This window comes from Sceloporus occidentalis, unplaced genomic scaffold (genome assembly GCF_023333645.1).
Source record: "Sceloporus occidentalis isolate IW3139 unplaced genomic scaffold, rSceOcc1.0.p SCAF_123, whole genome shotgun sequence".
Taxonomy (NCBI): Eukaryota; Metazoa; Chordata; class Lepidosauria; order Squamata; family Phrynosomatidae; genus Sceloporus; species Sceloporus occidentalis.
In genome coordinates this window covers 807869-869713 of record NW_028317103.1, presented here as the reverse complement: position 1 = coordinate 869713, position 61845 = coordinate 807869, and the positions used below count along the sequence as shown (strand labels likewise).

Genomic DNA, 61845 nt, shown 5'->3' with positions numbered 1-61845 from the left:
CCTGGCGCCCCCACCACAGGACTGCACGGTAAGTGACCTACAAAGGGGGGTAGGGAGAGGGTAGATAGTAAGAAGGGAGGGGTAGGGAGAGGGTAGATTAGACCCCAAGGTATTAGAACAGCTTGGTAGTGTTCTAGCAAAACCATTATCGGATTTATTTAACAAATCATTGGTGACGGGAGTCATCCCAGAGGATTGGAAATTAGCGAATGTTGTGCCCAGTCACAAAAATTGTAGTAGGGAGGAGTCGGGCAACTACAGGCCAGTAAGTCTTACATCTGTAGTAGGGAAATTAATGGAAACTATGTTAAGGGATAGGATTGTTGAACATCTGAAGTCACATGGGTTTCAAGATCAAAAACAACATGGGTTTACCTCAGGAAGATCATGCCAAATGATTGGGTGACTAAAGTAATTGATTAGGTGGTGCAGTAGATTTTTGCACCGGGGCCCTGAGGCTTCTAGTTATGCCCCTGGATACGCAATATCTACTGCACCACCATAATCAATTACTTTAGTCACCCAATCGTTTGGCATGATCTTCCTGAGGTAAACCCATGCTGTTTTTGATCTTGAAACCCATGTGACACCACTCGATCCAACACTTGCCATTGTACTTTGTAATATGAGGCTTGTATGCAGCTTCTCTGCGATGGAAACCCATTCCATGAAGCTCCAGCCGCGTAGTTTTAGTGCTGATATTAATGTCAGTGGAAGTTTGGAACTTTCAGCTGTTGAATTAGCAGAGCAGTGATGGTTTTTACACACCGTGCGCCTCAGCACTTAGTGGTCCCGCTCTGTGGCTTTACTTAGTCTTCTGCTTTGTGGCTGAGTTGCTTATGTTCCTGAACTCTTCCACTTTTCAACAACACCACTTGTTGACAGTGGAATATCTAGTGGGGATAAAATCTCACGAAAGGTTGCGTCCTATCACAGTACCATGCTTGAATTAGTTGAACTCTTCAAAATGACCCATTTTTTTATCAAATGGCTAGGTACTTGATTTTATATACCTGTGGAAATGGGTCTGATTAAACAATTGAATTCAATAATTAAGTGCTGTGTCCCAATAATTATTTATGTGTATTAATTGACCTGTCAGGTAAGGATGAACCACATCTGGGTGTACTAAAGAGGGTAGCAGAAGGTTCAATCAACAAACCAACTTTTTGGTAAAGATTTTGGCATCTGTGTTTAGCATGGATGAAGGTCTATGCCTACCAGGGTTTGTCCAATAATTTGGGTTTTAATGCAATATTTGTTGAGAACGTATCAGGATGAAAAGAAACTCCGTCTAGAGTATTATTAAATAATCAGTTGAAAGGAGGTGTTAGTACATTAGAGAATTATTTATAATAGAAGCTGGTGAAACTGTTGTTGGTCCCAGAATTTTGCTGGCCTAAAAAACTAGAGAGGCTTAACGAGTTTTCCTGGTACCAAAGAAGGTAAGTAAAGAACTGTTGAGATGGAGTAAGTTGGTACAGCTTTGAGTAAAATGAAGTGTGGTTTTCTTTTCTCAGATGGAGTATTTGCTAATATCCCATAGTGCATATAAGGAGGATATCTTTAGCTACCATCTCAGTTCCCACTTTATGAGCCAACACTGAGTCAGCTATGTAAGATTTTTTGAGCTTTGGTATGCCTTCTGGTGGTGGGTTTCAATAGTCTCAATTGGTGGGGGCCAAGGGCTGTGCTGGTTGATATGGAGTGTTTCCGAATGTAGTCAGTCTACAGTTTTCTGGCAAGTGTTACTAAAGGTTTTTTCCTTTTTCTTTTTTACACAATAAGACGCCAGGGCATGACAGGAGTGTGATTGCTGTTAGCAATTATATATATATTTGCTAATATTGTTGATTTTTTTTGTCCAAATTTGGTGTGTTAACCACACTTTTATTAAAAAGATCGGCTTCAGGGGTCTGGCCCCTTCCCAGGATGTCAACATCCGCCAGACCCTCCTGAGAACTCTGGCTCTACTTGCAGGTTGAATACAGGTACTGTAGTCAATGGAGCCCAGCTTTCTAATCACAATGTGATTAGTAAACAAAATGTAAAAAAAAAAGGTAACATTTAAAAATTTGCCACTGATGTCACCATCAGGGGAACTTTCCAGTTCCAAATATATATATATATAATATATAATTTTTTTTTTTTTAAAAAGGCCAAAAAAAATAAATAAAATAGGGGGGCAATTATAAAATGCTACATATACAATATATATATATATATATATGCGTTAGACATGCATTTTTAACTATATCATATGTACTTGTCTCTTTGAAGTAAAGACCGTGATTGAAATATGATTTTTTTAAAAAAACAGCTGAACTGGCAGTTTTCATTCTTTAATATTAGCCCCTGCTGCCAATATATATATTATTAGACCCTGCTGACAATGTATACAACTGAACAGGAGAGCTCCCTAGCATTGCAATCACTCCCACACCAAAAAAAATATTTGCTACCCTGACTACAGATTAGTGGAAGACAGAGTCAGTGCAGTCTTCTCTCTTTCTGACCCCACCGTGACATTAGTGACATATACAAGGACCTGTTAATTTATACCTGAAGTAAAATGTGTGTGAAAAAATAAACAGAAAATAATGACTACCACAAAGTGTAACAAAGACTGGTGGTAGAATTAGTGCATGGAAAGAGTTACTAGATTTGGAAAAAAATGGTTTTGAAATAGCAAAACACTACTTGTACTTATTGCCCCATAACAAGCAGAAAAAACATAAAAAGATGTGCCGCACCGGTGCGGGGAACTCTGATCTCTGACAGTCGGGGAAGGTCTGCGCGATGGATGCAGACAACCCCCGCTCCTAGTCACTCCTCCTTCCGGCTGCAGCGTAAGTGCGTGGGATCTACACGCTGCCCCGGCTACATGACAGGGAAGTCAGAAGCACCGGTAAGTTTGGGGGGGCGGGGGGAGTGTTAAATGGGGGGCATAAGGCATTTCTGGATGCCACTCTGCCTCCAGAAATGCCTTTTTAACCCTCTAAACGCCACTCTGCCTCCTGAATGCCTTAAACCTCCCTATATGCCACTCTTCCCCATAATATGCCTTTTAACCCTCTAAATGCCAGAGTGGTATATAGGGGTATAAGGCATTTCTGGAGGTAGAGTGGCACATAGGGGGTCAAAAGGCATATCATGGGGCACAGTGGCATATAGGGTTAAAAGGCCTATCATGGGGCACAGTGGCATATAGGGGGTATAAGGCATTTCTGGGGCAGATCTGCATAATTGGGGGACAGGTTGGAAAATAGAAGGAAATAAAACCAAAATATTTTTCTCAATCATAGCTTTTATTAAAAAAAAAAATAGTTTAGATGAATTAACTTTTTTCCTATAGGGTCGTCTTATATTCAGGCTTTTTCTTTTTTTCCTAAATTAATATTCAGATTTGGGGGGTCGTCTTATAATCAGGGTCGTCTTATAATCGAGCAAATACGGTACATATATATATATATATATAATGTGTGTGTGTGTGTGTGTGTGTGTGTAAAGGCAATGTATGTGTATATATGTGTGTGTGTGTATATATATATATATATATATATATATATATATATTGTAACAAGGTGCGGGGTGTTGTCGTTGAAGGGGTATACATTCCCCCTCGATTTTGCAGGGTTTTATACGACATATAGGGCAGGCTGGTGCTCCACCCCGCAGTTTACATGCACCTGGACTGACACGGGTTCCAGGCCGGGAGTTTAAGCTGACTCCAATGCACTGGTCAGCTGCAGGTAATTAGCTGCACTGACTGCAATATACCCTGACCTGTTGGACAGAGGGGGAGAGAGAGTTTGTTTGGAAGCAGCAGAGCTTGCTATGCACAAAAGAGACCATCAAAGAGGTTGGTGGGATTATGTTTTGTTTTAGTTTAGACCCTTAGTAGTGAGGGAGTTATATGTTAGTAAGCGCTCAGACGAGCTAGGCTTTTGTTTGTAGCGAATTTGTGTTCTATGTAATCCTGTAAATATCTGCATACGTGGCCTACAAATAAATCGATGGTGATTACCTAACTGAGATGTGACGTTAATACCCTAGAGGACCGTGCTGTTTGGTACCCTGTGTGGGTGCAGGATCACAATATATATATATATATTTTTTTTTTTTTAGTGTGTGTGTAAAGGCAGCGTACGTGTATATGTAAGGGCAGTGTATGTGTGTGTTTTTGGGCAGTCATGTTTAACGGCTGTGTATGTGTGTTTATGGGCAGGTGTGTGTAAGGGTCCTGGAAAGGAAGCAAACATTAGCATTTTTTCAATTAAGAAAAACAAATATTTTCTTCCAATGATGCTCAGCCAGCATTATGGTGGCACCAGCCAGCATCATGGAAGTAGTATGTCTGGCTGAGCCTTATGGGAATTCAATTCAATGCATTAATATGCATTACTGTGCTGACAAAAATGAAATGTGTTTTAAGTGGCGATGTAAGCGCGGCATTGTAAAGTGCAATCACTTATATTGGTGAGAGCGATTAAAAAAAATAAATAAAGTGTCCCCCTTTTTTCAAATGTTGGGAGGTATGTGAATGTGTTTAGAGCTAGTATTACACAAGGGTACCATCACCCACTAAATGTGAACAAGGTTCACCATAGTACATTACGCTGCATTCCATGTGTTGTATTACACACATAACAAATTGTGGTTCTGGTGCGTATAGCTGTATTGGAACACAAATATTAGAATTATGAATAATGGTAGTTCATTAAACCATCAACGCTTTATGTTTAATAAAGCTTGGCTTTGTCCAGTTTTATATTATTTACATATTTGGAGGGTCAGAGGCAGAGGACAGTGAGGTGAGAAATATGTTTGTATGAATATGAAGGAGCTAAGGGAAGGGCATGAACGTGGTGGGGAAACAATGCTGGGTGGGTATGGAGATAATGAGAGGGGCCACAGGAGTCCCATGACGCCAGCAGCCACCACCAGGCTCCAAGCCTCCATTTTCGATATTGGTCTGGGGGATTTAACTGAAGGATGTCAGAGCCTGTGATGCTTTGTGCATCTGGCGGTGCTTATAATAAATTTATTGGTCTTTTGGTTCTGACCCTGGCTTGTTGATGTTTCTGTCTGTCTGTTGAGTTTGACCTAGCTAGCTATTTGGTTATTTTGTCCTCGCCTATTCTTTACCTCGGCTCCTTTTACTGACTACGCCAACTAAACGTTTATGTGTTCCAGATTCATTCAGCCTCTGTGTTCCTGCCGGTCTTATTCTCCTGGTGGTCACTATAAAGTTCCTGCACTGTTGGTCTTCCTGTCGTGACAACAAGCTGTTTGGGTACACTGGCAAACTGAAAAAACCCTGTGAAATAAGCACAGGGTTACATGTGGTTGTTGGGGAGATTATTGGCTGAAAGGGTTAAGTGCCAGGGGTCAGATAAAGGACACCTTGTCTAAGTATTGGTTGCGCTCGCGCCGCTTAATTTTACCGCCTTTTTGGTTGGTATGCGCCTGTGACCAGCTCGCGCCGCTTAGTGCGCCTGCGCCTTTGCACTTACCTTGCGCTCGAGAACAGCTCGCGCTGGGTTTGGGCGGGATTTTAAACTATAAAAGGAAGGCTCCTGAGGTGTTTATTTCACTTACCCTGGCTGCGTTAACCGACTGCACTGACCTCAGAGTCTGGTGAGCGGCGGTTTTTCAGCAAGAGCCACGGGGAGCAGCATGGAAGAGCTGCTGAATTGTCTTCGCGAGCGAGCCGGGAGAAGAGGATTTGATGAATGGCTTAAAAATTGCCTGTCGACCGCTCCGGTTCCCGAAGAGATGGCGGCTTCCATCGAAGTTGGTGACACTGCTGAAGTGGCGGAAGACGAGTCAACGGCTGTGGAAGATGGCGTTCCGGCTTTTAATTCGTTCCCGTTCTCGCGAGAAGTGGCTTCGTCGTCACGGCTTCAAGAGGGTGTCACGGCTACGTCTGTGGCATGCCCGGAACGCGGAAGAAGATCTGGGAGATCGTCATCGGCTCAACGTTCTCAAGCATCTAGGGCTGTTAGAGGAAAACAGCCCTGTAAAAAGCGAAAATACCGGCAAACGGAGGAAGAAGAAGACTACGCTGCTCATCCGGAGTCGGGATCTCTGGCTGCATCTGCTCCTGTATTGCAAGAGGATTCTGAACAGCCAGGACCTTCTTGAGGACACAGCAGTGCGGGTACTACTATGGGTGAGTGCCCCAAGAATAATTTGGACAAACTCAGTGCTGTTGTTGGTTCTTTAGTGGATTTGCTGAAGGAATGGCAGGGCCCTAATCCAGCTCAGGCTTGGGGGGGGGCTAGCATTGTCAGTCAGAGAAATTTTGTTAATGAGGTGAATATGAAGGAGGCATTGTCATGTGACATTTCCCCGCTGGGTTTCCATTTATCTAAGGTTTTAAAGGAAAAAATTTGGAATAACGAATACGTGGACATTCTGTCACTACTCCCAGCTTCCAAGGAGTTTTTAGTTAAACAAGAAAAAGATGAGGATAGGAGGAGACCAGTCCCTAGGTCTTTACTGTGAGAAGCATAGTGATAGCAGCTCAGGTTTATTTCAGCACTTAGAATCTGTCCTGGAAGCTTATAAAAATTTTGGGGGTGTGTCGTGGTTTAATTACGACGAGATATTTCGTCAAAAACTTGCAGTACATAAAAATTTAAAGTTTGGTATGAAGGACGTGGGTGCATGGGTCAGCGTTATGTTGCCACAACGTTATAATTCTTCAAATAGATTTCAACCTTCCAATGCTCACCAGGTACGGCAAAAGGGAGTTTGCTGGGCTTTTAATGAAGCTCAGTGCAAGTTTCTCAGTTCCTGTAAATTCAAACATGAATGTACTTTTTGTGGAGGCAATCACCCAGGTTCCAGATGTTTTCGCAGAAGTGGGTCAACCGCAATCAGTAGGGAACTCATTCAAAAAAGCAGTGACACCAGTGAAAGTGTCAAGACTGCTCCTTTGTTTAAAAATTTACCCAGACAGGCAGAAGGCTGATTTATTAGCTTCTGGTTTTGTACATGGGTTTAGGGTTCCGATGTATAACGTCAATGGCTGTATATGGGTTGATAATTTGAAATCTGTTATGGATAATGTTCAAGTGGTCCGTGACAAGATTGGGAAAGAGCTGCATTTGGGGCGGATTGAAGGTCCTTTCAATTTTCCGCCGTTTGAGAGGTTTAGGCTATCACCGTTGGGTTTAGTGCCAAAAAAGGAGCAGGGTACTTTTAGATTGATTCACCATTTGTCGTACCCGAAAGGTGGGTCGCTGAATGACCAAATTAGCACGGATGATTTTCCGGTAAAATATGCTTCATTTGAGGATGCCTTGTTTTGGGTTAGGTTGTTTGGTAGGGATACTTTGTTAGCTAAGGTAGATATAGAATCTGCTTTCAGATTGTTGCCCATACATCCTGATTGTTTTCATTCTTTAGGCTTTCAATTTGAGAATCAATTTTATTTCAACAAATGCTTACCAATGGGTTGTACGATTTCATGTTTTTATTTTGAGGCATTTTCCGTTTTTTTTTAGAATGGTTAGTTAAGGATGTTGTTGGTTGTTTTTCGGTAGTGCATTATTTAGATGATTTTTTGTTTATAGGTAGGAAAGGTTCAGAGGATTGTAAATTATTATTGGACTCCTTTATTGAGTTGGCTGAGTTTTTAGGTATTCCATTAGAGAAAGATAAAACAGTTTTTCTATCTACGTCCCTTCAATTCTTAGGTATTGTTATTGATACGGTTCAAATGGAGTTTCGGCTACCTTTAGAGAAAATTCATAAATTGCGAGTTATCATTGCTGAAGTTTTAGTGGCCAAGAAAGTGACAGTTAAGAAATTTCAGTCCTTACTAGGTCAGCTTAACTTTGCCGGTAGAGTCATGCCAATGGGCAGAGTTTTTTCTAGGCACATGGCTAAGAGTATAGCGGGAAAGAAGTTAGGTTATCACAGGGTGAGGGTTAATAAACAGGTGAAGGAAGATTTGAAAGTGTGGAGTTTGTTCCTTGCGAATTTTAATGGCTGTACGGTTTGGCAAAGTGAGTTTATCAATGCGAATGATTTCGAGTTCTATACTGACGCTGCTGGTTCTGTGGGCTTTGGCATTTATTGGCAGGGTAAATGGGCGGCTGAAAAATGGCCTGCAGCCTGGTTTACAGCTGGATGGACGAAGAATTTGGTGTTATTGGAACTTTTCCCTGTTGTGATGGCTGTTTACTTATGGGGGAAGGCTTGGGCTAACAAGAGAATTTTATTAAATTGTGATAACATCGGTGTTGTCTGGGTTATAAATACACTTAGGGCCAAATCAATTCCGGTTATTAATTTGTTAAGGCATTTGGTTTTTTTGTGTTTACAGTATAATATCTGGTTAAAAGCTTCACACATTGAGGGTAAAAGGAATGGTATTGCTGATGCTTTGTCTCGATTTGATTTTAAGATTTTCAGACATCTGGCGCCATTGGCAGACAAGGAGGGCTTGGCAGTTCCGGGGGCTGTTTGGCAGTTAACATCGCCAAGTTAAGTCATTATTTGTATAATTCTATCTCCAAGGCTACTTGGCTTAACTATTCTAAGGCTTGGAGGGAATGGGTGATTTTTATGCATGACAAAGGGTTAAATGAGTTTGATAATACTGGTGACATGGCTTTAGAATTTGTTTTCATGTTAATCCATAAGAGTTTTTCCCGCAGTAGAATTGATTGCTATCTGTTGGGAGTGTCATTCTTCATGAAATTGGCAGGTAAACAGCCTGTGAGTAAAGATTTCTTAATTAAGCAACTTTTGAAGGGTTTTGGGAAGCAGCATAAAATTTTGGATGATAGAAAGCCAATTTCATTTAATTTATTGCAAGATTTGGTTGGTAGTATACATAAAGTTTGCTGGGATGAGTATGAAGCTAGGTTGTTTGCAACGGCTTTTATTATAGCATTTTTTGGCGCCTTTCGTGTAAGTGAATTGGTGGCACCTAACAAGAAAGGAGGTTCGGGGATCAGGTGTGAGGATGTTTTGTGTAATGATCAACTGTTGATTTATTTGAGATCCTCCAAAACAGATACATCTGGCAAAGGTTGTTGGGTGAAACTGAACAAAGTTTCTAATTGCAAGATTTGCCCCGTGAAAACAGCTACAATTTTCAATAAATACAGACCAGATTACAGTGGTCATTGGTTAATCCATAAATCTGGTTTACCTTTAACGCAGTTTCAATTTCGAAGGATTTTGCAACATTGTTTAACAAGTCTAGGATTGGGCAATGAGAAAATATCTTCGCATTCTTTTAGAATAGGTGCTGCAACGGAAGCAGCGCTACTGGGTCTTGATGATTCTATTATTAAAAGATTGGGTCGATGGGACTCGAATCGGTTTAAATTGTACATAAGACCTCATTTGTTGTAATTATTTAATGCTGTGTTAATGTCAATTTTTCATTTCAGGCAATCGTCCTATAGTGGTTTGGATAGTAGGACATTTTTATTTTCTGGGCACATCGCAGAGCGGCAGAGAGATGTTACGGAGAGAATCTCGGTTTCAGCCCAGAGAAAGTCGTTATTTATTGGATGGGTATTAGGGGTTTAAGCATTTTTCAATTAATAGCTAACGTGTAGGGCTGAAACAACGAATCGATAAAATCGATAATAATCGATAACGGAAATCGTTGTCGACGATTTCCGTTATCGATTAATCGAGTGATCGATTCGTTGTTGGCTCCTTTTACTTACCTCCGCGAGCGTTCCCTGCTTCCGCTACACGCTCTGCACTGCGTGACGGATGTGACGCGTTCCGGAGGTAAGTATTCTTCATGTCTGTGCGAATCGCTCTGTGCGAGTGGCTCCGTTCGCACAGAGCGGTTCCGTTCGCACAGAGCGGTTCGCTCTGTGCGAGTGGCTCCGTTCGCACAGAGCGGTTCGCTCTGTGCGAGGGGCTCCGTTCGCACAGAGCGGTTCGCTCTGTGCGAGGGGCTCCGTTCGCACAGAGCGGTTCGCTCTGTGCGAGGGGCTCCGTTTCAGGGGATGCAGGGCAGAGTGGGGGTGGGGGGGCAGGCCAGGGTAGGAGACTGAGTGCAGGGCAGAGTGGGGGTGTGGATGCAGGGCAGGGTGTGAGTGTGGGTGCAGGGCAGAGTGGGGGCAGGGTGTGAGTGTGGGGGCAGGGTGTGAGTGTGGGGGCAGGGCAGAATGTGGGGGCAGGGCTGGGTGCAGGGCAGAGTTGGAGACTGGGTGCAGGGGCACAGTGCAAAGTGCTGGGTGCAAAGTGCCAGGGCTGGGTGCAAAGTGCCAGGGCTGGGTGCAAAGTGCCAGGGCTGGGTGCAAAGTGCTGAGTGCAAAGTGCTGGGTGCAAAGTGCCAGGGCTGGGGCAAAGTGCTGAGTGCTGGGTGCAAAGTGCCAGGGCTGGGTGCAAAGTGCCGGGTGCAAAGTGCTGGGAGCAAAGTGTCAGGGGTGGGGCAAAGTGCTGAGTGCTGGGTGCAAAGTGCCAGGGCTGGGTGCAAAGTGCTGGGTGCAAAGTGCTGGGTGCAAAGTGCCAGGGGTGGGGCAAAGTGCTGGGTGCAAAGTGCCAGGGCTGGGTGCAAAGTGCTGGGTGCTGGGTGCAAAGTGCTGGGTGCAAAGTACCAGGGCTGGGGCAAAGTTTCTTGAACAGTAATAGTCCACCTCTTTTCAGAATGTTTGGGGTTATTTTGTTTCATAAATATTGTGTTTGGGTTTTTGTACTTTGAAAATATTGTTTTTTTATTACATCATAACAAAATAAGAATGTTAATGTAAATTTTAAGTTGTTTTTTAACATCCAGTTCATTAAATTATTTTAAATAAACAAAAAATTTGCATATTGTTTTTTTTTATCCGATTAATCGAAAAAATAATCGGCCAACTAATCGATTATTAAAATAATCGTTAGTTGCAGCCCTACTAACGTGTTAGATTTCATTCGTTTTTTCCCTTATCCGGATATTATGATTTTACACTGTGGGGGTAATGATATTGGTAAAATTCAATCTGTTCAATTGTTGCTGGCTTTTAAAGATGTTTTGGAGCAGCTTAAAACTGTATTTGTAGGTACAATGTTTATATGGTCTGAAATTGTTCCTCGTTTGATTTGGTTACAGCGACAAGGTTTCAAAGCCTTGGAGAGGGTGAGGCGCAAATTGAACAGATCCATCGAGAAATTCATGCTCTTAGAGGGTGGTTTGAGTCAGGGCCGGACTGGGACTGAAAAGCAGCCCTGGAAAAATTTGGAGACCAGCCCCATATAGTTTATCTCACGGTGAAGCTCTTATACCCACACGCACCCCTTATACACACCCGAGTCACACTATGTGCAATTCTTTTTATCTCATTATTTGTATTAAAATGCCAGAAAGCAAAAGTGTTAAAAGGCCCTAATAAATTAAATACATTACACATAATAGGATCAAAACATTTACTACTGCGAACATTGTTAGATGAAAGAGTTCCATTTTATTTAGTGGAACAAAACACTGATCGCATTATTCTTAACGATATTCTGGTAAGAAACTTTTATTTCTTTATTAATTCATGTAGACTATTTTTTCCATATTTAATAAAAGCTATGATTGAGACATATTTGGTTTTTATTTCCTTTCATTTGACAACCTACCCCCGAGTTATGCACCTCTGCCCCCAGGCTTGCCACTCTGCCCCCCTGATATGCCTTCTAACCCCCTATATGCCACTCTGCCTCCAGAAATGCCTTATACCCCCTATATGCCACTCTGTCCCATGATATGCCTTCTAACCCCCTATATGCCACTCTGCCATATAGGGGGTTAAAAGGCATATCATGGGACACTCTGCCTCCAGAAAAGCCTTATGCCCCACTATATGCCACTCTGCCTCCCTGATATGCTTTATACCCTCTCTTTATACCCTCACTCTGCATCCAGAAATGCCTTATACCCCTATATGCCACTCTGTCCCATGATATGCCTTCTAACCCCCTATATGCCACTCTGCCATATAGGGGGTTAAAAGGCATATCATGGGACAGAGTGGCATATAGGGGGGTATAAGGCATTTCTGGAGGCAGAGTGGCATAAAGGGGGTTAAAAGGCATATCATGGGGCACTCTGCCTACAGAAAAGCCTTATGCCCCCTATATGCCACTCTGCCTCCCCAATATGCTTTATACCCTCCTATATGCCCCTCTGCCCCATGACATCCCTTTTAACTCCCTTTATGCCACTCTGCCTCCAGATATGCCGTTGACCCCCTATATGTCACTCTGCATCCAAAAATGCCTTATACCCCTATATGCCACTCTGGCATATAGGGGGTTAAAAGGCATATCATGGGACAGAGTGGCATATAGGGGGGTATAAGGCATTTCTGGAGGCAGAGTTGCATAAAGGGGGTTAAAAGGCATATCATGGGGCACTCTGCCTCCAGAAAAGCCTTATACCCCCCTATATGCCACTCTGCCTCCCTGATATGCCTCAACCCTCCTATATGCCACTCTGTCCCATGATATGCCTTCTAACCCCCTATATGCCACTCTGCCATATAGGAGGTTAAAAGGCATATCATGGGACATTTTTGTTTACTTTATATGGCAAGCCGATCCAGCTTGCCATATTAAATAAAAAATAATATATGCCACTCTGTCCCATGATATGCCTTCTAACCCCCTATATGCCACTCTGCCATATAGGGGGTTAAAAGGCATATCATGGGACAGAGTGGCATATAGGGGGTATAAGGCCTTTCTGGAGGCAGAGTGGCATGAAGGGGGTTAAAAGGCATATCATGGGGCACTCTGCCTTATGCCCCCTATATGCCACTCTGCCTCCCCGATATGCTTTATACCCTCCTATATGCTCCTCTGCCCCATGATATACCTTTTAACCCCCTTTATCCCACTCTGCCTCCAGATATGCCTTTTGACCCCCTATATGTCACTCTGCATCCAGAAATGCCTTATACCCCTATATGCAACTCTGTATATTTAACAAATACAAAAAACATTATACAGTACAAAAAATACATTATTTTACTCACCTTCTACATGTCTTGACTTCCTGGTAGCTGCACACTGTTCTCCTCTATGCTGACAGGATGCCACTGACCTGACATCCGGTGCTGCAGCAGTCTGAGTGCGAGGGGGCGGAGCTTCCACCTCACGCTGCTCCCATCACTATGCAGCCATCAGACTGCTGGGAATGTAATCTAAACGGCCGGTGCGTGCTGATGCCGCCGGCCGGAGCTACTTTAACACTTTTTTTTTATTTATATGGTAAGCTGGATCGGCTTGCCATATAAAGTAAAAAAAAAGTATTAAAGCAGAGCCGGCCGGCGGCATCAGCACGCACCGGCCGTTTAGATTACATTCCCAGCAATCTGATGGCCGCATAGTGATGGGAGCAGCGTGAGGGGTGAAAGGTCAGTGCGAGGGGGCGGAGCTTTCACCCCTCACACTGCTCCCATCACTAGACGGCCATCGCACACGGCTGCTGGGTGCTGATGCCGGCCGGCCGCATCAGCACCCAGCGGCCGCTTTGGTTAGATTTCGGGAAGCCTGGGGGGCAATTGCCCCCCTGCCCAGCCCGCCCCTGGCACCGAGGGAGGCGTTCATTGCCATTTGCAGCCGCTCAGCGGCTGTCTTCATGGTAAGTGCCGGCTGCCCAGCCCACGGACCTTCCGGCCCACCGGGAAATTTCCCGGTATCCCGGTGGGCCAGTCCGGCCCTGGTTTGAGTTTTCGACATGTGGATATGGAAGGTGGCTGTGAAGGGCTTTACCGGAAAGATGGTATTCATTTATCTGAGATTGGGTGTGACATTTTTAACGCTGATTTGCAGAGTATGGTGGATAATGCCGTGGTTTTTGTGAAAGGGGCCACTAATGGATTTTAAGTATCCATTTGTGGCGGTTGGGGGTTTTTGTAAGTGTAAGGCTAACGGGCTTTGGGGCAGTTGGCCTTGTTTAAAGTATTTGTTTGCTCTGTGGTTTAGGCCAAGAGCTTTTCAGTTTGGTTTGATACGTATGGTTACAAAGTGTTTAAAATGGTATTTTGGTTATAAGCTAAATAAAAGACCACGGCCTTTTCATCCAAAATGTTTCAGATGTCATTTATTTATTTAATTTATTTGGTTACAACATTACACCATACAACCGCATGAAAAAACCCTGTGAAATTAGCACAGGGTTACATGTGGTTGTTGGGGAGATTATTGGCTGAAAGGGTTAATTGCCAGGGGTCAGATAAAGGACACCTTGTATAAGTATTGGTTGCGCTCGCGCCGCTTAATTTTACCTCCTTTTTGGTTGGTATGCGCTCGTGACCAGCTCGCGCCGCTTAGTGCGCCTGTGCCTTTGCACTTACCTTGCACTCGAAGACAGCTCGCGCTGGGTTTGGGCGGGATTTTAAACTATAAAAGGAAGGCTCCTGAGGTGTTTATTTCACTTACCCTGGCTGCGTTAACCGACTGCACTGACCTCAGAGTCTGGTGAGCGGCGGTTTTTCAGCAAGAGCCTCGGGGAGCAGCATGGAAGAGCTGCTGAATTTTCGCCCGCCCTCCCTCCACAATTTTATTGATGTGTATAGGTATAATAAAAAAAAAATGAAAAATGAAAAAATGAAGTATTTTTAAAAAAAAAAAAAAAAGAGAGAGAATATTTTGAATAGAGTGATTTTGTTTTTATTTTGTCGTGGCTTTTATTGGGGTTAAGTTGCTCTCTGCAAAGGGAGTGAACAAATGGGGATTTTTGTAAGTGTAAGGCTAACAGGCTTTGGGGCAGTTGGCCTTGTTTAAAGTATTTGTTTGCTCTGTGGTTTAGGCCAAGAGCTTTTCGGTTTGGTTTGATACGTATGGTTACAAAGTGTTTAAAATGGTATTTTGGTTATAAGCTAAATAAAAGACCACGGCCTTTTCATTCAAAATGTTTCAGTTGTCATTTATTTATTTAATTTATTTGGTTACAACATTACACCATACAACCACATGTTTGTGGTAACGATGGTACAGCCAAGCTGTTTGGGGGCAAAAATGGCACTGATAAGCTTTTTAATGGCAAATGTGGCACTGTGAGAGATGTTTCTTGTGAAGAGGAGGGGCCCTGGGTCAATTTTCACACCCATGGTCCTGTGTTTTCTAGTAACGCCTCTGTGGAGGGGATGATAGTGATGCAATGCTTGTAGGTGATAGAAATTTTGATAGGTGGGTGATAATGATTGTGGTGGGGGATGTAAATGAATTATGATGTGGTGGGTATGATATACATATACATGTGCTCACCTTACACATACATAAACACAGCCACTCTAACACCACACACTTACCCATAGTAATACATATATACATTTACACACCTACTTTAACATCTTACACATTCTTGCACAGTAGCGCAAACATACTCTTACAACATACACTTTCACATACATGCATACATACACCCAACACTTATACATACATGCACTCACCCACTCTAATGCCTTACACATAAATATTTATACAAACATGGTCACTTCTACACCTACAGTGACACATATCTACAGTCAAGTGAAAAAAGGAAGTACACCCTCTTTGAATTCTGTGGTTTTACATATCAGGACATACCGTATATCGTAGTGGTTGCAACCGTCCGGGGTTAAAATGTGTGGATTTATGTGCTTTCCCCATGTATGTGGTGTTTATTTGTGTATACTGTGTTCTCCTTCATGTCCTACCCTATCCATATGCCACATGTCCTGCCCCCAGACTTTTAACCCTGTATAACCTGGACACCATCGGCCCGACCACGGCACTATCATATGGAGATACCCCGTGGATTCCAGGCCGACTCGTCTACCTCGTGGCTCGTCCCGGCGGAACTTTGAACTGCTGCCTGCTACCAATCACGTTGCTTTTTGGACAGGATATCCTCAGGACCCCAAGCTATCCAGCGGTACCCCAGGATCGCTGCCGCTCCTTCTGGATCACCCCAAAAAGGACGGTTTAAGGGTTAGGGACATTGCGGCGCTTGGTGGCCTAAGTGTGGTGCCGGACTGTCTGGACTGGGCGGGGCTGTGTTTATGGCCTTTTTCCTGCGTTGAACTGTATATAACCCCGTGTGTTTCCCAAATAAAGAGTTTTACCTCACTACGAGTCCTGTCTTGTTATTGAGGTAAGCCTCGGCGCTGCCCTTATCAGGGCGGTAGAGCGCTGTATTGCTATACTTCTGAATACTACAGCGTCACCGAGGTTCCTGAAAAGCTATGTCCTCTGCTATGATCACTTATTGTCCTTTTCAGGGACAAGGCAGTGGTAAGGCAGCCCCTTCTCTCTGTATGCTGGTTCTGTCTGGCGCTGAAGGGGTTAATCGTGGTTTCCCGGTGGCGATGTGGCGGAGGAAGCAACGTTCGGCGGGCGTACCCAGCCAGGGTACAGGTCTGTTCTGTCACACCGTATTTGCTCGATTTATAAGACAAGGTTTTTTTCAGAACAATCAGACCTCAAATAGAGATCGGATTACAAGACTAAGATCCAGATCCCCCACATAACTGCAGGGGACATGGATCCTTCTCTTCAGCAGCTGGTGGGTGTCTGCAATCTCCTCTGCTGCAGGGGCATCAATGACGTCATATGACTTTCTGCTACTCATTTCATTGAAGTGCCGGCAGCAGCAGTGGAGGTTGTCTGCGCACATCGTGCAGAACCTCCACTGGCTGCCCCCACTACACACCAAGTAATCTGAAGCACGAGGGAGTGCATATAAGAGAAGGGGTATTTTTCTCTGAAAAAAAACCCTTGTCTTGTATTAGAGCAAATACGGTATTATGTCATAGTAAAATAAGAAGGCGATTAAAGAAATGCTGCTGTGATAGAGATAAAAGTGTTGTGTGCACAGAGTACAATGACACATGTTAATTGTATTCTGCTGTTTGCTTTTAACGCTCCTTTGTTCATTAACCCCTTTGTGACAAAGGCTGATTTTTTTTTTTTTTTTTTTGTACCCTTCGTGACAATGGCTGTTTTATTATTTCTGTGTTGCTGCTGAACCCACACAAGTTATATATATATTGGACAAGAAGAGCTTTCTTTAGATGTCATTATTTTGATTGTATCATATGATTTACTATTAAAAATTTATATAATATGGTGAAAAAATGACTTTTTCTGACTTTTACTTGAAAAATCTTTTACTCATCTATAAAAGCTAATAAAAAAAACATGCTAAACAGATTCTAATATTTGTCCTGAGTTTAGAAATACCCAGTGTTTTTTTTTTTTTTTTTTTTTTCGGCACGTTATGGGACAATAATAAGTAGTGTTTTACTATTTCGGGTATCTTTGAAGCTGGCCAATGCAATTTACCCCATCAAACCATATATTTTTGAAGACTAGACACCCCAGAGTATTTTAAATGCTAGTATTTTAACTCTTTCCTTTCTTTGTCAAACTTTGTGGTAGCCATTTTTTTGTTTTGTATGGCGGACGTTGACGCCCCGGGGAGGGGCCAGATATGGCCCCTAATGGTGATCTCGGTGTTGCTGAAGTTAAATTATTTTAAATAAGCAAAAAAATTGCATATTGTTTTTTATTGGATTAATCGGAAAAATAATTGGCCAACTAATTGATTGTAAAAATAATCATTAGTTGCAGCCCTAGCTTAAATGCTTTGTTTTTTGCCAAACTTGGAGCTGTGCATTATGGCTAAACATCTCCACTTTAGTCTCGTCTGTTAAAAGGATGTTGTTCCAGAAGGATTTGTTTACATGCTGTTTACCGTGCTGCAATTTTCTTTATGTAGAAAAGAGTCTTTCTCCTGGCAACCCATCCAAACAAACCATACTTGTTAAGTCTTTTTCTAATTGTACTGTCATGAACGTTACCATTGAAGATGCTAACTGAGGCCTGTAGAGTCTGAGATTTTTTTGCTTGCAATTTCTCTTAGCATGGCATGGCAAGACCTTGGGGTGAATTTGCTGGGACATCCACTCCTAGGAATATTGAATGTTTTCCACTTTTGAATAATCTTTCTTACTGCAAAATGATGTTTGGAAATGGCCTTATAACCCTCCCCAGATTGATGGTCAGCAGCAATCATGATGTTTTGGTTCAAGTTTATTATGTAATTTGGCATTTGATCCCATTTTAAGGGTGCTGGAAATCCCAGCATTCGCAGATAAAATGCTAACCTTTGTGTCAAACTCAAACACTTCAATCCCAACCATACTGTAGTTATATATACAACATCAATCTAGAAAATTCTGAAGCATTGCACCAATGATCACACTCCGACCATAAAAACCTTTATTTATAATCTAAAATGGGCAATAAAACAGAATATCTTGAGCACTGGTGTAACAACAGGGGTGAGACCCCTTCTTCCTGTCTCCTCGTGCCGGTTCATAATAGTTTAGAAAAGGCCCTTCCAACCTGGACTGCACCGATCCAGGTTGGAAGGGCCCTTTCTAAACTATTTGGAACCAGCATAGGGAGACAGGAAAGTATTGTGTCACGTGATGTTGTGTGACCCACGGTGAAACCGAGGCTGTATATATGCATTTATATGTATGGATGTGTACGTGTGTGTGTGTGTGTGTGTGTTTGAGCATGGATGTGTAATTGTGTAAGTGGGGCGAGATGGAGTGTATGTTAGTGAGTGTGAGTTAGTGTGTGTTTACATATGTTGTATGGCGTCAAAGAAGGCACAGACCAGTTGTGTGGGGGCAATGATGGCACAGACCAGCTGTTGAAGTTAGGGGGCCTGTGGTTTATAGTTACGCCCCTTATCTTGGCAATTAAGGGTCATAATCCTCACAGCACTGTGCACAAGTCTACCACCCATGTCTTGTGCTGCTGCAAAATGCAATCACAGCACCAACAAAATATAAATGTAAAAGTCCACTTTCAGGTATAACTTATTAATGCACAGGGTGTGAATGCATGCACCCTGTACACGTGGATGTGCGTGCTCTGGTACAAGATGATTAGATTATGACTTGCTTTAGTGCAGTAGCCTTTGTAAAGTGTTAAATATCTGTAAAAGCACTATTTTAGAGAAAAGTATGGTTGCAATGCAACATATGAAACATTACAAAATATAGCATGAAATGGTCAGTGAGCAGTAAGACTTTAACTAGCCTACAACAGTATTAAAACCATTTGAACAATGTTTTTTTATACAGTTTCCAACATACTTTTTAATTTGATTGCATACATTAATATATTTACATTACATACAATTCACAAGAAATATGTATGTTCTTACTTGAAAATAAATAAATCTTTGGCAGTTATTCTAATAAAATAAGCAACAAAATATTTTAGGATCTCTCATCTCAACTAACTTTGTTTTAATCCTCAGTTAAAATGCAAATTAAAATGATTTGCAAAAGTTGGTCGCAATAATGATAAATCTATAGCAATGAAAATTAATAATCTGCAAATTAAACGGTGCAGATTAGTACAATGAGGATTAATATGCTTAGTATCTTTATAATCATGATGATAAACACCTGAAAAATAGCTGAAATCTTATTTTGCAAAATTTTAAAATACACATATTGTTTGCTCACATTTCGATCTGCAAAAAATATATAAAAATAGAACAAGCTCTCATTGCAAGTTGTTGCAAATAAAAAAAGTTTCTTAATTTTTTATTATATCCTTTGCAGATTTCTGATATCACATCAGTGGTTCCAATATCTTGCGAGACGTAAGACCAAGCAATATAGCAGCAGCACACGGGTTCTCCGCTCCTTCCCCATATTTTCATCCTGTAATGGGCCTGAATATAATGTTGTGCTAGAGGTTTGAAATGTCTTTATTTCACATTGGAGGTGTAATTTGAGTCCATGTGGAAGACAGTCTGGAATTTGATGCTATATCATATTGATTCTCTGCATTATCTGCTTGTGGTCCATGATTGTACAGTGGGGATCCTGTGGAGGGTGTTGGGATGGCATGTGGAAGTGATGTGTACTGAGCTGTAGAGCTTCTCAAATATGGAGATCCTACTCCATTAGAAATTCCTCCAGACTGAGAAACTGGTGTAATACTGCTGTTGCTTACTGACCACAACGTTGGATACTGGCTGAAATAAAAATTATTGGGATCAATGTTTGAATCAAATATAATTATCATTAATGAGTCTAAATGCCTAAATGGTCAATGGATAATAATAGAACAATTCATATAAATATATTGATAAGAAGCATCAGTAGGTAAACAAATAGAATTAAATACAGTTTAATTCAATTTAAAAATAACATTTAACAGATTAGATGTTTTTGAAGTGTGTGTATATATATATATATATATATATATATATATATATATATATTTTGCAGGGATGCATTAGTGAGGTGGATTGGTTGCCAGAAAATTGCAGACAGGAGAGCTGAAACCACTTGGATAGATCAGAGGTCTCCTTTGTCCTGTTTACTGCAGTAGAAACACCAAGACCATGCATATGTGCAACTGATCGTTTCACTGTATAATATAAAAGTTCTTAAATAAAGAATTGATGCATAATAAACAAAAAGTCTGGCTTAGAAAATAAGAGGTGCATTCAAAAGAAAAGAGGTTTGCACTGCAATGAAAACCACCTGTATGGGAAGCCCCCAGAATTCTAGCACTATGCAATAGTCATGCTAGGACCACTCAGGGCTGTGAAAAGCTATTGCACGAGTCAGACTACCCTGGTCCATATCCATGTAAATGGAGATATTAGGCTCAAAACCACACCAGCCTCTTTAGATATAGTTTGCAGAGTGCAAATGCCACATTTACTTATGCAAATATTTTGAAACAAGTAAAGTACATTTTCCCTAAGCCTGATATATACAATATCCTAATTCTTACATGTATTTGTCCAGTATTCAGTGCTGTAACTTAAATGTAATGTACCTTCACAATCCAACCCATTCAGTAACTATATAAATTATAGAGAAATTTCAGCTTTCCAATTACAAATATAAAATATAGATATTTTTTTCTCCATTGACAGCTGCTGAGTAATGCTGAGTAAACCTCTCATTGGTACTGCCTCTGTTAACATTATGCTTGCATGGATATTACTTACTTGGTATTTATGTATACTATTGATATACTCTTTATATAGTTATACGAATATACTTCCTCTGTATTATTATTATTTTTATAACATACATTTTAGACATGTGCTAATCCGATTAATTTTCTTTTTAGAGTGTGTCTAAATCAAGGCTCCATGGCAGCACATTCTGAGGTGTACATTAAAGATAATTCTAGGGATGTCTACAAATTTAATAAAAAGATAAGTGAATAGTATCTCATTTTTGTTTTACTGTGGAGGAATATACATTGTAATGAAAATTAAGATTACTTTACCTGGAGTTGCTTTGACTCATATTATGAGTCATTTGAAGCATCCCTGTATGAGTAGGTATTTGAAGATTAGACCAGTTGTCATGAGACTGGAGTATGGGAAGGCAGGCAGATGAGTTGTCTGCTATTGTTGCTACAAAATTGAGTTGTGAATTAGTTATAGTTTGTTAAGCACATAAGATAGAATCAAATTTAACATTTGCTTATGTAACATGTAAAACTATATAATGCAAAGAAAAAAATACACATTTTTATGGGTATCAGCAATGTTTTTCTATGGCATCAAACATGTCTGTATATATATATTGTACGGAACATAAAACTATGAGTTTAGCACAGTTTACAATGACATAATTCCTGTTGAATTAGTGGAGATAATGTAACATTTTGAAACATATGTTTACAAAATAGTTTAGTCTAAATAACATGCAGGTTGAATGTTATAGGTTGACTGTTGCAACTGTTTGTGCATCTATTATTTTTAAATGTCTTGCACTTACTAGGTGAGTTGTTCCTGTGTGAGTATGGATTGGGGTATGGGGCAGAACGGTGGTTCCGAAGAGGAGAATATCGATCACAGTTGTGAGTAGAAGAAAGGGATACAAACTGAGAATTAGGATTAGATGGTGAACATAAAGTTCCAGTACTCGGAATCATCCAGCTGCCTACTGGGAAGATAAATGTGTTTTAAAAACCATTCTTACTAAACACAAACAAGACATATTTCAAAATATGTACTAACATAATTATCTATAACAATGATATTGATTGGATATGTAGCTTACGTTGTGGGTAGCCTGGTTGGTGAACTTCCATTCCATCATCTATCAGTTCTTTGTGATCGTTTCTATAAAATAACAAGAACATGTAAAACACTTAATCATAAATAACGATAACATGGACATTTAACTATAATATATTCAATTCAGGAAATATGTTTTACACACGTATCTAAAGAGATATTTTATATTTAAGTGATAGAGACATGGTGGCATGTTATAGTTTTAATTGACTGAATTCAGTATTGTATCCCATGAGTTAGTATTAGCGAATGTAATCTCTATAACTATCTATAAACTTCAAGATCACAACATCTGTGAGTAAAATAAACCAATTTTGTATCTGTTTTCTTTAGAAATCCTTACGGAAGTTGTTACCTTTCTTTTGCATCAAGGAAAGCTTTTGCAAATGGATTGTGCTTAATTTTAAGTGCAGTTATCTGAAAAAGAAAAATCACATGAAGAAATACAACTAAAACAATCTATATGCAATATATATACAGATTTAAAAAAAACAACGGGTATATATAATTTTGTTCGTTTATAGAAGACAGCTACTCAATATAAAGCTTGTTGAAACTAAACTATATATATATATATATATATATATATATATATATATATATAGTTTAGTTTCAACAAGCTTTATATTGAGTAGCTGTCTTCTATAAATGAACAAAATTAGTGAAAGGATCTGGTGCACAATCTGCGAGATTGAGCAATAAAATGCAAGTTACGTTATAAATTAAGCACTTATTTGCATGCATGCTCTGATATGTTTAAAGTTCCACTGCCACCATATTTTTACATTAAATACATAATGAAATATGTTCAGCATGGACTATAATGCAGTTTACGGCATGAAAATAGGACTTCAATGTGAGTGCTACTGAGCATGTGCAGGAATTGTGCATCCTTCTTACTTCCTTGTAGAGCCAGCCATGGAAGGAATAAATGAGGCAAAGTTTTGAAACGGCAATAACTAAAGAATGCGAGTGCCAAATTACTTACTTCATGAGAAATCTCTATATGTGTCACAAATACCTATACTTTGTACTTTTGTGAAAATAAAGATTTTCATTGGTTGAGGGAAATTAATTTGTCTATCCATGAAGTTTTGGATGGGAAGTGAAAAAGATTGCTTACTTGGAAAGAAAATTCCACAGTTCACTGCCTAAATTGTTATATTTAATTTAATACATTATAATATAATGTAATAAATTACAATTACTATATAATATATATATAAGAGTCCTTACCTCTTCATTCTGGTAAGCAGTGACAGCTATGAATTGTGTCTCTGGAAAGCAATGGCTGGTAATCATTCTTTGGGGGCCACCAACCCTTACAATATGAATTCTAGGTTCATATTTGTGCAACGAATTTAGCATAACCTGAAACAAAAGAAAATGTATGTGTTAATCAAATTAATGGAAAAAACGTTTTAATCCAATACATATTTGTTTAACAGGCTCTAAAATTCTTCAGTAGCTTTTTTCTAATTTATGGGAAAGCAATATGTCTTTAGTAATGATCTTGCAGTGGGTATTGAAATTCATGTGTTCGTGTTTGCACACGACACAAAATTGGACTATGCAATGAACAAGAGGTCATCCATTCAGATTTGCAGAAAATCACTTGGTGTCCAATCTTCTCCGGGAGCCAGACTCCCCTAAAAGACAGGCTATTCCTACCCTCCCTTAATCAAGCCAGGAGACTCATGTGAATATACCAACGTCCAACTCTATTTTTGCTTCAGATGGTAAAATTCTCCTCTAGCTACCCATCATAGGCTAGGTCTATTTAAGTGAGGAGTGAAAATATCAAATAAATAAATGATTGTCAAAGGAGAAAAAAGGCACAAAAAGTGAAAGGTGCTTAGTGTGCTTAAAATTATGTGCCCAGATTCAGACCTAGCCTGGGGGCTCCAAGCAGCCTCAGGGCTTTAAACTCAGCACTAAAGCCCTAGGACTTGCTTTTCCTACCTCCATAGGTACTCACTTGATCTTAGCCAAAAGGAAGAGAAAAAAATGAGAACCCTTCACTGTGTGAAATACAACAGTTTTATGCAAATGAAGAAGCTCATGTTGTCATGAAACAAAATGTGACATACCTTGTAATTTTGTGTAAGTTTCTCAGTCTTAAACATGCCAAATATATTTTTTGCTTGCTGTGCTCTTTGCAGATGTTTTGTCACATTGCATCTACCATAAGCATATAGAATTCAGTTTGATGACAACTGTGGCTTTCGGCGGACACCAACAGGCAAATTCTGATTGTATTGCTTTATGTAAATTAGAATAAATCCAAATCTGCCAGTTGCTGTTCAAAAAAGATACAGTTGCCATCAGGGATTCTGGGATTATAAAACTGAATGTTGTCTTAAACATGCCAAATATATTTTTTGCTTGCTGTGCTCTTTGCAGATGTTTTGTCACATTGCATCTACCATAAGCATATAGAATTCAGTTTGATGACAACTGTGGCTTTCGGCGGACACCAACAGGCAAATTCTGATTGTATTGCTTTATGTAAATTAGAATAAATCCAAATCTGCCAGTTGCTGTTCAAAAAAGATACAGTTGCCATCAGGGATTCTGGGATTATAAAACTGAATGTTGTCTTTTTAATACAATTCACTGCATCCTGATGGTGCCTCTGGTTCTTTAACTGGAATATTCTGATGACAATTTTTTTTCCAAAGCCGAATAGTAGAAATATTTTATTGATATTGGGTCTTTTGCTGTGCCTAAAATCCGAAATTGTGCCCACACAGAACACTTGTGAAACAGCCGATTTATAGACATTAACCTATAATGATATTAATATTGGCTAGTTATTTTACGCATGCTGGCAACATTTCTAGAAACTGTATTTATAAGATACATTACATTTTTGCCTCTCACTGGTCAGATACCCATGACGCAAACCATAAATATTTTACTTTTACACGTTAGTGCAATATCTCATTATTCAGTAATGAAGATATATAGAGGGTAAGAAGAAAAAATGTATCATACACAAATCATTGTGCATTTATGTTTTATGTCTCACCTGGCCCCCTCCGTTCATTTTGTTGGTTAGCTTGACTTTGCTAAAGGACACTGGATCCTTCATCCAGTGAGCTCCAAAGTTGGGAGAGTCTGGGTGGATGTAAACACAGCTGGGAGCCTGAGGCTCAGGTTTGCCACCTGGTACCCACTCTCCATTCACATATTTCCAACGGTGATTGTCAATTGCCACGAAGTCCAGTAGAAATGTGTACATGGCATTCGGATCCAGACCAGATACACTCACCTTCAACACCGGAAACATTCGCCTTTTAAAAAGGGAGAAACATATCCTTTAGACAACATTTTGTTTCCATTACTTTGCAGGCTTATGAGTTTTTTTTTTTGTTTTTTTTTGCCTAGACATATGCACGTATACGTGCAAAATATTATAATATTAGTTTTTTCATACAATTAATTACAATACATAAATGACATACACTATATATATTTGTAATAGTTATGTATAGATTGAGTATTTACAACAGGTCTATAAATCATAAGAATATAAGTATATAGCTGCCAATAGTACCGGTATATACAGTATAGACGGCACATTTGTAAACCAACTGTGGGTGTGACGCCCAATCTGTATCTTGGTATAAAGAGACACACAGCGTGATTTAAATTGGTGGTGTTAAAAAGGAAATGAACTATAGATCCCTTTATTTCCTTTGAGCTAAATTGCTTCCTTTGTCTTTTAAGTAAAACACCTCATCTGATGTAAAGTATCTTGAACAGTTTCCAGTAAAGTTTTATTTGAATAGTTAACAAAACTCCAAAGTAAAAACCACTACTACATTTATACGCCATACACTCTACTGAAAACAGCAGTAGTATAATTATGTTTATATTAACCTGCCAGTTTTTTCTATTTTACTATTGTTAGCCTTTTTTGGGTCAATTTAAAGCCCAGATGTATTTATACAAATAACACTGCTATTATTTTTGTAATCAATATAATAAATGCTGACACATAAGTTAATATGGTTGTATCTGGCATTTGGAATTCCTTATGAGTCATATCATTTTAAACTCTTTGCTAAATAGATCACAGCAAATTAAAGAAGACTGAAGTAAAAACTGCAGCAGGTATAATTATGTCATTTAAGTAGTATAAACCTAAGTATAAACATCTGGCTACATAACAAAATGTGATAGCATTGTTTAGCATTTAAAAGCAGATGTATATCACAACACTACATTAATGTTTACTGCAACAAATATTGTCACTTGTGCGTGTAAACAGTGAAGCATGTATTCATTCAACGTTAAACGAGTTCATGTTCACTCTCTTAGCCGAATGTATTGTAAGTGTAATTTGTACAGTTAACTATATTAACTATTCTTAGAAAACTTGCCGCCAATGAACTTTGGGGACTAGAATACAATATGAAGGGAGTCTCTGATTGCTAGCATAGTAATGACACTGTTAAATTGGCAGACTAGATTGGCCATCAAAGTTTTTGTTTCTATAAAGCGACGACAATAAAACAGGTTTAGAACACGCTAAAAAGTGTTGCTTAACCTAGCAGAATACACTTCGTTACATTCACTCTGGTAACACAAAACTAGTGAAGGGTTAATATAAAAGTAAATTGTTCTTAATTAGATAATATCTTTGCAAGCAGCAATGCCATAAGGCATTGTATATAAAAACAATTGCCCTGGATATATTTGGGACAAGAGAAAATATCAATATCAATTTGTAGACACAATTGGTTAAAACAAATATTTATCTATCCCATGCGTGTTTAGACTAGCTCATTATATATCTACCATTTCTGCGAGAAGGCTGTTCCACTTTTCCTACCTCTAAGTGACGCAAAATATACACAGCATATTGAGTTTTACCTGCCATTCTTGGTGACAATCATTTCATTAATTAGCTCTTTGAACCTCATCCACAAGTCTTGGTCTTCCAGTGTAAGCTTGAGTTCTCTTTCTGTTGGATCGCCTTTTTCAATTCCAGCTTGCAGTTCATTTTCTACGGCGCTGAGAAGATGATCTACTCGATACTGTGTATTTTTGCCACAGTTTTCTGTTGCATTTAAACTCATTCCTCCGGCAGAAAGTAGACGCTTCTATACAATCCGAAATTCGTATTAATTTTACCATAAACTGTCAAATAGTATATGGCCTGTAAAGGTTTTGTTGGGACTACAGTGACTACACAAATTTTCACTAATCAAAATTACTGTTTAACGTTCCATTAAATAGGCAAGGTTCTGGTATGATGACATCACTGATGGTGATAACTCAGTAACAATTGGCCAATATTCTCTTTGAAGTTACCCAGTTTAGTTTCTGATTGGAACGTTCTGAAGCTGTGCAAATTTACAAATGTTTACACCTATATCAAAGACCAAGGCGGTTGTGAGGAAATGGTGCTTTTGGTCCCCTAACTTGCCTTCAATTGAGTGATACCTTGACAAAGTTTTAATATTTGATCCTACTCATTCTCAGGAATTCAACACTTCCAAAAACGTACTACTAATATAACGTCATATTTTCAGGGATAAAAATGTGCATGCAGTATCCTTGCTATTTTATCTATCCATAAAATACTATTTCCATGCTAACATACTATGGTTAATATATGTCTATTATACACAACAATTATAATAAACTGACCATCACAGAGTGAGTAACATACTACTAATCTCATATGATGTAAATCATTCTTATTTGCAAATTATGCAAAATGTGTATAAATAAATGTACATTAGATACGCGTACCCACCACCATGAACAAATACAATTGCACATGCATATTAATATATACACTATATACATATATACACCGCTTACAACATATATTATACATTCGATGTAAACAAAGGTATCACGACATATTTATTTTTGTTTGCGTTCCCAATGCTTTTATTATGGTTTATTTGTACAATTTCAATGTGTTAACACTGCAGTAGAGGGAGCAACAAACAGAAAGGGTGACAATTTAAACACAAGGAAATAGAAAAGTGGAAGCAGGCTAAGCTTGGTGAGCTTTCAATCTAGCCATGTTTCTTTTTTAAGTAACACATCGCTAATTTGTGAATAAGATTTATAAGACAACATTTCTGTTTTCGTAATAAACATATTTTATAAGTTCATCCCCTAGTAAAATACTTCTATTTCTCGCTGTAGGTGTGTGAAAATCGGTTTCTTGGTAGAGTATGTGTTGCATTTGAGGGGGGGTAGGAGGGTTTATTGCTTTTCTGTTAGAATCTGTGGATGGAAGGTGAAAGGTGACAATAGGCAGGAAATCGTTTAGAAGGATGTCTTCAGACCAAAGTCTTTACAAAGAGTAAGTTATGTGGTGTAAAACGCAACATTTAACTTTCCAGGTGATACCAGTACTATCCCTAATTTACGTGTTTGTTTGATATTTAAAGTTTCATAGCAATCGAACCTAATATTCTAAGGCGGTATTGGTGTGTTGTTAAAAATGAAACCTTACCATGATCAGCATGTCTACAAAGCCCATAATGGTTCTGTTTTTTTAATATCTAATTTCAAGTATAGAAAACACCAAATGCACCGACATTCCAGATCATTTATGTAGTGGATATCTATGCGTTATTGTAATTATCATTATAGCACCTTAATTATTGCATACCATAAACGTTAGCTAGAACACCTGGTCTGGTTTTGATACCAGTCTAGTGTAATATTAAGAAAATCTGAAAACGTATTTTGTATCTGTTTTGAGCAAAGTATTAACACGTTCTTCTTATAGTAATATTATACATAGTATACTTTTTTGATGGGATTGTAGTCTTTGTATGGACATTATTTTATGAACAATGGAAATAAGGGCCTTATCACAGACAGTATGTTCTTGTACGGAATAACACAAATTAAATACCACTCAAAGCGTGTCCTAGAACACCGTTCAGCGGTATTGGAAAATATGGATCAGCATTTGTAGGGTGAAAGTATTTCAGTGACAAGCAATATCGCATTGAAAAAAATAAATCTATATTTTTATTTTTAAAATCCATTCGGTTCTATCATCCAATAGGTAGGGGCAAATACAGTTAAGCTATTAAAATTGTAGAGATATGCATTCAACTATCATGAAGAAAAAAACACACTGGTACTCAAATGGTTAATATCCTATGATCGATATACTTAACACTTTTCTGTCAGCATTTTTGTTTTAACAATTCAGGACATGCAAAATAGGCAATGTCTACCTCGCTGGAGCCCAAAATGTCAAAAACTCGATTTAATTTCTTTTATATGCAAACACAGAACGCTACTTGTACATTTTTAAGCCAAGATTCTTCAGTCTTTACGAATAACAATGCTATCAAGACAGCCTCTTTGTTTAGAAAACACCTGAGAAAGCTTGTTTAGAATTACACCTGAGAGCTTGATTTCCTTCCTTCCAGTCAGAATTCTATTTTTTTTATTCTTCTTTTTCATTATTAAAACCCACAACCCACAATAATACAAGGGAAAGGATGGTTCCTGTATAAACTGCAAGCCTGTTTTAAGAACAGATACTAAGGATTATTTATCAGTTTATAGCACAAAAATGAAACCTATCTCTGCTGATTAAAAAACACTCTTATTTAGCTGATTTATACATAAAACCTTATAGAGGGATACTTTGAGCTCTGATAGTGTAATGCCTATAATATATATATATATATATATATATATAGTTTAAAATAATTACATGAAGGAAACAATAGCTCTATAACCTATGGTTTTCAGCTGTACTGTGTATTTTAGTGAGGCTATGGTCACAATGTGTATTACTAACAGTCTTTAAAACAAATTCAGTTGCAGTTGGAGAAATGCTTCTCAAGTTCTGTACTCAGAATGCCCATATTTGCACAGAATAGCCCATATTTGTCACTGTAGACCTGGGTCAATTCACCCTAGGAATATTAACACTTTGCAGGAAGACATTACATTTGTATTAATATGGCTGAAACTGCAGTTGCTTAATGCTGCCTCCAATGAGTCAGTTGCTGAATTGATATTCCACTTGAAGGTGAAAACCAGCTCACCTTAAAAAAGTAAGTTAATGTAATCTGACTCAACTTGGGTACCCATGTTCAAGGAATATATTAATTCATTATTTTGTTGCTGGGGGCATAGTAGTATATGGGTGGAGCATGAGTAGAAACTGGACAAGAAGTGGATGGAAATAATTTGGACTACAATTAAGGCTGTCCTCTTTTGCTGCATCCTAGATATGCATACCAACCACCACATTCTTTGAGATTTAAGCTTGTTATATGGCAATATAAGTTTTATACCAGAACATAAGATATGAGGCTCAATTCAATGGATCTGACTAAATATAACAGTAGTCAGAAAATAAAAAAATCTTGTTCTGTAAACTGTATGTACATGGCAATTTAATGCCCCAGAAGAAGAAAAATTAACAATTTTCAGCCAAAATGCACATAAGAAGAACAGCATATCAACAACATATCATCTAAACACACCACAATATGCATCAGAACATCCAAACTACTTAATTACCAATTAGATCAAAGGAGAAATGCAAAATGACACTGAGCATGTCAATTGCCACAGGAAATGCTGATTACAGCAATTTGGAGTGAGAAAGTTGCTGCAACCTTTCCATATAAACCCCTGCAAAACCTTTAGACAATGGCCTGTGCATGGATGTTCATTGAGCTAAAACACAGGACTAAGGAGTGGACAATATTTAGAGAGAAATTAAGAGAGGTAGTGTTGACACAGGAGGGGTTTGCACAGTAAATTACACATAATAAACACTGCATCAATAAACAATAACAAACATCAAATTTTTCTCTTAACAGATTATTCATTTTAACATTTTATTTTGTTTGATGGTGTTGAACAGGGGTGATATGTATATGTAAATAGGTAGTGGTGCTTTTGACAGTTGGGATGGGACTTGGGAGTTTTGAGCACAATTAGTAATATGTTGTTGTAGTAGTGCGGTTAATTTCTTATGGCACATGCATCTAGTTGGCACTGAAAGTGTCAAGTGTTAATGTTGAGTTTTATTTTTCATTGCCTTTGCATGGGAAGTATGTTTAATTGGTTATTGCACTGTGTGCACAATTAGTTTAGTAAGGTCTGGTGGAGGTTAGACAAAATATTTAATGGTCTGAAGTATACAGGCAAAATGTATCAATTTAAGGTGTTCAAACTGCACACCTCATTAAATCAATCAAATGACAGGGTTTTCTATGGTTTCAAAGTAGCATTTTCTCTCTGTCTGTACCATCAAATGTACAATTGTTCTATGAGGTTGTCAAATTGCTTACTGTGTTTATTTTTTTTTACACTGTTAAGGTCAGTTAAGGTTGAATCAAGTCCATGAACCATTTCAATGAAAGGAGAAACTCCAGCATTACAATGCAAGGTTGTTGGTTATGTTGCTTTATTTCAGTGTGTATTTGTTTTAAATTAGAAATGTGGTGTTTGTGGTTGGTATTAGTATAACTGATATTAAAGCTGGAATGCATGAAGAATAACTGTTTATGTAGTTATCACTGTGGAATATTCAGTTTAAATGTGTATCCTTAATAGTGAAATTAATTTTCAAATGTCACTTGGATATGGATATGGAAAATGATTTGTTTGTGGAATTGTTGCAGAGGTTGAGAGCATCCTCAGACCAACCCATATAGTGATGCATCTTGATGGCTCAAAAGCAGCCTTGACAAAACATCCACATCATCATTAGACTTGGGCACCAGGAAGCTCTTCGTGTTCGTCTTCGTGCTCGTCTTTGGGGGAAAAAAAATCTTCGTATTCTGCTAATATTCGCACGTTCCTGTCTTCTCTTCGGGCGAATATTCGTGGACATTCTTCGTGCTCGTTTGATCTTCGTTTCCCTCCCGGTTGCCTAGCAGGGGTTAATACGGGGTTAACAACAGATCGGAGCAGCAGCAGCTGCCGTGAAGGTACGCGTGTGCAACTCTATTGGTCGTTTCGGCAGGGGGCTGGTCTGGCATCAACGAGTGAATTGCAGAACGCACTTCACTCGTTGATGGCAGGCGAGCCCCCTGCCGAAACGACCAATAGAGTTGCACACACATACCGAGGTGTACTGTGCACAAAATGACCTAGACAAATGCTCCAAGGAACTTGGCCTCCTTTTTATCATACACAGTCACACATCCATAGATGTTTAATAAAAGAATAGGGATTATTTTACATTTTTAAATAGATTTTGGACCACTTGTAATGCATGCCTAACATTTGCTACCTATTTACAATGGCATACTTTGCAACCACCCAACTTTTACTGGACAGGACTGGAAAAAAGCAGGACTGTCCACCAAAATCTTGGGTGTGTTGGCAGGTATGCGGATGGAAAAATGAACTAAAAAATAGCTTAGGGTTAATGTACGGTAATGTTAAAGATTAGTAGCAGTGCACTGGTTTGGTTAAAGATGTATTATGTCTAAATAATAATTTAATTTTAATTTTAATGGGTTTTTAAAAAAAAAATAGGGGTTTATTTAAATGTATTTTAAAGTTAGATTTATTATTTAGTACTTTATTATATTTATTTAATGTTTATACTAGTGCTACCTACCGAGCTATAACTACCTACGTGTATTTGCATACCTAGTTTAGCTAAATCAGATGGGACAGGACTGTCCCTGAAAAAGTTGGGTCTGTTGGCAGGTATGTGGATGGAAAAATTTTATAGGATGAAGTGTGAGTTATAGCGTTAATGCTAGTGAGTGTAGAAGTGAAGGCCAGGACAAATAACAAGAGGAAAGGTCCTTGGGATTTGTGCATTGTACGTGTGTGTGTTATTTGTGTTATGTGTTATGTCACTGTGTTATTTGTGTTATTGTGTGTGTTATGTTTGGTTGGTTGTGTATCAGAAGGAAAATAATGAAATGGAAATGGAAAAGGCGAATGAGTAGGCGATTGGTGACCCACTCACCTGTTTCACCCCAGAGCAAAGCATCCAAACACTGTCAGTCTTAGACGTTTGGCAGCAGACTTCCAGAGCTCAGACACAAGGCCCTAGCGTAAGCTGGCTACTCGGGCGGAGGTAGAGGTAGCAGGTGTTGCCACACCGCAAACAGACGCAGCCAGGGGGGAGAAACTGCCCTTACCATTAGGGACATTTTGGGCATGACTCTAGCCAGGAAGCGAACTGGCAGAGAAGAGATGCTGGCACCACCAGCAGCATTGAAAAATGGGAAAGGCGAATGAGTGGGCAATTGGCGACCCACTCACCTGTTTCACCCCAGGGCAAAGCACCCAAACACTGTCAGTCTTAGACGTTTGGCAGCAGACTTCCAGAGCTCAGACACAAGGCCCTAGCGTAAGCTGGCTACTCCGGCGGAGGTAGAGGTAGCAGGCGTTGCCACACCGCAAACAGACGCAGCCAGGGGGGAGAAACTGCCCTTACCATTAGAGACATTTGAGGCATGACACTAGCCAAGAAGCGAAATGGCAGAGAAGAGACGCTGGCACCACCACCAGCAGCAGCAGCAGCATTGGAAAAGGCGAATGAGTGGACAATTGGCGACCCGCTCACCTGTTTCACCCCAGGGCAAAGCACCCAAACACTGTCAGTCTTAGACGTTTGGCAGCAGACTTCCAGAGTTCAGACACAAGGCCCTAGCGTAAGCTGGCCACTCCGGCGGAGGTAGCAGGTGTTGCCACACCGCAAACAGAGGCAGCCAGGGGGGAGAAACTGTCCTTACAATTAGGGACATTTGAGGCATAACACTAGCCAGGAAGTGAACTGGCAGAGAAGAGACGCTGGCACCACCACCAGCAGCAGAATTGGGAAAGGCGAATGAGTGGGCAATTGACGACCCGCTCACCTGTTTCACCCCAGGGCAAAGCATCCGAACACTGTCAGTCCTTTGCGTTTGGGAGCGGACTTCCAGACCTCAGACACTAGGCCCTAGCGTAAATTGGCTACACCGGCGGAGGTAGCAGGCATTGCCACACCGCAGCAAGTGCAAGCAGGGGGAGAAACTACCCTTTCCATTAGGGACATTTGAGGCATGATTTCAGCCAGGAAGCAAACTGGCAAAAGATGCTGGCACCACCACCAGCAGCAGCGTTGGAAACGGAAAAAGGTGAATGAGTGGGCAATTGACGACCCGCTCACCTGTTTCACCCCAGGGCAAAGCATGAAAGTCTGTCAGTCCATGGCGTTTGGGAGCAGACTTCCAGAACTCAGACACTAGGCCCTAGCGTAAATTGGCTACACCGGCGGAGGTAGCAGACGTTGCCACACCACAAACACGTGCAACCAGGGGGAGAAACTACCTTAAACATTAGAGAGAAAAAAAATTAACTAAGAGCTAAGAGCTGGGTAACCCAACTTGGGCAGATTGAATTTAAGAAAGGCAATCTGCTCCATCAGATGAGGTGCCATGCGTGAGCGCTGTGGACTCAGTATGTTTCCAGTCATAGAAAACACGCGCTCACTTTGAACAGTGGTTGGCGGACATGATAGAAGCTGCTGCGCGACCCATGAGAGTGCAGGCCACACACTCTTCTTTTCATCCCAGTAGCTAAGAGGATCAACATTAGGCGCAGAAGGAACTTCACAGAGGTAAAGTTTGACCATTTCAGCAGCACTACTCTCCTTTCTGCTGCTAGCTCTGTCAGATGGTCCAGCTATACTCCCAAGTGCCTCTTCCCAAAATGCAGCTGCTCCACTCAGCTGTGTTGTGCTGCTTGTGGCACTGCTGCTGATGCTGCTGCTAGGAGTAGCAGACCACATCATCTCTTCCTCCTCCTGCACCTCTCCCTCCTCGGACAGCATTCCCATTTTACGCTGCCAGTCACGCACCTTGTTGACCAATTGCTCCCGGTAGCTAATGAGAACATTAAATTTCAAAGCTAGCTTTCCCTTAATTCTTGGATCGCAAAGGCACGCTAGCATCATTTCGGGACTCTCTTCCATGCGTTTACGAAGGTGTACTTTTAGCAGATCCTTCAGCTTCCTGACTATGGCTGCTACGTCAGGATGTAGAGTGCCACCTTGAACAGCCTCACGGTTTTCAAGGAACACATCCATCTTGCTGCCTAGATGGGAGAACACTGGGATTACCTGGGCCAGACTGGCAGTGTTTGAGCTTAAATTTTCTGTGGCATCCCTGAATGGTTTAAGGACTGCCACTAGCTGGGCGATCACTGTCCAATCCTCCCTATTCACTGGAGATGTAATCCCAATATTGTGCTCTGAGGCAAGATTATGGATTGCCCTCTGCTGCTCCAAAATCCTCTCCAGCATGTCTAACGTGGAGTTCCACCGTGTACTGACATCCTGGCGTAGGCAGTGTACGGGAAGACCTGACCTCTCTTGCTCTTCCCTCAAAAGTTGGCTAGCCTTAACACTATGGTGAACGTGCCCAGCGATCTTTCTGCAGCGGGACAGAACTACTGCTACCACATTAGTTCCTTCTGACATTGCTGCCTTCACTACAAGATGGATGATGTGGGCTGCACAGCGCACACCAACAATATGACCATCTTGCAGCGCTTTCACCATATTGGCACCTCCGTCAGTTACCACAAAACCAACTTCAACATTGGTGCCCGCCTCTGCTCCCACCCAAAGGCTAAACATTTTCCTCATTGCATGCAGAATATTTTGGGAAGTGTGCTTTTCATCCATCACTTCCGCATGGAGAAGGAAAGATCCGTAGCCTGCTGCAGCAGCTTCCTTAGACACACCGGGCTGCCACCAGTGTGCTGTCAAAGAAAGAAAGGCATGCTGGCCGCTAGGTGCACTCCACAAATCTGTAGTGAAATGAACACACTGACCAGAAGCCTTGGAAAGCTCCTCTTTCACTACTGCAACACAGGACCGATACAATGAGGGGACAATGTTCCTGCTGAAAGTGGAACGTGACGGAACTGTATATTGTGGAGCCACAGCCGCCATCAATTGTTTGAAAGGCTTCCCTTCGTTCATAGAGAAGGATGCCTCTCCAACAGCAATGAACTGACCAATCAGTCGTGTTACTTTATTGGCCTTCTGTTTGGGCATTGACCTTTTGGATTGGAATGCCACAAATTGTTCCAGGGTGGGCTGGACATGCAGTGCTCCAACCTGCCTTGGTCTCTGGCTGCCAGCACTAGCTGCTGCTGCTGCTGCTATTGGCTCAGAAGAAGCAGCTGTTGGGGTGTGCTGAGGTGATGCTTCATGCTAGCACTGGTAAAATGGCCAGACACTTTCCCTCTGCTTATTTGCTTCCCACAATGTTTGCACTTTCCGTAGCGCCCTTCTTCAACATTTTCAAAGTGCTTCCAAATTGGGGCGCGCATAGCCTTGGAGTGCGCCTTGGGTGCTGCTCCTACTGCTCGGGGTGGATGAACAGAGGCAGAACTAGTCGTGGTGGGACTGGCGGTAACAGTACTGGCCATAGTGGGACTGCTAATTGCTTTAGCTTTAGATTTGCTAGGTTTTGCTGCTGCTGGTGGTGGTGATGGTGATGATCGTAGCGGAGAAGGTGGAGGCTCAGGGGAAAATTGTGCACTAGTCATTTGGACACTGCTCCCTGAGGAATCTGATTCCTGACCACTCATCTCCTCTACGTCCTCTGGCTCATAGTCTAGTTCATTAGCCAGATCGAATGGAATTCCTGCTAGGCTGGAGCTAAGACTGATATTGTCGTGAGACTCATGAGTAGTAGTAGTGCGAGCAGGAAGAACAGACTCTGCACTTGGCCTCTCAGTCTCAGGCTCCTCTGCTACCTCGCTAGGTGGAGTTCCACTATGTGTAGCCCTCTCTCTAAAAATTTTGTAAGGACTTGGTGGCTTGTTAGAGGTACTAGGAGGACATGGCGTGGCGGTACCGGTGGGAACAGAAGGCGCAGCACTAGTGGTGGTAGAAGCGGTAGAGGTGGTGGTGGTGGTGGTTTTCCCTACAAAGGAATGAGATCGCTTTGGTTTGGGACCCCTCTGAGTCTTGCTGCTAATTTGGCTCTGCTTGGTACCTTGCATGCTGCTCGTGGATGGGGAAGATGCTGCTTGGGGCAAAAGGCACTTCTTTTTACTCACTGGGCTAGTAGAAGTACTAGTTGTGCTACCCTTTAACTTTGAACGTGCTTCTGGTGCTTTAGGCTTTCCGTAAAAAACCATAGAGCTTGTGGGCCTAGCCGCACTACTACTGCCTGCTTTTGGTGCCTTTCCTTTACTTGATGATCCTTCAAGCAATGCTTCCCCAAATGATAAGCAACTAGACTGACGCAAAGGCTGCATCTTAGAACTGGTGTTGGTGCTGGTGGTGGTGGTGGTAGATGGAGCTTGTCCCTCCTTAGTCGCAAAAGGAGGATCCATTTCAAATTTTGTGTTGTGTGTGTAGTGTAGTGTTTAAAAAAACTTAAAAAAAAGAAAAATAAAAGGGGGGGGATAAAAAAATTAAAGACTTTGAATTTACACAGGCATAAGAGCCTATCCTACTACTATGCTAAACCTAAAGCTATATTAGTATTCTAGTCTAACTCTGGGCAGACGCTCTCAAGCCCACTAAGCTAAAGTGAGGTTAAGTTATATATAATATTATATTATTAATAGATTAGAATTACTTATATTAGGGATTATAGATAGACTATAGTTTATGAATTAGAAAGAATTACTTATATATATTATAGATTATGAATTAGAATTTATATCATATTATATAATATATTATAGATTAAGAAGATTAAAGATTAGAATTATTTTAGTACTACAGCTATTAGCTTGAAGATTTGCTTAGTACAGTAGTTGTCGTCACACAGTCAATTTTTCTTGAAAATAAATTAGAAATAAAATAAAATGTCACAGCAAAACAGTTAGCTTCACTGCTTGCTGAAACACACAGCACTTATGCGGCTGCACTCACTAGCCCAACAAGTTCACTTCACTGATGGACTGAGGTGAGCAAAACACTAAGGGTACTTTTAATAAAATTGAAATAAAATGTAAAATAAATGAGAAAATCTTTGCAAAACAGTTAACGTCACTGCTTGCTGATCAAAAAAAAACACAGCACTTATGCGGCTGCACTCACTAGCCCAACAAGTTCACTTCACTGATGGACTGAGGTGAGCAAAACAAATGAAATAAAATGAAAGATTAATTAAGAAAAATTGACTTGGTCTCTTGCTGTTGCTAAAACAAAGCACAAACTATAGAGCTGCAGCACCAGTACTAATAAGATTAGCTGAACTATACGATAGTAGTAATTAATTAATATTATTACTTTTATTTAAAGCTAATTTAATTAACTATTAAGATAAGAATTGTAGAATTATTGATATTAATTAATGATTTTAGATTAGACACTAGTAGATGTCTTGAATGTCTACAGTACACTCTACACTAGTATACTATTACTAACTATAGTATATATAACTGACAAATATATATAATTTTAGAATGTATTCAATTATTAATTATTAATATTACTCATTTTAGATTAGACACTAGTAGATGTCTTAAATGTCTACAGTACACTCTACACTATACTATAGTATATAATATATATATGACTGACAAATATATATATATAATATTATAATGTACTATTAAATTATTATATATTCTATTAAATTATTATTTATAAATTCTATTATTTAATTTATTTAAGCAGGACAGGCAGTAGGCACTAGTGCCAGCCCAGGCCAAGGGCACCCCTGTCAACTCAACAACACTATACACTACAGTTGATGACAAATTAAATAAAAAAAATATTAAATTAATCAAATTATTATTATTAAATATATTAATTAAGTAGAACTGAAGTGAGGATGAAGTACACTGTGAGAAATGGCAGGCTAAGGCTTACCAGTCTCACACAGAACAGAACAATCTCTCTCTGTAACGCTCGGATGCAGAAAAGCAGTGTTGCCAAAGCAGTCACAGCGAAAAATGAATGGATCTCTCAGGCAAGCTCTGGTCTTATAAAGGCGCCTTCAGAATTCAAAAAACAGCAGCACAGGCATTGGACGAGACCCTTAGCGTGACATCACAAGAGTGAGCTGATTGGACAGACGAGGATCAGCTCACTCCTGTTTGAAATTTTGGCGGCTGCGCGGCAAAAACGAAGACGATCTTCGATTCTTCGTGGTTGTGAGTCTTCGTCTTCTCCTACGTTTTGCTGGCACTGCATTCTCTTCAGCGTGTCTTCGGAACGACCAAAAAAACGGCCTCTTCGTGCTCGTTTTCATGTTCGCCCGAAGACTAATGCGCAAGTCTAATCATCATAATGTGTCTTCCAACTTGTGTTGGCCATTCAACAGGCACAAAATATGTAATTTAAGGGTAGTAAGTGTAGCTTGACCTGCATAAGGATCCATCTGCTGTGTGTGGAGGAGGGTAGGTTACAAATAATCTGATATCCCTTCTCTTTGAGTATTACAAAGCATATTCTAATTTCTGAAAACCAAAAACTTTAGAAAACCTTGCTTGTATTTCATGTGTACCCTTTCTCTTCATCAGCTCTCCTTGCCTTTCCTCATTGCTCCAAATAGGAGTGAGGATGTGCCCGAAGCTCTGCCTTTTTGTGGAAGTGCTACTGGAGCTGTGGTGTACTAAGGAGGGGGGATCAGGGAGGCAGCAATGTAACAGGGTCATGTAACATGGTTAACCAGCCAGAGGGAAAGCTGCAGATGAGTTAAGGGGTTGAGTAAGGGAGTATGCATGCATTGATGTGTAATTGTGAGCAGGTATGGGTAAATGTGTGAGCATGGATGTGTATGCGTAAACAGGGGCGTACCTAGAGTATCACTGGGGGTCGTGCAGATGTCTATGCTGTGTGAGGAAACTCTCTTCCCATGTTCCACCTTTAATGTGACCTATAATGTGAAAAATTCAATTGCAAAACAAGCTGAAATCTTTGAGGGGAAAAAAATAAAAAAACACACCAATAACCTGTTGCATAAATGTGCACACCCTTAAACTAATACTTTGTTGAAGCACCTTTTGATTTCCCCACGTTCTTTTGGGGGACTTGATGTTTTGTTTGCAAACTTCAGCCAGGCTTGGATGTTTTTCTTTGTAAGAAAAGGCTTCCGTTTTGCCACCCTACCCCATTCATATGAAGAATACGGGAGATTGTTGTCACATGTAGCACACAGCCAGTACTTGCCAGAAATTCCTGCAGTTCCTTTAAGGTTGCAATAGGCCTCTTGTAAGCCTCCCCGACCAGTTTTCTTCTCGTCTTTTCATCACTTTTGGTGGGACATCCAGTTCTTGGTAATGTCTCTGTTGTCTTCACTGTGTTCCATGGTATATCTAATGCTTTGGAAATCCTTTTGTACCCTTCTCCTGACTGATATCGTTCAACAATGAGATCCCTCTGATGCTTTGGAAGCTCTCTGTGGACCATGGCTTTTGCTCCGAGATGCAATTAAGCAATTGTCAGGTAAATCCTAGTAGATCAGCTGAACTTTAGTTGTGATTAATCTGTCACTTGAAATGATGGCAGGTGTGTAATGTCTTCCCCAATGTGATTGGTTAATTCTGTTATAAGAGGGTGTGCACACTTATGCAACAAGGTTATTGTGAGTTTTTATTTATCCCCCCCTCAAAGATTTTAGTTTGTCTTGCAATTGAATTATTCATGTTACAGGTTACATTAAAGGTGGATGATTTATCTTTGTCTCATTCTTTAAAATGACAAGAACCTGGCATTTTAACAGGGGTGCGTAGACTTTTTATATCCACTGTATGTTAACATGAGTGTATAGAATGTAAGTGCGTGTAGAGTAGGGCTGCAACTAACAATTATTTTCATAATCGATTAGTTGGCCGATTATTTTTTTAATTAATCGATTAATCGGATAAAAAAAGAAATTTAACTTTTTTCATTTATTTAAAATAATTTAATAAACAGACAGGATGTTAAAAACAAACAGCAGAATTAAAAAAACTTTGATAAAATGCATTTCTTGTTTCTAAACACCCCATTAACCATAGCTGCCCCTAAATTAACCCTAAACACCCCATTAACCATAGCTTCCCCTAAATTAACCCTAAACACTCCATTAACCATAACTGCCCCTAAATTAACCCCACCAATTTTATACTCACAGTTAGATGAGTGTCTTAGCCATGTGGGACTGGGAGAAAGGAAGGGCCAGTTGTCAGCATTACTGCAGGGAGGGACTGGTAAGTAGTACCTGCTGTGAGTCACACTGAAACGGATTATCAAACGAGGGGTATTTTTCAGAGCATTTGCTCGGAAAAAACCCTCATTTTATAATCAATAAAAATTTCATTATCAATTATTATCGATTTTATCGATTAGTTGTTGCAGCCCTAGTGTAGAGTATGAGTGAGTATGTGTGTTTGCATGTGTGTTGGCGTGAATGTGTAAGTCTGTGCAAATGTGAGTGTGTACTCACATTCTACGAAGAACAAGAAGAAGAGCTACAGGAAGGGAGAGAAGGTAGGAAGACATTGAGAGCATGAGGGTGAGTGCAAAAGAGTGAATGTATTAATCATGATGTAACATAATGGACGTGGTTGTTGTTTTGCTGGTTGTTTTTTGAGGGGACAGCAATGTTTTGAACTAGCCCTGATTAAAATCATTTTAGACCCTAGACATACCATACTACTTTCAATATATTATTCAGATCTTAGTCACAAATCCATAGATGGAAATGTTTCAAACCATCATAAATAGGACATATTAATGTTATTAAATCTCGTAGGTTTAGCCCTATACAGGTACTGCGTAATTACCTGATTGATACAAATCAATCTTCTTTCTTCTTCATTTATTTGACAGGCAAAAAGACCTTGTGTACCTGACCATATTTTAAGATGTCGGTAGATGACTGCATGATTTCTGTTTGTTTTCCTATATTTTGGCCTAGAATCATAAGCCAGAACAAAAATTTACATGGCACTCTGCTGAAATGTTTTATTGTAATACATTTAACCCTTTCTATATATATACTGGACAAATTCTAGTTTCCCAAAGAAATTCAACTTAATTAAAAAAAAAAGCTCAATTTGTCTGATATGTCCATTTTGCATGAATCCAGAACAAAATATGATAAATCAAATCTAATTTCCAAATTACAAAAATTTGGATTAGGCCCTGAGAAACCAGAAACACTGAAAAAATGTGAATTACATATTTGGAATTCAGAGTTATGGAACACTGCATGGAATAACATAAGGCAGGCAGTGAATTGTATTCATTTATTACAACTATTTTAAAACACGTTATATAATGTATTATTCAGAGTAAATCTCATGCTAGCTATCAATATTTTACTGGTATTAAGATAGCTTAAAGGGTGTCGCTGAGATCCCTCGATAGCAAAGCATTTAGCGACACAAAGCACCTACCCCAGGGTGCACTGTGACGGCTCTGGAGAGCGGTTACAAGCGACACTGCGAGAGATTTTGCCTCTCTCTTGCAAGATGGCAGCATCCTTTAAAAAAAATAAACCAAACCCTCCTGAGACCTCCCCCTGCAGGCTGAATACAGGTACTGAATTTAACTTTGCAAGTCAATGGAGACCAGCTTTCTAATCACAATATATAGCGTATGGCGTACAAAACTATTGAAAAAAATAATAATTGCATTGGCCGGTTTGAAAGATGTCCCAAATAGCACATGGGGCAGAATGACCAGATTTGGAAAACGCTACTTATACTTATTGTCTATAACTTGAAAAAAAACAAATTATTTTGCTATAAGACATTCTAACAGATGGTGATTTGTTCATTTCACCATCTGTCTGCTTATTACAAACCTTATTATTAATAATTTACTTATCATCACAGCCTACATATCTGTGTGTATATATATATATATATATATATATATATATATATATATATATATATATACAGTATCTCACAAAAGTGAGTACACCCCTCACATTTTTGCACATATTTTATTATATCTTTTCATGTGACAACACTGAAGAAATTACACTCTGCTACAGTGTAAAGTAGTGAGTGTACAGCCTGTATAGCAGTGTAAATTTGCTGTCCCCTCAAAATAACTCAACACACAGCCATTAATGTCTAAACCCTGGCAACAAAAGTGAGTACACGCCTAAGTGGAAATGTCCAAATTGGGCTCAATGAGCCATTTTCCCTCCCCGGTGTCATGTGACTTGTTAGTGTTACAAGGTCTCAGGTGTGAATGGGGAGCAGGTGTGTTAAATTTGGTGTTATTGCTCTCACACTCTCTCATACTGGTCACTGGAAGAACTTTCTGAGGATCTGAAAAAAAGAATTGTTGCACTACATAAAGATGGCCTAGCCTATAAGAATATCGCCAAGACCCTGAAACTGAAACTACAACACGGTAGGCAAGACCATACAGCGGTTTCACAGGACAGGTTCCACTCAGAACAGGCCTAGCCATGGTCGACCAAAGAAGTTGAGTGCACGTGCTCAGCGTCATATCCAGAGGTAGTCTTTGGGAAAAAGACAGATGAGTGCTGCCAGCATTGCTGCAGAGGTTGAAGGGGTGGGGGTCAGCCTGTCAGCGCTCGGACCATGGACCGCACACTGCATCAAATTGGTCTGCATGGCTGTCGTCCCAGAAGAAAGCCTCTTCTAAAGACGATGCACAAGAAAGCCTGCAAACAGTTTGCTGAAGACAAGCAGACTAAGGACATGGATTACAGTTCTATAGCCAGCAATGCCCACCCGACAAAGAGTCACTATTTCGGGATGATCTTGTCAATTCCAGGGTACTGATGGAGAGCTCAGGGTCCAAGAATGTTATGTTCCAAAAAGCGACTTGATCCGTCATTGGGACCCTGAGCGACAGAAACGTCCCTGGAAGTAGTCTGTACAGTGGCCGCACCAAAGTTCCAGAGCCACTGCTGGGCAAACCCTGGTTCTAAGAATGGATAATAATACCAGGTTTTCCAAATGAACTGCTTCTCCATAACCACCTCCGATTGCGACCCACCATGAGCCCAGTATAACCCCAAAAAAGTGACGTGGTAGGGGAACAGACGTTCATAGCGTCTCAGTTCGAAATGTAGGCGGGCCTCACTGCGATTCCTAGTTGTTCCACATGGCCTGTTGGGACACCCTTCGTCTTTGTTCAGAAAAAACGGTGTGATCTACACTCCTTTATCAATTACCAGGGACTCAACAAGATCAACCAGTGTTACATGCACCCCATTCCCCTGATCACTGAGTTGTTCAACAGATTGTGGAGAGCAAAGGTCTACACCAAGCGTGATCTCCATAGGGCTTAAAACTTCATCAGATCAGGAGAAGAGTGGAAGACTGCGTTAAACACCCAAGCTGGCCACTACAAGTACATAGTCAAGACCTTCATCATGAGTTCCTCTATGCAGCTGGAAACGGATGATCTTCATAGGCGTACAGAGGCACTTTATAATGTCAGGTCCCATTCAGGCTGCGTAGATGCTTCTCTCTGGTTTCCCTAGTTTCGCTATAGTTCCCGCTACAAACCATTCTCGCTACAATCCACTCCTGGATTACCTTATGCTCTGTCCTGAACTTCTGATTCTTTGATTCCTGTCATGCTCTTAGCTTCAGCTTCTAATTCCTTTATAAGGTGCGCCCCACCCATTTGTTATGTTTGTCTCAGTCAACAGTCGAAAGGTATGTCCTTCTCGATTATGTGGTTAGATTCAATGTTTAGATTGTTTATTAGTAATTTGGTTTGCAGGGTTTAGTGTTAGGACCCACGGAATATTGGAGTACTTTGGCGTAGTGGTGGGCTAAGCATACTATGGCCATATGATGCAACTAAATCTCCAATTGTTATCATATAGTCCTAGGCTAGTCTTTTCCCTGATCATCTGAGGATTTCGGTTCCGCTTTCCTCTCCCCATGTCACAGTTTAAGGTATCCTATCCTTGCTTAAAGCAGAAGTTAAACCAATAAATATAATAACAAAAACCAAAATACCACGTGTGAATGTGAATCACAAAAATATAAATATAAATACTTCCCACAATGAGAGCAGCTACCAACAAACACTCTTCCTCAAAGTGTGTACAACAGCAAATGCGCTCCATTATCTCTGGTTTGCTTAAAGCAGAAGTGTCTGAGAATCTCGGCTCCTCACTCCATCCCTCGTGTTCCTTGCCTTGTTTCCTATCCTTTGTTGTGGCCTGTACCATGTATGTCTTGTCTGGCTACGTTTCTTGCTCGGTCTCCTATGTCCCCCTTGCTCGCTCTTTTGCTTGCTATGTCTCTGCTATTACTCTACTTAGCTTCCCTACTCCCAGCTTGCGGCATCCTGCATATTCGTCTGTAGTGCTATGTCTCATGCCTGCACCAGGGTGCCTGCAGGATATCACTAAGTTTTGTTTTGTTCTGGACAACCTCTGTTATGTCAGAGCCCTGGTATGTGGGCGCACAACCCTAGATGCCCACCCGGGTGAGTGCAGTCGCCTGCACCTGTCCAATTCCCCTACTGCGCAATAACTCCTGAACACCATCTTTGGGCGCTCTGTATGGACCCAGTTTGTGACATATAAGCAACCATCGCTCCTGTGATGATACGTTGTGTTAGCAAATCCAAGTTTAGGTTTAAAAGGCTAATTAAGCATTAGAAAATTATTTAGCAACTATGTTAGCACAGCTAGGAACTTCTGTGTTTTCCATGAAAACAGAGAAGTGACCTCAAATTCTTGAATGGTAGTGTATATATTATACAAATTAAAGACAAAATATACACTGTTAATTTTTTTTTTCTCAATTCACCGTTTATTAAAAAAAAAAAAACCAGACACAACCATACATCCAAGGAACATAGCACAAAAGGCGATGATACATGAACATACAGAGAGATAATACAATATGCAAGAGATCACAGTGGATACATGGCAAAAGTACAATAGCACAGCAGTAGCCCACATCTAGGCCCCACATATCGTATCATTCAAGTGGAATCCCAACACAGCAAGAACTGAGCGAAGAACAAATACGAAACAAAAACACAAAAAATAAATAAATAAATAAATAAAAGGGGGGGGGGACGGACGGATCACTAATAAGACATAATGAGGCTACAGAGGCCTCCAGGTATATGTGTGGAGATAAAACAGAAATGCAGGAACCATACGAAGTAATGAAGCCTGCCACCAAGAACCTAGAGAATTAGGGGAAGTCAATGGCCGGTGGGATACCCACAGAAGTCCCCAAGACCCTATGAAAGGAGGGAGAGGACAGAAAGGCCCTCCAAGGAAGCCATTTAAGTCCATTCTTGTAGCCTCTACCTCTAGATGTCAGAACTAGGTCCTCCATTTGACATATAAAGTTAACCGTAGCTAGCCAGGCAGAAATAGGGGGGGAACGAGGCTGTTTCCAGAATCGAGGAATGACCACCCTAGCGGCGTTAACCAGGTGGATAGAGAGGGACCTCTTGTAGGACCCCAGGCTCAATTCGGTATGATGTAACAGCATACACTCAGGGGAGAAGTGAAAGTCTGGATCGCCCAATTCCTTAATAACCTCCCAAACCGTGGACCATAAAGGGCGAACCAGAGGGCATTCCCACCACAGGTGCAAATATGTGCCCTCTCCGGCCTCACATCTCCAACACTGCGGGGGGACCCGGGGAAGGAAGCGGTGCAGCTCCGCGGGAACCTTGTACCACCTCGTGAGCAATTTGTAAGTGGATTCCTGTAACCTGCACGAAGTGGCACCCTTATGTACAAGGGGACAAATCTGGGTCCATTCACCTGAGTCAAACGAGCGGCCCAAGTCCCTCTCCCATAAGCTAAAGAAGTAAGGCTTAGCCGGGATACGATACGACAAAAACAACTTGTATAGGATAGATAGGAGATGAGAGTGACGGCTAACGTCCAAGCACAGAAGCTCGAATGGCGTGAGCGGGTGAGCCGAGTCAAAAGCAGGAGATAAGGAGGAGATGAAATGCCTCAGTTGGTGATAAAGAAAAAGTGAACCAAAGGGCGCCTGAGGGGCCCCCAACAGGTCGGATAAAGACCTAAGCCCACCATCCTTATAGAGATGGGCAAGCCTTAACACCCGTTCCCCGGCGGGAAGGAAAGGATGAATAACGCCCTGAGAAAGCCCTGGGGGAAAGGCAGGGTTAGATGAAACAGGAAGGAGTAGGCTAGGAGAGCCCAACCAGCCCAATTTAGTGAGGTACTTTCTAATCACCCTTAAAGTCGGCGCAATGGTCGGATGGGACGAGAGGGAGGGAAACCTAGGTGGAGGCACCAGCCAAGGCACCGCAGAAATCTCGAGGGGAAACAACGAGCTTTCGAGGAGTACCCACTGCTTCGGAGTCCCGGCCGTCCACTCCACAACCCTGTGCATATGAGATGCTACCCAATACCCCTCAAGGTCCGGGAGACCCAGGCCACCACAGTCCTTAGGGCCAACCAGGTACTTAAAGGCCAGCCTGGGAGAGCGGTCATGCCAAATGTATTTAGTAAAGACCCTATGCCAAGCCCGAAGGAGCGATGCAGGGAGGTAAACAGGGAGGGTCTGAACCAGGTAGAGAAACCGAGGCAGGATATTCATTTTCAATACCCCTACCCTCCCAAACCAGGAGACATGGGGAAAGGCCCACCTCCTCAGATCCGTCGAAACAGAGGCGAGAAGGGGAGCAAAGTTAACCGCCACCAGGGTAGCAAGATCCGAGGGTATACGTACCCCCAAATACGTCATGCAGGTGTCAACCCAGCGCAAAGGATATGCGACCCTAATGGCAGCCTCCAGGTCGGGAGGAATATGGGACCCCAGAATTTCAGATTTTTGTAAATTCATTTTATACTGAGAGACAGAGTGGAACGTCCGCAATTCAGTAGATAAATGGGAAAGGGAAACCAAGGGGTCCGACAACATGCAGAGCAAGTCGTCAGCATAAATGGACAGCTTATATTCCATGCCAGCCACGGAGAGGCCCGAGATCCCAGGGTTCAACCGAAGAGCATTAGCCAGGGGTTCTAACATAAGAATAAATAGTAAGGGCGACAGCGGACAGCCCTGCCTCGTGCCGTTTCCCAAGGGAAAGGCATCCGAAAGCAGGCCATTCACACGCACCCGCGCCGAGGGAGAATGGTACAACGCCCTAACCTGGTGGAGGAAGCGGGGGCCAAGCCCCAGCCTCTCAAGCACCTGAAACAGGAAGAACCACGAAACCCTATCAAAGGCCTTCTCGGCATCGAGAGAGACCAGTAGAAAGGGAGTCCCGCGGGACTGAGCAAGGGCCAATAAGTTAAGGGCCTTGATGGTGCCATCCCTAGCCTCCCTCCCGGGGACAAAACCGACTTGATCACTATGGATCAAGCCTGGAATAAGGTGCTTGAGTCTATTGGCCAGGAGCATCGCCAGAATTTTGAGATCCGTATTTATGAGGGATATAGGGCGGTAGCTCCCGCAAACATCCGCATCCTTCCCGGGTTTAGGAAGGACCGTGATATGAGCCTGATTAGAGTGGGGGTCCAAGTGAGCTCCCATGGCCAAGGAATTAAAGAGTGAAACCATCTGGGGCCCCAGGACGGGTAGGAACCTACGATAATAAAGCGGGGTGAACCCATCAGGGCCAGGACACTTCCCACCAGGCAGGGACTTGACGACCTCCTCTATTTCCTCAAGACAGACCGGGGCGTTAAGCGCAACCCTATCATCGGCTGAGATTCGCTTGCGTAAGTCTTTGGCAAGGTAAGCGTCCACAAGCGACTGTGTCTGAGGCCCAGGTCCCTCTTCAGGAGAGATATTATACAGCTTACGATAATAATCGGAAAAACAAGCAGCAATGTCTTTGGAGACATAGTGCAAGGATCCAGTAGAATCCCGAATTCTAGGGATGTACGCAGCCGCTCTCTTAGCCCTAAGCGCCCGAGCTAAAAGCTTGCCCGGTCTATCCCCCAGCTCATAAAAGTGCCGTCTGGTAAGCAAATAACTACGCCGAAGCCTAGAATCCAAAAGCGACGCAAGTTGTGACCGCAGGAGTTTGAGTTGTTCTAAAGTGTCAACAGAAAGTGTAAGTTTATGACTCAATTCCAGGTCAGCAATTCGCCTGGATAGGGACACGAGCTCGAGCTGATTAAGTGTTTTGAGTTTGGAACCCAGGCGGATGAGATGGCCTCTAATGACAGCCTTATGGGCCTCCCAGACCGTAGAAAGAGGGGTACCACGATCTACATTTTCCTCAAAGAAGTGGCGGAGGTGGGAGGAAAGCTCAGGGATGTACGTTGGGCCATCAATTAAATTCTCGTTGAGCCGCCAACACCAGACCTTGGGGGGAAGCCGTGGGAGGCGCAACGTGAGATGGGTGGGGGCATGATCCCCAAACGTCATGGAGCCGATGTCAGAGGAATGCAAATACGGGAGGTGGTGGTGGGAGAGGAACAGGGCATCTATACGAGTATAGCGATTATGCACAGCCGAAAAGAAGGTATAGTCTAAGGTGGAGGGATGAAGCACACGCCAGGCGTCTATGAGTTGGCTAAGAACGACCATACGTTTGACCCTCTTAATTCGAGCGAATGAGATATGAGAGGACCCCGATGAGCAATCGAGCCTGGGGTCTAGAACCATATTGAGATCGCCACCAAAAACGGTCAAGCCCTCCTGGAAATCAGCCAACTTCGATAGGAGTTTGACCAGGAAAGGAACCTGGTCCTTATTGGGAGCATATACAGTGGCTAGCGTTATTTTATGCGCCCCAAGAAAGCCTTTAACCATCAAAACCCTCCCCTCAGAATCCTTCCAAACCTCCAAGGCACGAAAAGGCAGTGAACGGTGTAAGAGGATGGCTACCCCCTTGGTTTTAGACTGAGGGGAACTGGAGAAAAAGGCCACAGGGAAGTTTCTGTCAGTCAGCCCAGGTTCCTTGGAGCTAAGGAAGTGCGTTTCCTGCAGAAAAACTATTTTTGACTTATAAGAATGCAACACACGGAGCAGTCTGGATCGCTGCTGCGGTTTGTTTAATCCCCTAACATTGAGGGAGGTACATTTAACAAGCGACCCAGACATTAGAACACAAGGTGTACATGAAAGTGAAGCAAAAATGTAGTCCAGAACCGTCCACTATAACAGGAAGAACAGGGGCAACAAAAAAAACCCAAAAAACAACAAAGAAGGGCACGAAAAGCCTGATGCAACAGCATCGAATTATGAGCCAACAGACCAAAGCATTGGTCCAAGACCTAGGATCCTGATCCATAGAACCAGGTAGGTAGGCTCTGGTGGGGGTGAGTGGTGCAGCACGTAAAAGAAATAAAGAAACCATTAAGATGTCAGGAAGGAGACGGGAGAAAGAAAAACCCAACCACATAGCACCAAAGCACCCCCTCCGTGTCACATGTAGAGCAAAGTAAAAAGAAAACCAAGTACGTGTGTGCATGAAAGTGAGAATGAGTGAAGAGTGAAGAGTGGGCAAGTGTTATAAGGACAAAAAGAAAAAATAAGGATATGCGCAGCTGAAAAGGTGTGGTGTGCATGTCGTTACCTGAGTGTAAGTGTAGAAGTGTGCAATAATGTAGGAAGCCCGGGATCTACGTCCAGTAAAACAGAATCCTCACAAAGATGCCCAAATGGGTAGGTATAACAGGAGGAAACGAGAACCGGCATCGACGGATAAAATTACAAAAGAAAAAGCTGAAAACACAAAATAAACAGGAGTCCACATTACAGTCCCGCGTCCAGGGCCCAGCAGGTGACAAGGCACATACTGGAGTAGCGGAGCGACTACGAGGCACACAGGAGAGGTGTACAAAGTCCACCGGATGCGAAAACCGGAGTGAAACTCGTGACGACGGGCACAGTCGGAAAAAAAAGAATAAGGAAAAAAAGAAAAACAAGGGCCGAACAACACGAACGAAGCTAGGTAGTTCCATCAGACCCGGGGCACCTTCTGGCGCTTATTCCTCCTAGGCTGGGGGGACCAGTCCCTGCTCGGGTTCCGAAGCGGTGCGGGGGCCACAAAGGCGAGTTCCCAGTCCGGAATATGGAGAGGCGGAAGGCCCAGATCTTCCAGGAACCGTGGGACGTCCGAAGCCTGCCGAAGGATGAAGGAAGAACCATCACGTCTCGCAATCAGGGCGAAGGGGAAGCCCCACTGATAGGGGATGGAAGCCTCCCGGAGTGCCGAGGTAAGAGGTTTCAGGGTACGCCGAGCCTGAAGCGTGGAGGGTGAAAGATCCGGGAAGATCAAAATCGTATGATCCTCCCAAACGACATCACCTGAAGTGCGACAAGCCCTAAGGATACTCTCCTTAAGAGGATAATCCTGGAGGCGGCACACAACATCCTGTGGAGGAGCGTTAGCATCCCCTCTGGGTTTCAGCGCACGATGCGCCCTATCGAAATGGACCGACGCGTCAGCCGGCCTTTGAAGCGTGATGTTAAAAATAGCCCGGAGCGTCGGTTCCAACATCGCCGGCAGGACCGTCTCAGGTACACCTCGCACGCGGAGATTATTCCTCCTACCTCGGTTATCGAGGTCCTCCAGCTTGCGGGCAAGTAGGCGAATGGTCGAAGTTTGATCAGAGACGTGACGGTTCAAAGCATCCACGGTGGTGGCGACAGCAGCGCTGTCGGTCTCTACGGCGGCCACACGGTCGCCCAGTTGTTGCACGTCAGCTTTAATTTCAGACAGGGTATCTCGGATGCTCTGGGTCGCCTTTTCAACCAAAGGTATCATGTCCTCCTTCGTAGGGAGTTGCCGCAAGGCATCTTGAATAGAAGCGTGGTCCCGAAGAGGAAGATCCTCCATATACTCACTATGTGAGCTGGCCGGAGAAGACGCCATCTTGGAGAGCGAGTCCCCGGAATCCAGGTCCTGAGGCCCGTGAAAGAACGACCTGACAGAGGTAAGTTGTTGCCGATCTTTACTCCCGGATGGCTTAGCAGTCCCGGGAGCCTTACGAGTCTTGCCCATTGCGAGAAAAAACACACGTACAGCGGTGACACACAGAGAGGGTCCTTAGAGCACAAAACTTATGCGGCCATCTTGGTCGGCTGCGAGACCACGCCCCCCTACACTGTTAATTTTAATAAATCCTTATTTTAGTACAGGGTGATTTAACAGCATAGCACTCGAATTCAGATGAAATCAGTATAGCCAATATGGCTTGTAGTTTGATCAGATCCATCTAGAGCCGCTCTGGGGTTATGACATACCCCAGGAATGTCACCATTCGGACCTTCTCCAATTTCACATAGAGAGCATGGTGTCAGAGGTGAGCAAGAACATGGCAGACGTGAGTATATGGGCATATTGTCCAAATTGACAACAACAACTGTCGGAGGAAGTCATGATGAAGGTCATAACTTTGTACTTGTAGTGGCCAGCTTGGGCATTGAACGCAGTCTTCCACTCTTCTCCTGATCAGATGCTGATGAAATTTTAAGCCCTATGGAGATCAAGCTTGGTGTAGACCTTTCCTCCCCAAAATCTTTTGAACAACAGTTGATCACCGGTTGATCTTGTTGAGTCCCTGGTAATTGATACAGGAGTGTAGATCACACTGGTTTTCCCAAACAAAAAAGAAAGGTGCCCCAGCAGGCCATGTGGACTGATGTTTGAACCCCTCCTTCAGTATACATCTCCATGGCTTTTGGTACAGACAGTAGATAGTGTCATGGAACTAGGGCTGCGGAGTACCTTGTTTTGAGGGGCCTGGGACCCCTGTCAGATCATGAACAATGAGAGTGAAGCATTGGTCTTCCTTCCAGGGAGATTGAAAACAGAACGTGTGGCTTCCAGAGTATGACCAGACAGGCAGAGCATTTCTCTCCCAGGTGGGGGAGAGGTTCAAGCCACCTACTTGTCTGTGAGGAGGAAGATGACATAACTTACTTTGGAGTGTTCTGTAGGAAACAAAGTTGGAGTCATCTTGCAATGGATCTCACAGTGGTTTAGGACTGGTGCCACTGGAGGCTGTAGTATTTGCTGCTCTGGATCGGTGCGCTGCAATAGGGTCTGGAGAGCTTGGGGGCGAATTGGCCCATGGAATAATCCTATTCATTGGTGTGTGTCTCAAAAGTCATCACCTGCTGCGCTACTGATGTGGGTCTGATGATAGCCCTCAGATTCTGTCACCAACAATAAAGCAGGGGAGACATTGGTGGAGGATTGGACAGTGTTTCTCTCATGAGAGAGAGCCTGAGAATCTAACAAGAGTTTTTCGCCATCCAACCCCTTCCCCCTCGGGTTGAGCTATCTGGGTTAGAGTGGTCGCGGTACTTATTGATGATCATCCAAGAACTAACTCCAAGGGTGTACACACATATAGATCAAAATAGGTCTTAAGCCGGAAGTCTGTGTCCAGGGAAGTTGTGCAACAACAATCCAAGGTCAGGAAGCTGGAATTCAGATTAGTCAGGGTCAAGCCAGGTTACACACAGGAGCAAAGTAGCAATACACTATGGTGCACATAGGTACGACCATCAGAGGCCGAAGTGTAGTGGTTCTCTGCTGCAGTGACGTCACTCTGGTTACGTTGCTCCAACACAACCATGTGGTGTGTGGCGTGGCTGCGTGTGAGGCCGCAGTCAGCAGCTGTAGTAAGAGGACATCAGATGCGGATCCAACGGACGACGCTGGAGGCCTTTCCCAACGTGGGTAATGCAGGAGAGAGGGATTAAGCATAAAGCATATCATTTTATAATAATGATGATGATGATAATGATATAGTGAATAACCAAGACTATGTCTTACGGGGGGGAATCCTGCTGAGTCTGACAGAGAATCGGAAAGATAATGAAGTAGCGGCTGCTAAGTTTACAAAATTGCATGCAATGTTACAAAGCAAAATAATTTGTACCAATGCTCCTTAGCGCATATACATGCCCCCCAACCGATTTTCGTTCTCTGTCCCGCCTATCCCTTCCTCTGTCCCGCTTTGCAGGGGCAGAGGAAGTGTGAGGCGAAAGCGATACTCACCAGGACTGTCATTAATGCGCGGCAAAAGCCTCGCCCAAGTGTGACCGGGTCCGCCACTCTAGGGGGCCGTGCAACCCCCATGATCACTTATGCAGGGGCCCTTCTGCTTGCATGTTAATGTGCTAGCAACGTCTCTTGTAGCACCCTGGGGAAGCAGGAACCCTGCAGAGTCCCACCAATGTACTTCACACACATGCCAGGACACATTTGGGTGTCAGTGCGGCAGAACGTGTTCTGGCATTTGGATGTTGGTGTGGCAGAGCATGTCCTGGGGCCTCTGTTTGGGTGTCGGTGTGACAGAGCCTGTCCTGGTGTGTTAGGATGTCGGTGTAGCAAAGCCTGTCCTGGTATGTGTGTGTTTGGTCATCTGTTTCCTGGCAATTTATTTACTGTAGGAATAAATTTATTTAATGAATTTGTATTCACTTCAGAGGACAAAACATTTTGTCAATGTGGTGCGGTAGACATTGCGTAACTAGATTTCAGCAAGGGTTTTGACACTGTCCCACATAGAAACATTAAATTAACTGCAATTCTTTATGTTTATATCCCAATATTGTTGAATGGATTCAGCAGTGGCTACAGAGGGTTGTAGTCAATGGAGTATATTCGGAGCAAGGTCTTGTTACCAGTGGGGTACCTCAGGGATCTGTACTTGGACCCATTCTCTATAATAATTTTATTAGTGATATTGTAGAAGGTCTTGATGGTAAGATATGTCTTTTTGCTGATGACCCCACAATTTGCAACAGGGTTGATGTTCCTGGAGGGATTAGCCAAATAGCAAATGATTTAGGTAAACTGGAAAAAAAGAGCTCTGGCAACTGACTTTTAATGTGGATAAATGCAAAGTAATGCACCTAGGACATAAAAACCCAAGGGCAAAGTATAGAATATTTAATACTGTCTTAACCGCAACATGTGAGGAAAGGGATCTAGGGGTAATTATTTCAGATGATTTAAAGATAGGCAGACAATGCAATGGAGCAACAAGAAAATGCTAGCAGAATGCTTGGTTGCATAGGGAGAAGTATTAGTAGTAGAACGAGGAAAGTGCCCATGCCGTTGTACAGAGCACTCGTGAGACCTCACTTGGAGTATTGTGTGCAGTATTGGAGACTGTATCTCTAGAAGGCTATAGAACAGGGGTGTCCAAGTTTTTTCTGCAGTGGGCCACTTCATCAGAATTGTATACGTGCGCGGGCCGCACTCATTTTTCACTGTGACAAAAAATATGGCCTTTAATAAAATATGCAGATTAAAATAAAGTAAAATGACACAAAGCCTTTACTCTTCCTCTCACTGATTTCTGGGCCTTGAAAGTTTTGCGACTACAAATTCAGGATTCCCTAGATTTATTCTAGGGATGAACTAAAATGAAAATTCTGGACCAAAACATTCAGGGTTCACTTAGCCAAAACCGAAAATGACCACCACCTTTAAAAATAATAATAAAAACTCACATGTTTAATAAAAGTAGGTAACACACAATTGGACAAAATTAGCAATATGACTTGGCATGATAGGAGTGTGATTGCTAACAGCAATCACACTCCTATCATACCCAGGCAACCAGTAAATGCTGGTACCTGGGCATGATGGGACTGTGCTCGCTGTTAGCAATCACACTCCTATCATGCCAAGTCAGCCAGTACATGCTGGTACAGGGTGGCTGTAAGTGATGTGCAGACCCCATACTGCTGGCAGCATCACTACACAAGGGGGGCAGCTAGCTAGGTTTCAGCATGTACTGGCTGACTTGGCATGATAGGAGTGTGATTGCTAACAGTAGTCACAGTCCCATCATGCCTAGGTTCCAGCACTTACACATCCATCCAGTAAATGCTGGAACCTAGGCATGATGGGACTGTGATTGCTGTTAGCAATCACACTCCTATCATGCCAAGTCAGCCAGTACATGCTGGTACAGGGTGGCTGTAAGTGCAGACCCCATACTGCTGGCAGCATCACTACACAAGGGGGGCAGCTGGCCAGGTTTCAGCATGTACTGGCTGACTTGGCATGATAGGAGTGTGATTGCTAACAGCAATCACAGTCCCATCATGCCTAGGTTCCAGCACTTACACATCCATGCTATCACACACACACACTCATTTATTCATATAATCATTCATTCACAGATTCATTCCCTCAATCACACACACTCATTCAAACACCCTCCCCACCCCGCTCACAGACTTCAGCAGGGGGCGCGGCCTCCCTCTGCCTTCTCTGCTAAAGCACAGAGGAAGTAGGATGTCACGTGAACTCCGCTTCCTCTGTGCAGTCTAGAAGACCCTCCCACAAGTAAGTAGCAGGGCTTGAGGTGCGGCTCGCGTAAGATCGGTTGCCCTGGCTGCCGATCTTACGCGGGCCGCACCTCGAGGTCTCTCGGCCCGCATGTTGGACGCCCCTGCTATAGAAAGTTCAGAGAAGGGCTACTAAAATGGGTCATGGATTACAGGATAAAACTTACCAGGAATGGTTAAAGGATCTTAACATATATAGCCTGGAAGAAAGTCATGACAGGGGGGATATGATAGAAACATTTAGATACTTAAAGGGAATCAACACGATAAAGGGAGAGAATTTACTTAAAAGGAGAAATACTATCACAACAAGAGGACATAGTCTTAAACTAGTGGGCAAAGGTTTAAAAGTAACATCAGGAAATTACCTTACTTAAAGGCAGTAGTGGATGCATGGAATAGCCTTCCAGCAGAAGAGGTAAATGTTAATACAGTGAAACAAGGTGCAGGGTGTTGTTGCGAATGGCATATACTTTCCCCCTTGATTTTGCAGGGTTTTGTATGATATATAGCCCCAGGGGAAGTATGTGTTGAGCCAGATTTTGTGTTTCTATATGGGCCCCTGGGGTGGAGCATACGGAGGGTAGGGCGGGCTGGTGCTCCACCCCGCAGTTTACATACACCTGGACTGACACAGGATCCAGGCCAGGAGTTTAGGCTCTCTCCAATGCACTGGTCAGCTGCAAGTAATTAGCTGCACTGACTGCAATAAAGCCTTACCTGTTGGATAGGGGAAGAGTGAGTTTTGTTTGGAAGCAGCAGGACTTTCTATGTACAAAAGAGACCATCAAAAAGGTTGGTGAGATTACATTCTGTTTAGTTTAGACCCTGAGTAGTGAGGGACTTCTATGTTAGTAAGTGCTCAGACTGGAATTTGTTAATATTAATTCTGTTAATATCTGCATACGTGGATTACAAATAAATTGTGGTTGATTACCTTACCTCACCAAGACTGTGGCTTTAATACCCTAGAGGACCGTGCTGTTTGGTGCCCTATCTGGGTGCAGGATCACAACAGTGAAGACATTTAAACAATCATGGGATAGGCATAAGGCTAAGCTAGATATAAGATAAGGCCAAGGACTAAGAGATGTTTTTAGAGGTTGGGCAGACTGGATGGGTCGAATGGTTCTTATATGCCATCACTTTCTATGTTTTTGAGTAACGTTGTCATGGCATCCGCCAAACCCAGACAGAACAGAATGTGTTTTCACTGCTCCAGAGTCCAATGATAGCGGTCTTTAAACCATGCTTCTGCTTGGCCATGGAAACCCACACGGTTTTGGAGCTAATATAATGCCATTGGAAGTTTGGAACTCTTCAGCTATGGAAGCAGCAGAGTATTGCCGACTTTTATGCACAATGCACCTCAGCACTCGGTGACCCCGCTCTGTGACTTTATGTGGTCTTCTGCAGCTGTTCCTAAAAGTTTCTACTACCCAATAATACCACTTATAGGTGACCGTGGAATATCTAGCAGGTATGAAATTTCATGAGTTGATTTATTACAAAGGTGGCATCCTATCACAGTACCACGCTTGAATTCACTGACCTCTTCAGAATGACCTATTTTTTTCACAAATGTTTGTAAATATAGACTGCGTGGCTAGGTCCTTGATACTTACAGACATACTTTCAGTAACATACCCAAAAGCACATGTTTACATACTAACATACACACTTTCAAGATACACATGCTAACATGCCCAGACACCCATACTAACATACTCAAACACATGTTCACATACTGAAGTATTCACACACACACACACACACACACACAGTAACATACTCAGACGTACACACAATGTACCCATATACACACTGACATACCCCCCCACACATTTACTAACATACCCAGACAAAGACACATTCACACACTAACATACTCAGACACAGACTTAGTGTAGGGTACAGAACTCAGTTTATTGAAGACAGCACAGATATTTATACACAACACATGATAGGATTAGGAGTATAATCTCATCAACCACCAGACAGCCCAGTGCCACCATACAGGCAGCCGCGGCTGTATCTAGTATCTTACGTCCGTTTGACATATAATGTCTATACACTTAATTTCTTTCTCCTCACTTCCACCCTTTCCTGTGTATAGTATGTACTTTAAACATTTTGAATAGGACATGCGGTCACTTTGATTTCTGTCCATAGTTAGTATCCCGTAATGGGACAACTATAGGAGTGACAAACGTATACATGAAGAAGTTCCGTCTCCATGGTGAGACATACAAACAGACATGAGCGTCACTACATAGAGGAGAGCGAGGTACGAGTGACGGATACAGGAATCCCGCACAAGGACCAGATAAAAGAGAGGAAGAATGAAGAAAACAATGTACCCTCCTGAGGAAGCCACTATAGACACAATTTGAGAGGACTTATTTTTGAGACTTTTATTTATTCATGTATTTTTTATATTTATTTATTTGTTCTGTATATATCTATCTATTTTTATAAATACAATCAGCTTTTAAATACTTTTAGGGGCATGTTTCCCAAAAAATGTATATGATCAATTCCCGATTTCTTCTTTTGTTCTGATATACATGGCATTTGCACTTTTTATGAGGACCTACTTCTGATTCCTCTTTTGGAAATATATGGCATTTGCACTTTTATGAGGATCTTTGGCACCAGAACATTACTCCAAAATCATTTGCACTTTGAGCTACATTATAATTCTCGTTCCTTTTGTGGAACTAACCATGGAAGTACATCAAGAATCCAACACCACCTGAGGATTTTTTTATTCAGTCAAGACCACTCAGAAGTCTTGGGAGCCGTATGATCCACAGCCTGATTTACAGCTCATTAGCACACAGTTAAGCATGCTTATCATCTTGATGTCCTCTCTCCGCCACTCCCCTGTACTGCCAAAGTCCACATCCTACTGGAGATTGTCCCATAATAATCCTGGGCCGCCTAAGTCATAGCCCTCTGGAGAACATAATGTCGCAGTACCCCAACATGCCTGCTCTGCATGCCACTGCAGATCCCGATACCTATTGTCCAGCTCAACCTCTCTTTGGACCAGCTTGTCCAATTCAGATACCCATTGTGTGACAGAATAATCTGTCATACAGGGCCCCCAAGGTACTCAGAGATGGCTCCAGCCTGGCTGTCAAACAAAGATAGCACAGGTAGGAACTCCATTTTTTATCTAATCCCATTAATAGGATTGCTGCCAGGGGAATTAAACGTTGGGTTCTATACATGTATCTGTTTATGTTAATACAATTCTGTGGATATATGAGGCTATGTTTTACAGCAATAAAATGTTCATTCTTGGGGATGGCGGCTGGGGTGCATGTGATGATGTAAGAGGCACGCATCCGTAGGCGAAGCAACACGGCACGGCGAGGCAGCGGAGTTTTCACGCGTCAGGAGGTCTGTTGCGAAGAAGCGGGTCTCAGCATTGCTCCTCAAGAACAGTAGATCTAATTTGATTAAGGATGGTCCATATAAAGATATATTTGCTCTCCAAGATTTGTCTTATTCCACAACATCCCAGCGGAAAAAAATTAATCAAATTACTAATATCCTGATACAAAATAACATTAGATATTCCTGGTCTTATCCGGCGGCCATAAGGATGACTCTAAATGGACAACTAGAAATTTATAGATTCTCCAGACAAAGCAACTTTATGGTTAAAGGAACGTAATATAGAATAAATAAAACTTTGTTTTTTTGTATCACAAATCTATATTAAATATCTTAATTTATTATAACGCTAATAGTGTGATATTAGAACTATTTTGTGATATGTGGAATATATTAGGTTTAATGGAAGGGGGGTATTACAATTTTATTATAGATAGTTAACATCCTGATATTGGATCTATTCTGAGGTATTTAACAATACACTAGAGTTAATGAGCACTTACTTAGTATTTTCAATTAGAAGTTTAGGTTTAGCTGTGATGTAATTTTGCACAATGAAGGTTTTTGTCTTTTAATTATATTATAAAGGGAATTTGGGGTTATTTATGTATTTCTTTCCCCACAGGGAAGTGTGGTATCACAGATTAGTATTAATGGCAGTGTGGTGTTTTAAATTTTGCACTATTGATAATATTATACAATTATAGAGTTTAATAATTTTAACTATAAAGGGGAAATTAGGTTTATCTATGTAATAAAATATATATTTTTTTTCCACATGGAAGCGTTGTATCATAAATTTTTATTTATGAAATATCCCAATTTATTATAATGCTACTAGGGTGATATTAGAACTATTTTGTAATATGTGGACTATATTAGGTTTAATGGAAGGGTGGTATCACAATCTTTGCACTCATCTTATTATAGAGTTAACATCCTGGTATTGGATCTATTTTGAAGTATTTAACAATACACTAGAATTAATGAGTGCTTAATAGATTGTATTAAAAAGGAATATGAGAAAAAAGGGGGGAAGAAAAACTATTCATAGTAACGGGATAAAGAGGGGAACCCCGGGGAGGAGGAGATGGGGAGGATGACCAACAGAGGAGAAAGGGGGGAGTGGGGAAAAAGGGGGGGGGGACAGAGGATGTGCAGTGGGCCAAGGACCACCACAGGTGGAGTATCAAGCACGGAGATGCCCTACATCTCCAGCATTCGTCTTTCACAGCAGGATTGTATCGAGCCGTTGTGGACGGTGGTCTATACCAGCGGGCCAAGAGCTTGTAGTATAGCTCCTGGTCTATATTACCGATAGAACAGCGATGAGTGAGGACACATTTTTTTCCACTGCTATTCCGTGAGAGTCAAGTGTAGGGAGTCTTTCCTTTTTCCCATATGGGGCGGGGGCATCGGGGTATACAGCCGAGAGAAGTAGTCCGTAGAGTAACGATATGCCATGAGCTGGGAGTTCATCCCGGATGCACAAAGTCTCGAAGGTGGTAAGGTCCCTAAAAATCTCATGCTTACATACCAAAATCCGAAAGAAGTTGCGAATATGGGCGAATCTAAACCCCGCAAGAGGAGCCGGTGAACCTGAGGGCCAACCAAGTCATATACGCATGAATCCCAGCAGTGCCCCCGGGCACCACCTCACGAAACCAGTCCACCCCCATTCCCGGAGGGATGTCTGGATTATCACGGACTGGCGTAAGTGGTGAGGGAATGGTGGAGATAGTAGTATTCCGGAGAAGCGAGTGCCAGATTGCAAGGGTCATTGAGACAAAAGGGTGGACAGCAACTAGGCGACGTGCACAGCCAAGGCAAGGAACCCACTGGAATGTCAAGCAGGGCACACTCAACCCCAACCCATTGTTTATGCCGCTCGCCACTCGGCCACTCCACCACTCGCAAGAGATGACACGCCCGATAATACCTACGGAGGTAAGGCAGGGCTAGGCCACCACTCTCCTTCGGCAAGACCAGTACGCTGTATTTTATATGTGGAGAGCAGCGGCCCCAGACAAACCGAAGGAAGACAGAATGGAGTGCGGCGGAGGGTGGTATGCATATGGGGAGCGTTTGGAACAAGTAAAGGAGCCGGGGCATAACATTCATTTTGATGGCGTTAATCCTACCCAACCATGAGATTGCGAGCCAAGACCACCTATTGAGGTCAGCCTGCA

The 61845-nt window shown here is 41.9% G+C and overlaps 1 protein-coding gene across 1 annotated transcript; it reads right to left on the bottom strand.

Annotated features, from left to right (window-relative positions):
- Positions 1–19743: 19743 nt before the first annotated feature.
- Positions 19744–27171, bottom strand: LOC149282085 (T-box transcription factor T-like). Its single transcript, XM_089498622.1, has 8 exons — positions 26966–27171; positions 25116–25380; positions 23321–23455; positions 22440–22501; positions 22068–22129; positions 21783–21950; positions 21286–21415; positions 19744–20008 (listed from the first exon to the last, which is right to left on the bottom strand). The coding sequence occupies exons 1-8, from the start codon at positions 27169–27171 to the stop codon at positions 19744–19746; spliced, it is 1293 nt and encodes a 430-aa protein (XP_089354748.1).
- Positions 27172–61845: the final 34674 nt, after the last annotated feature.

Excerpts from the sequence above, each read along its gene's own strand:
- LOC149282085 (XM_089498622.1), bottom strand. The coding sequence starts at position 27,171 with ATGAGTTTAAATGCAACAGAAAACTGTGGCAAAAATACACAGTATCGA. Across the intron at positions 23,456-25,115 it reads AAATGAACGGAGGGGGCCAG|GTTATGCTAAATTCGTTGCA; the intron begins GTGAGACATAAA and ends CTTTTGTTTCAG. Across the intron at positions 22,502-23,320 it reads CTGCTTACCAGAATGAAGAG|ATAACTGCACTTAAAATTAA; the intron begins GTAAGGACTCTT and ends TTTCTTTTTCAG.